General features: G+C 38.0%; 4 protein-coding genes, 1 long non-coding RNA gene and 1 pseudogene across 7 annotated transcripts in view; 5 read left to right on the top strand and 1 right to left on the bottom strand.

Moving 5' to 3' along the window:
- The window catches only part of LOC132638495 (uncharacterized), a 1,897-nt gene extending 1,086 nt beyond the window's left edge, over positions 1-811 (top strand). Inside the window, exon 3 of the long non-coding RNA XR_009581767.1 lies at positions 510-811. This is a non-coding gene — a long non-coding RNA (uncharacterized LOC132638495). The remainder of the gene's footprint in view (positions 1-509) is intronic.
- Positions 812-15,900: 15,089 nt separating this feature from the next.
- Positions 15,901-23,779, top strand: LOC132637637 (uncharacterized). Its single transcript, XM_060354697.1, has 3 exons — positions 15,901-16,290; positions 21,542-22,289; positions 22,434-23,779. The coding sequence occupies exons 1-3, from the start codon at positions 15,901-15,903 to the stop codon at positions 23,777-23,779; spliced, it is 2,484 nt and encodes an 827-aa protein (XP_060210680.1).
- Positions 23,780-23,867: 88 nt separating this feature from the next.
- On the top strand, positions 23,868-26,389 carry LOC132636175 (uncharacterized). The gene is made up of 2 exons (XM_060352895.1): positions 23,868-24,323; positions 24,406-26,389. The coding sequence occupies exons 1-2, from the start codon at positions 24,264-24,266 to the stop codon at positions 24,796-24,798; spliced, it is 453 nt and encodes a 150-aa protein (XP_060208878.1). The 5' UTR covers positions 23,868-24,263; the 3' UTR covers positions 24,799-26,389.
- LOC132636174 (proline-rich receptor-like protein kinase PERK2) lies at positions 26,390-31,543 on the top strand. Of its 3 annotated transcripts, XM_060352893.1 has the most exons (6): positions 26,390-27,514; positions 27,607-27,733; positions 28,474-28,752; positions 28,832-28,942; positions 30,481-30,983; positions 31,088-31,543. In XM_060352893.1, exons 1-3 carry the CDS (start codon positions 26,787-26,789, stop codon positions 28,645-28,647), a joined length of 1,029 nt encoding a protein of 342 aa, XP_060208876.1. In that variant the 5' UTR covers positions 26,390-26,786; the 3' UTR covers positions 28,648-28,752; positions 28,832-28,942; positions 30,481-30,983; positions 31,088-31,543. The 3 variants fall into 3 exon arrangements, with proteins under 3 accessions (XP_060208876.1, XP_060208877.1, XP_060208875.1); XM_060352894.1 differs by having other exon boundaries at positions 28,836-28,942; positions 30,481-31,543; XM_060352892.1 differs by having other exon boundaries at positions 30,481-31,543.
- A 2,320-nt stretch (positions 31,544-33,863) lies between these two features.
- Positions 33,864-38,839, bottom strand: LOC132638494 (probable glycosyltransferase At5g25310). Its single transcript, XM_060355350.1, has 4 exons — positions 38,398-38,839; positions 37,589-37,716; positions 34,972-35,323; positions 33,864-34,816 (listed from the first exon to the last, which is right to left on the bottom strand). The coding sequence occupies exons 1-4, from the start codon at positions 38,710-38,712 to the stop codon at positions 34,154-34,156; spliced, it is 1,458 nt and encodes a 485-aa protein (XP_060211333.1). The 5' UTR covers positions 38,713-38,839; the 3' UTR covers positions 33,864-34,153.
- A 22,322-nt stretch (positions 38,840-61,161) lies between these two features.
- Positions 61,162-61,282, top strand: LOC132639049 (5S ribosomal RNA; annotated as a pseudogene).
- Positions 61,283-72,089: the final 10,807 nt, after the last annotated feature.

Here is a 72,089-nt window from a genome sequence, read left to right as displayed (position 1 = left end):
TCCTTGATTCCTTATATTTATGTTCATGACTCTTAGAGATCTCTATTATCTAGAGACTCTTAGAGATCTTTGTTATCTAGAGTATATATATATACATATGTGTACAGTTATTTTTCTCACACTGTGCCTATATGGCCGGGTAGCACCACTACGGTGGGCGACTTATAGATGATAAGGTATGATTACACCGTGCCTATATGGCCGGACAGTACCACTAGTGGGTGGCGTGAGGTGATTATCGTCCCGGACGCGGGATGCCTGGACGCGGGATTAGATGAGATATGGATCGGGCCGTACGTTCCTCGGCACTATTATATGATTTTTTAAAGAAGAGCATGCATATTATACACTATTTTCAGTCATGCAGATGCATTCAGACAGTCAGTTTGTTTATGAGTTTCAGATTCCCTCCATGATTCTTATGTATATGTTCCTCTTATGCCTTATATACTCGGTACATAGTCCGTACTGACTCCCCTATTGTTCGGGGGCTGTGTTCATGCCCGCAGGTACAGGTAGACCGATAGTCGGTCCAGCTCAGTAGGACATTCATCCAGTAGTGGTCAGTGCGCTCCATTTGATCCGGAGCAATAGTTTATTTTTGCATGCTACTTTTGAGATGTAGACATGTACATGGGTATGACGGGGCCCTGTCCCGTCCTTTCTACAGCTTTTATTCCATTAGAGGTCTATAGACAATTATGTGTAGATGACATGTGACGTAGCCTTGTCAACTCCTATACTTTTATGTACAGGTCATGTGGCAGCCTAGTTGGCTTACATTGTTATCATCACTATATATGTATATAGATATACCTATGCATGGTCTTTGATGTTATCCTTTCATGAGTCAGCTGATTCCAGGTTGAGTTACTTGTGAGCCATAGTATGCAATGTTATCCAGATATGAGTATAGGGGTGTTTGGTCACTAGAGATCAGGCACTCGTCGCGGCTCATCGTCTTGGGTCGTGACAAAAGTGGTATCAGAGCAGTTCCGTCCTAGGGTTGTCTACAGACCGTGTCTAGTAGAGATTGTTTATGGGTGTATCGTGCACCATACTTATAAACAGAAGGCTACAAGACATTTAGGAAATTGCCATTCTTTCCCTCTTAGATCGTGCGATAGAGCCGTGTGTTAAGAGTTTGCTTCCTAATAGTTTGTTCTGATTTTAGTGATACCCCGCAAGAAAGCTACAGCCGCCAAGAAGGGCAAGAGAGTGGCTGGTGAGGCCACCAGCCGTACTCAGCGGGCTACCAAGGAGCGGGGCGAGTCCTAGAGTGAGAGCCCCTCCCACACTTCGGATACGCCGCCTCCAACACTTGCCCTAGTGCCCCCAGTCCCTTAGCAAGATGCATCGGGCCGGGATATGTGGGATGCTACACAACTATTGACCAGATTGGTAGCTGCTCAGGCGCAACATCAAGGAGTTGGTGTTGATCAGGGAGATCGAGCTGGTAGTGCGATGGTTAAGACTTTCCTTAGGTTAGATCCTTCAGAGTTTTCAGTGTTGAAGCAAAATATGGAACCTCAGGATTTTATTGATAGTATGCAGCAGACTTTGAGGGTTATGCATGCCGATGAGGTTGAGTCAGTGGAGCTGGCATCTTATAGGCTCTGTGATAGTGCAGTACAGTGGTATCAGGCATGGGAGCTATCTAGGCGAGAGTTTTCAGATGCTTTTATTCGTCATTATTTACCACCAAAAGTCAGACGGGCCCGAGCAGATAGGTTCTTGCATATTGAGCAGGGCAGTATGAGTGTTCAGGAGTATTGTGTACACTTTGACTCTTTAGCTAGATATGCCCCAGCTATGGTGGCTGAGATGAAGGACAGAGTTCATCGCTTCGTGGCTGGTCTAGGGCCACATTCGATTGATGAGTGCACGACAGCCGCGTTATAGCCGAGTATGGATATTTCCCGTATACAGGCATATGTCCAGAATCTAGAAGATCGTAAGCGTCAATGGGGAATAGAGTGTGAGGGTGACCGAGGCCATGGTAAGAGGGCTAGGTCTTTAGATATTGCTGGTGAGTTCAGAGGAAGACGGAGACAGCAGCATTCCCGATATCCATTTCATTCAGCAGAGAGTGCACCTCCGCGGTTTCCAAGCCCTAGATTTGATCGGTCTTCTTATTCAGGAGTGGGCCAGAGTTCCAGAGCATCAGGTTTTCAGCATAGACCCAAGTCAGGCCAGATGAGGCCACCTGTACCACGGTGTGCACAATGCGGTAGATTATATTCCGGGCAGTATCGATTTGGATCGGATGCTTATTATGCTTGTGGCCAACTAGGCCACGTGATGAGAGAGTATCCGTCACGGGGTGGTGTAGGAATTGTTTAGCCCATCGGGTTTGTAGCTGGCTCTTCTTCTTCAGTACGCCCTTCAGGGCAAGTTCCTCAGACATCAGCGGGACGTGATAGAGGAAGGAGTGGAGCCTCTAGCTCGAGTGGGCCTCAGCACCGTGTTTATGCATTAGATGGTAGACAGGATTGTGAGTCATTTCTTGATGTAGTTACAGGTATATAATCAGTTTCTTCCCATGACGTATATGCACTGATTGATCCAGTTTCCACTTTATCATATGTTACTATTTTTGTTGCTAGCAAGTTTAGGATAGAGCCTGAATTGATTAAACCATTTGAGGTGTCTACGCCAGTTGGTGATCCGGTTATAGCTAGGCGAGTATATCGAGGATGTGTAGTGGTAGTTTGTTACCACCATACCTTAGCAGATTTGATTGAGTTAGACATGATTGATTTTGATGTTATTATGGGCATGGATTGGTTGGCCTCTTGTTATGCTACTGTTGATTGTAGAACAAAGATAGTTCAATTCCAGTTTCCCGACGAGCCAATCCTAGAGTGGAAGGGAAATGCTACTTCGCCGAGGGGTAGGTTTATTTCCTACCTTAAGGCAAGGAAGATGATCAGAAAAGGGTATATTTATCACCTAGTTCGAGTTCAGGATGTGCAAGCAGATTCACCGACCCATCAGTCTGTCCCTGTGGTCAATGAGTTTCCAGAGGTACTTCCAGATGAGCTTCCAAGCATTCCGCCAGAATGGGAGATTGATTTTACTATTGATCTATTGCCAGATACTTAGCCAATATCTATTCCTTCTCATAGAATGGCACCTGCGGAGTTGAAAGAATTGAAGGAGCAATTGTGGGATTTACACGAGAAAGGCTTTATTAGGCCTAGCACATCATCGTGGGGAGTGCCATTATTATTTGTAAGAAAGAAGGATGGTTCTTTGCGAATGTGTATTGATTATCCGGTAATTGAATAAAGTGACTGTAAAGAATAAGTATCTGCTCCCAAGGATTGATGATTTATTTGATCAATTGCAAGGCACCAAATATTTCTCGAAGATAGATTTTAGGTCGGGATATCATCAGGTTAGGGTGAAGGAGGAAGATATTCCGAAGACGACATTTAGGACTAGATATAGACACTATGAGTTTCGTGTCATGTCATTTGGGTTAACTAATGCTCCAGCTGTATTCATGGACTTGATGAATCATGTATTCAAACCCTTCTTGGATTTGTTCGTGATCGTGTTTATAGATGATATTCTAGTTTATTCACCGACAGAGGCTGACCATACAGATCATCTACGTGCAGTGCTTGGAATTCTTCGAGATAGAGAATTATATGCGAAATTTTCCAAGTGTGAATTCTGGTTGAACTCTGTGGCTTTTCTTGGTCACATTTTTTCAAATGAAGGCATTAGAGTGGATACTCCAAAGATTGAAGCTGTGAAGAATTGGCTAAGGCCCACGACACCAACGGAGATACGTAGCTTCTTGGGCCTAGTTGGATATTATAGAAGGTTTGTGGAAGGATTTTCTTCTCTTTCAGCCCCATTAACTAAGTTGACTCAGAAGTCAGCTAAGTTCCAGTGGGACGGATGCATCGAGCAGAGTTACCAGATATTGAAAGACAAGTTGACCTCAGCACTCGTCTCGACTCTTCCAGAAGGAACAAAGGGCTATGTGATTTATTGTGATGCTTTAGGTATTGGTTTGGGCTATGTATTAATGTAGCATGGCAAGGTTGTTGCTTATGCTTCTAGACAGCTGAAGCAGCACAAGAAGAATTATCCAACTCATGATCTAGAGCTAGCTGCGGTGATTCATGCCCTAAAAATATGGAGGCATTATCTATACGGTGTCCATGTTGATATCTATACTGATCATAAGAGCCTCCAATATATTTTTAAGCAGAAGGACTTGAATTTATGTCAAAGGCGATGGCTAGAGTTGCTGAAAGATTACGACGTGGATATTCTGTACCATCCTGGGAAGGTTAATGTAATGGCTGATGCTCTTAGTCGTAAATATATAGGTATCCTGTCATATGTACAGCCAGAGAAGAGGGAGATAGTCCGCGAAGTTCGTCAACTAGCCAGCCTTGGAGTTCGGATGATAGATTCAGGTGATGCAGAAATTACGATCTAGGATACAACGATGTTATCTTTGGTAGCAGAGATAAAGGAACGTCAGTATGAAGATCCTGTTCTAGCCCATTACTGAGATACGGCTCCTCAGAAAGAAAAGACACCCTTTGTGATTACAGGAGATGGAGTACTCAGGTATCGAAGTAGATTATGTGTTCCTAATGTTGCAGGGCTTCGTCAGCAGGTTATGGGAGAAGCTCATTATTCTCGGTATTCTATCCACCCTGGCAGAACAAAGATGTATCATGATCTCAAGGAAGTTTATTGGTGGGATGGAGTGAAAAGAGACAGAGCTGAATTTGTCGCTCAGCGTCCGAATTTCCAACAAGTCAAGATAGAGCACCAGAAGCCCGGAGGTTTATTGCACGCTATGGAGATTCCAACATGGAAATGGGAGGTAATCAATTTGGAATTTATTACAGGTTTGCCCCGTACTCCGCAAAGTATGATTCGATATGGGTCATAGTTGATAGGCTTACAAAGTTAGCCCATTTCGTGCCTGTTAGAACTACTTATCCAACTGAAGATTATGCGAAGATTTATCTTAAGGAGATTGTACGGCTTAATGGTATTCCTACAACCATTATTTCAGATAGAGGGGCGCAGTTCACAGATAATTTTTGGAAGTCTTTTCAGAATGGATTGGGGACTCAGGTGAGTCTTAGTACTGCATTTCATCCGCAGACAGATGGACAGGCGGAGCATACTATACAGACACTTGAGGACATGCTAAGAGCCTGCGTGATTGACTTCCTAGGACGTTGGGATGATCATTTGCCTCTAATTGAATTTGCATATAATAACAGTTACCATTCTAGTATTCAGATGACTCCTTATGAAGCTTTATATGGGCGGAGATGTAGATCACCTATAGGATGGTCCGATGTTAGGGAAAATTAGTTAGCAGGCCCAGACCTAATACAACTAGCAGTTAACAAGGTGAAAGCAATTCAAGAGAGGTTACTAGCGGTGCAGAGTCGACAAAAATCCTATGCAGATAACCAGCGGCGTAAGCTAGAGTTCGAGGTAGGATATTGGGTCTTCCTGAAGATCTCACCTATGAAGGGAGTGATGAGATTTGGCAAGAAGGGTAAGTTGAGCTCTCGATACATCGAGCCACATAGAATCACTCGTACTGTGGGTAAGGTAGCATATGAGCTGGAACTACCTTCAGAGTTGGGGTCTGTACACCCAGTATTCCATGTATCCATGCTTCGTAAATGTATAGGAGATCCTTCGAGAATTGTGCCGATAGATGATATCCAGGTAACCGAGCAATTATCATACAAAGAGATTTCTATGGCTATATTTGATAGACAAGTTCGTCAATTGCGAACTAAGGATGTGGCTTCTGTTAATGTTCTGTGGAGAAATAATAATGTTGAAGAAATGACTTGGGAAGCTGAAGAGGAAATGAAGACTAAATACCCGTACTTATTTCCATTATCTCAGGAGGCTCAGCCTGAGGCATCATCTTCTCCAGGTATTGATTTCATCTATAGTTATTGTGATTGGTCGTGTAAGGCCATGGTGTTGTATATTTTAGCATGTGGCCCTGTGTGGCATTATTTTGGGTTGTTGTGTACAGGATGGATTGGCATATTGATAAGGGAGACTCTGCCGAAATTTTTATAGCCTATGACCTGTATGAACATTCGAGGACGAATGTATCTGGGGCGGGGCGGGGCGGGGGGGGGGGGGAGAATGTTACACTTCTCGTTTTTGTCGCAAGTGGTCCTTGGCTTATGAGTGTTTTATACCCTTAGTATGGAGATTCACACCCGAGTTTTTGAGGCATTAAGTGCTTTACCTCGTGGGTACCAAAGTATGAATATATGTTCTTCGCAATACGATAGGATTAAAACTAAACAAATTGAATCGTCGCAGCGGAATGGACTCAGGGAACTGGTAGAAAACCAGTCCCTTTTGACTGACCGTCGATGTGTCGATGGTGGTGAAAATGCACGCCATTGACACACCACCATCTCCGATTCTCTGATGGTTGATCGACAGCGCAAGTCGATGGGCCGTCAACCCGCACGTCAAACTGCACCTCTGGAACTTTTTAGTTCCATCTATGTATAGTTGACCTCACATTTTATTTTCATTATTTTCACTCCCAAATCAGAGAAGGGCCAAGAATACTCGTCTTAATATTTTCCATCATCATAGTGAAGATTTAGCAAGATCCGACCCTGTAAACCCGAGCTTGTGGAGAGAAAGTTGTTCCTAGGGTTTCTTTGAAGTTGATGAGCTTGGGAATTGGAGTTAGAGCTTGATTCTTGGTATCTTAGTTTCTTCAAGGTATGTACATGATTCTTATCCTTGTTTTTGAGTTATTATCAAGAATTTTGGTGGTTTTAAGAAAAGGGAATTATAGTTATGAAAGTTGTAAGTTGAATAAGAGTAGAGTTAGACTTGAGGGCTATGTTGGTGGGGGTGATTTGGAGTAGAATTGATTTTATTTTGATATGTTAGTATTGATATGGTTGTTGTTAGTACTATTGTTGATATTTAAGTTAAATTGGAATTGAGGGATTATTGAGTTATGAAGGGGATGTTTTCCAGACCTCGTTAAGTCCCCTTTTCACTTGAATTGGATGGTAAGTGTTATAAAGGGTCTAATTGTGGCCTATGTTATCTCGGTTGTAGACTTACGAGTTCAAGAAGTAGACGCTGGACGAGTAGATACGCTTCAAGGTATGTTAAGGTTGTCCCTTTTATTCTTTTGGCATGATCTTTATTGTCTGAACGAACGAGTAAGCGAGTGAGTTCCAAATACTCTACTCTTAGGTGGTACAGGATTCATCGTATCCTTGATTCCTTATATTCATGTCGACTCTTAGAGATCTCTATTATCTAGAGTATGTCTTTCATGAGGTTTCATATATATATATATATATATATATATATATATATATATATATATATATATATATATATATATATATATATATATATATAGCTATTTTTCTCACACCGTGCCTATATGGCCGGGCAGCACCACTATGGTGGGCGACTTATAGATGATGAGGTATGATTACACCGTGCCTAATAGCCGGACAACACCACTAGTGGGCGGCGTGAGATGATTATCATCCCGGACGAGGGATTAGATGAGATATGGATCGGGCGTACCTTCCTCGGCACTATTAAATGATTATTTTAAAGAAGAGCATGCATATTATATAGTATCTTCAGTCATACAGATGCATTCAGACAGTCAGTTTGTTTATGAGTTTCAGATTCCCTCCATGATTCTTATGTATATGTTCCTCTTATGCCTTACATCCTCGGTACATAGTCCATACTGACTCCCCTATTGTTCGGGGGCTGTGTTCATGCCCGCAAGTACAGGTAGACAGATAGGCGGTCCAGCTTAGTAGGACATTCATCCAGAGGTGGTCAGTACGCTCCATTTGATCCAGAGCAGTAGTTTATTTTGGTATGCTACTTTTGAGATATAGAGATGTACATGGGTATGACGGGGCCCTGTCCCGTCCTTTCTACAACTTTTATTCCATTAGAGGTCTGTAGACAGTTATGTGTAGATGACATGTAACGTATCCTTATCGGCTCGTATTCTTTTGTGTATAGGTCATGTGGCAGCCTAACTGACTTACATTGTTATCATCAGTATATATGTATATAGATATACCTATGCATGGTCTTTGCTGTTATCCTTTCATGAGTCAGCTGAGTCCAGGTTGAGTTAATTGTGGGCCATAGTATGCAATGCTATCTAGATATGAGTATAGGGGTGTTTGGTCACTAGAGATCAAGCATTCATCGCGGCACCTTGGCTTGGGCCGTGACAATAGTGTTCTATTATGGCTTGTTGTGTAGCCTTTTCATGATATTATTGGTGTCCCATGCGTGGTACTTTGATATTGGTTTAATTATTGAAATTGAACTCATACATTGCACGAATTCTCATCTTTTATGACATACTGTTGATACATTGATGATATTTAAGGAACTACTGTTATGAGCTGGGCTCAGTTGGATGAGCGTGAGGACCGATGTCCGATGTTTATCCCAGAATCGAGGATGAGTGTAGTGATTGCCGAGGTTGTTGCCGGAATCGTGAGGTAGTGGTTGCCGAGGTTATTACTGGAACCGTGAAGTACATGGACTTCGCGGGTCCCCCATGGGTTGTGCTGCCGAGATGTGATGTTCCATCATCGGAGTACAAGTGTATGGTGCATATGTGTTGCATTCACATTTCATACATTATATCATTGCAGTGTACTATGGCTTTTATTGTGATATTCTTGTGATGTACTTGTGATATACAGATTCAGATTGAGTATTTGAGACTTGACACATTTGGGTTTAGATGCTAAACATAGGTGATGATGTGTACTTGGATTCTGGCTTGTGTTTGTCTTATACCTGGTTGGTTTACCTATCTATCTTACTTTATTGCTTTGATATGTGTTAGCTAAACTTAGTCGGCCTATGATACCTACCAGTACTTGTTGTTTGTACTGACCTGCACTTGCTGCATTCTTTTATGAATGCAGAGTTCCATATGGAATTGACCTATGCTTCTCGTGGCTGATAGCGGTTCGAGAGTTGTTGTTAGAGTCTTACAGGGTGAGCACGGGGACACCCGCCACCTTGAAGATTCTTCTTTTATTTATGCGTTACTTGATATTCCGAGACATATTCAGACTATTGATGTATTATTGTTATTTCTAGACTTGTAAATTCTAGTTAGATGCTCTTGTATAGTTAGACCAGACTCTTGGTGGATTTGATGTATCCTACTTCTGCATATTTCTATATCATTATTGTCAGACCTACGTGATTTTTATCCCTTCCGCTTGTTTTTTTTTTATTTTTTTTTTTTATGATTTTACGATTGTCGGAATAAGGGTTCGCCTACCGAGGTGGTAAAGGTAGGCGCCTGTGCGATTTATAAAAATTGGGTCGTGACAAGTGGGCAGCTATTAGGGATGAGGGTAAATTTATGTACTCCCTTTGTCCCAAATTATATGAAACATTTTCTTTTTAGTCAGTCCAAAAAAGAATTACACATTTCCTTAGTTGACAACAATTTAACTTTAAATTTTAACTTTTACGCTTAACGAGATTATTTATAACCACACAAATATCTTTGGATTGTTTCCGACCACAAGATTCAAAGATCTTTTATTTCTTAAACTCTGTGCTAAGTCAAAATACATCATATAAATTGGGACGGAGGGAGTAGTTTATTAACAGTGAGGATACATGCTAGTATAACTTACTAGGGGTAAATATTAACCTTTTCTCAAAGTACAAGTGATACAACTCAAGTTGCATCAAAGCCTTTCACAAGGAGCCAAGCTCGTGAACTTCAAGCAATGCAAGGGTTATTCATGAAGAGGGACGTATTTGAGTACACTCTAGAGCCCTCCCGGAGATTCCAAGCGTTGATGATTGCATGGGAGGAGGGATTGGAGAAGAGTGTTGAAGATGGTTATGCTTGCAATGAGGCTATTACTTAAAGGCTAGCATTTTTGAGTTTCATTTACAAGGAAGACCAACCAACAAGGCCCTTAATTCATTAAGGGTAGAATTATAATAGCTTAGTTGTCTTCCATAGCTTTTTAGTACAATAACTTGTTAAAACATTTCCTAGGGCAGATTTTTATGAATATTCAAATTACTAAACTTATTGAGAGTAGAGAGTTTGTGAAGCTTTTATTGCGAACCTTGTTGAGAGGAGTGGTTGCTTGGGATCACAAGTCCCTTGAGGTCATCCTAAGAGTTTGGTGCTCTATTTGATTACAATTTGGAGGTCTTAGTTATTATAGAACGTTGGTTGCCAAATAGTGTCTTTAGTTGTGTCAATCTAGATATCCTTTGTTTTCCTTGTTGTTTTCTTGTCTTTTCATTTCCTTTATTGTATCATTTGATAGCAGAGTCTAAATTAGGTTTGTTCCAACAAATCTAGCCTTGGGATTTGATTCTACAAAAAAAAATGAAATTAAAACCCAAAAAATTTCGTGTTGTTTTATTGATTCTAGTGTTAGATTTGAGTTTCTTAGTGATTTAGGGTTTCAAATATTGAGTTTCAAGTCGTTTTTGAGTTTTTCATCGTTAAAGGACTTTGAAGGCTGAAGAACTCAAAGTGGGTTTTGTAGTAGAACTTAAAATTGAAGTTTGAAAGTTATTGGGCTGTGTTCTCCTAGTAAAGAAGGTTTAGAATCCGAAATTTGGGACAAAAAAGAGCTGATTTGAAGGAGTTGGAATTTTGAAAGTTCTTGGTGTTCTTGAAGATCTTCAAATCTTCAAGAGGAAGAAGAAGGGTGTTTGATCCACAAATTTTCAAGTCTTTGGTTGAAAAGTATTTTTGTGCCCATGAAAAAAACACAAAAAAAAAGGGAAATCAGAAAATCCAACCCACATTTCAGGTGTAAAAATAAATAAGTAAATAATCCACGTCATCGCCGACGTCATCTGCTGATGTTAGCAAAAACGCATCAGACCAGCACCCAACGTCTGCATGGCGTGTGACCTACAGATTCAGAGAGATAACATTTCAACACTTAGAAATTTTTTCTAAGTGTTGGACCAAAAACCACCCCAAATTTTTTCTAAGTGTCCAAAACTTCTCAAATTTTTTTCTAAGTGTTTGTCCACTTCTTATCTACTTTCTTTGATTCTCTAAAGATAATTAACAACTTGTAGTTCTTACTTGATTGCTAATTAGGTCTTGAGCTTCGTTTCTTTTCGTACCAATTCTCTTCGTTCTTTTCTATTTTAACTTTGTCGAAACTTCTTGATTCAAGTCCGCTAGTTTGAATTGTGTCTTCCATTCTTTTAAGTTAAAAAAGAATCTATTCTGGCCAAGAGTAGAACTTGAATCCCTTGTGATTAATCGACATTAACAAGAACACAATCATTAGCCAAAACAAATTATGAGGCAATTCAAAGGTGCGCTTACTTGAGAGTTTGTGAGTTGTTTATCACTAACTTAACATGTTTGCTTGTTTTGTGTTTGTTTTAATAGGTACCATGACGAATGGGGATGAAACTCCAACTCCTACCTTGGGAGTAACATTTGATGACTTGGCTAACATGATAGCCATAACATTTGATGATTTGGCTAACATGATAGCTACCTTGGCTAATCAAATGGGAAATATGGAGGGAGAGATGGGGTCTCTAAGGGGAAGTGTGAGGGAATTGTCATCCTCACCACATGTTCACTATCAAGGAAACATAAGTAGGTTGCCTCGAGACACTTCACCAACCTTGTCACCCGGAACTATCCATCAATTTTACAATCCCACCCATCAAACCACCAACACCTTAAACAATACCCCACCACCTCCACAAGGCCAAATTCCAAATGAAACTCAACCACGACCAAATGTCACTCTACCCCATCAAAACCTTCCAAACCCCCGACAAGCGGTGCAAATTGTCCCACCCTTGAATGATGACTATCAAGAAGAAATGTTTGAATATTATGTGGTTGATCCTTATGCTAATGAAGTTAAGGGACAACGAGGACCAATACAAGGTCTGCAATGAGGCAGAGGTGGAAGGAATGGCCCTATGCCTCAGATGGGTAGGCAAAGAGGTTACCAAACTCGTGATGGTTACCAAGATTGTGACTACCAAGGTTATGATTATGATGAAGAACCTTATGGGAGCCATGGGAATGGTGGAGGCCAAGATACGAGTCTCAAATCCATCAAGGTCACTCTCCCAACATTTAAAGGGGGTAGTGACCTAGACATATTTCTTGATTGGGTGATGCATTATGATAGAATCTTCTTGACAAATGACATGCCCGAGGAAAAAAAGAAATCTTATGCCATTGCTCAATTCGAAGGCTTCGTCTCCACATGGTGGGAAACTCAAGTGAAGCGAGAAGATTGCATGGACTTGCCCCACACCTACTTGGGAAGGGCTAAAGAATATCTTAAGGCGCAAGTATGTCACTGAACGTTACAAGCAAGAGCAACTCAAGAAGATATATACTTTGAGGCAAGGCAAAAAGAGTGTGGAAGAATACTATGATGAGTTCCAACTTGTGAAGATGAGAATCAACTTTGAAGAGGACGCATTGAATGTTATGACTCAGTTCCGAGCCGGGTTAAATGGAGAAATTGCTTCCCTAATAAGACTCTACAACTATAGTGAAATTGATGAAACTCTTGAAGCGGATATTGAGATAGAGGAGGGTCTCAAGGAAGCCATAATCAATAAGTCAAGAGGCTATGTAAGTTCATGGAACAACAACAAGGAAAAAGGAACTTCTTCCTCCAATTGGCAAAAGAATAAGGGCACCATGCAAGAATCTAAGAAGCCCTTTCTGAAAAACAATCAAGTTGAGAAGCAACCCCAAAAGTTTTCCCCCAAAAAAGGAGGTACAAAATCTAACCTGATTCGATGTTTTAAATGTCTAGGCTTTGGTCATAAAGCAAGTGAGTGTGCCAATCGGAGAGCTTTTATTTTGGGAGAAGCGGGTTGTGAGGATGCCGGAGAACATGAGGTGGAAGATGATGGGGGTAATTATGGGAATGATGAACGTGGGAGTGATGAAGAGCAAGATGATATGGAGGGTAATGGAGAAGTCACCGTTCCAAATGGTTTGGCAAGAAGGGTGACATGTATGGCCAAGCCTCAAGAAGGAGAGATCACCGTCCCTAACTATGCGGTAAGGAGACAAATGATAAGCAAGGCCATGGATGATCCTAGCCAAAGAGAGAAACTTTTCCATTTTAAATGTGTTATCAACCAAAATGTGTGTATCATAATCATTGATAGTGGGAGTTGTGCAAATGTTGCATGTACGACATTGGTTGATTTCTTGAAACTTCCCACCACCAATCATGAAAATCCTTATAAAATCAAATGGCTTAATGAATGTGGAGAGTTGAAGGTGACTCGACAAGCCTTTATCAAGTTCAAAATTAGGAAGTACCAAGATGAGATCCTTTGTTATGTTGTTCCCATGCAAGCTTGTCACCTTTTACTTGGAAGACCTTCAAAATATGATAGGTCAAGCAAGCATGATGGAAGAACCAATACACACTTGTTCATAATGGGCTCAACCATGTGTTATGTCCTATGACGCCTTTGTAAGTTGGTGAAGTTTACCACAAAATAAGGAGTTGAAAGAGACGGGCAAGGGTGTACAGGGAGATAGTAAGGGAAGTGGGAAAAAGGTCTCGAAGGGAAAGGCTAAGGTGGCCCTCTTGGAAAATCTAGGGGAAATTAGGGAGGAGTTGAAGGAGCGACAACCGATGATCCTCCTCACCCACAGGGACTATGATTTGCACACTAACAAACTAACCTCTTCTTTGCCTAGTTCTATTTCTTCTATTTTGTAGGACTATGGTGATGTGTTTCCCACGGAGCTTCCAAAGGGATTGCCACCCTTAAGAGGAATTGAGCACCAAATTGACTTTGTCCCGGGATCTCAATTGCCAAATAAACTGGCTTATAGAGCCAACCTAGATGACACTAAAGAACTTCAAAAGCAAGTGGATGAACTCCTTAAAAAAAGAGTTGTGCGAGAAAATATGAGTCCATGTGCCGTGCCCATGATCTTAGTGCCAAAGAAAGATGGAACGTGGCGCATGTGTGTTGATTACCGAGCCACCAACAAGATAACGGTAAAGTATTATCATCCCATACCTCATCTTGATGACATGCTTGATGAATTGAATGGTTGATCATATTTTCTAAGATAGGCCTTAGGAGCGAATACCATCAAATTCGAATGAAACCCGAAGATGAGTGGAAAGCGGCTTCAAGACTAAATTTGGTCTATATGAATGGTTGGTGATGCCTTTTGGTCTCACTAATGCTCCTAGTACTTTCATGCGATTAATGAATCATGTGATGAAACCTTTTATTGGAAAATTCGTGGTTGTTTACTTTGATGTTATATTGGTGTATAGTAGAATCATGGATGAGCATGTTGATAATTTGAAATGTGTGTTTGAAGTGCTTAGACAAGAAAAACTTTATGCTAATGTGGCTAAATGCTCTTTTTGTGTTGATGAAGTTTTTTTCTTGGGTTTTGTTGTGAGTTCAAGGGGCGTTGAGGTTGACGAATCCAAAATAGACGCTATTAATAATTGGCCAACTCCTAAATCCATTGGTGATGTAAAAAGTTTTCATGGATTGACAAGTTTTTATAGGGGGTTTGTTAAAGGATTTAGTACCATAGCCGCTTCTTTGACTGAGGTAATCCGAAAGGATAAGCCTTTCTCTTGGGGTGAGGAGCAAGCAAGGGCTTTTGAAATTTTGAAACAAATGCTTAGCTCCACATCGTTGTTGCAATTACCCGATTTTGATAAAATCTTTGAAATTGAATGTGATGCTAGTAAAGTAGGTATTGGTGTCGTTTTGATACAAGACCTAAAACCCATTTCCTATTTTAGTGAAAAGCTTAAGGGTGCAACATTAAATTACTCCACCTATGATATTGAGTTGTATACTTTGATTAGAGCTTTGGGTAATCGGCAACATTACTTATGGCCTAAAGAGTTTGTTATTTGGATTGATCATGAGTTCTTGAAACACCTTAAGGCCCAAGGAAATTTGAACAAAAACAAGCCAAATGAGTTGAATTTCTTGAAACTTTCACTTATGTAATCCAATACAAAAAGGGGAAGGACAATGTAGTGGTGGATGCCTTGTCTAGAAAACATGTTTTGCTAAATACTTTGTCTTCCAAATTGATGGGTTTTGGAAGCTTGAAGACATTGTATCCCGAGGACCGCATTTTTGCAAAAATCATTCAAGATTGCGAAGAATAGGAAAGGGAAAGATGGATTAGGGATAGGTCTTCTACTACCTATTGGAAATTTGATGGTTTCATGTTCAAGAACAAGTGACTATATGTGCCCGTGAGCTCTTGGAGGAAATTATTTGTGAGGGAGGCACATGATGGGGGATTAATGGGACATTTTGGAATTGATATAACTTTGGGAATTCTTGTGGAACAATTTTATTGGCCTAATATGCATCGGGGATGTTTCTAAAATTTGTGGGCAATGCATTGAGTGCTGTGGTGCTAAGTCTAGGATCCTTCCCCATGGTTTATATACCCCTCCCCCCACCCCACAAAGGCATTGGCTTGACATTTCAATGGATTTTATATTGGGTTTGCCAAGGACAAAAAGGGGCGAAGATAGCATTTTTGTTGTTGTTGACTGCTTTTCAAAGATGGCTCATTTTATTGCTTGTCATAAATTTGATGAAGCATCTCACATTGCATCTTTGTTTGTTGAACATGTGGTAAAATTGCATGGTATTCCCAAAACCATAGTGAGTGATAGGGACTCTAAGTTCCTTAGCCACTTTTGAAAGGAATTGTAGGGACGACTTGGGAATAAATTATTGTTTTCTACATCTTGTCACCCACAAACCGATGGCCAAACCGAGGTTGTGAATAGGAATTTAGGTTCTATGCTTAGGGCCATGGTTAAGGGAAAACTAGAATCTTGGGAAGATCATTTTCCATTAGTTGAATTTGCATATAATAGAATCATTCATAGTACTATTAGCATGTCTCCATTTGAGGTTGTTTATGGTTTTAATCCACTAACCCCTCTAGATCTCACCCCTTTGTCTCAAGATGTTGTTTTGAGCTTAGATGGAAACAAAAGGGCTGAGGCCATGAAGAAGTTACATGAAAAAGTGAGACTTCACCTTGAGAAGAAGAATCAAGAGACGGCCAAGAGAGCAAACAAGTACCGCAAGAGAGTTGTGCTTGAACAGGGTGATTGGGTTTGGGTATATTTTCGCAAGGATCGGTTTCCCAAAAAAAGGAAGACCAAGTTGATACCTAGAGGAGATGGTCCATTTGAGGTGCTTGAGTGACTAAATGACAATGCATACAAGATTGATCTTCCCCCGGAATATCAAGTCCATAACACCTTCAATGTGTGTGATCTCTCTCCTATGGATTTGGATGATGGCGACCCCTTAAATTTGAGGACAAATGCTTTTTAAGAAGGGGAGAATGATACAACCCAAGTTGCATCAAAGCCTTTAGGAGCCAAGCTAGTGAACTTCAAGCAATGCAAGGTTTATTCATGAAGAGGGACGTACTTGAGTACACTCTAGAGCCCTCTCGGGAATTCCAAGTGTTGATGATTGCATGGGAGGACGGATTGGAGAAGAGTGTTGAAGATGGTTATGCTTGCAATAAGGCTATTACTTAAAGGCTAGCATTTTCGAGTTCCATTTACAAGGAAGACCAACCAAACAAGGTCCTTAATTCATTAAAGGTAGAATTGTAATAGCTTAGTTGTCTTGTGAAGCTTTTGATTTTGAACCTTGTTGAGAGGATTGGTTGCTTGGGATCACAAGTCCCTTGAGGTCATCCTAAGAGTTTGGTGCTCTATTTGATTACAATTTGGAGGTCTTAGTTATTATAGAACTTTGGTTGCCAAATTGTGTCAATCTAGTTATCCTTTGTTTTCTTTGTTATTTTCTTGTCTTTTCATTTCCTTTATTGTATCAACAGGGGTAAATTTGACCCTTTTCCCTTGAATTAACAGCGCAATCGGTAGATGCGAAAGAGCATTTAGTAGGGTTTGATCCCATAACCTTAAGGGATTAAACCCAATACTTAACCAGTGCTCCACTCGGTCTAGTTTGACCATGTGTTCCTTCAGATAATATTAGATATATTTCAAGGATTATATACATAATATACCGAGTTTAGTCAGGTGATCATGAGTTCACGCGACCCTTTTTATACATAGATTCGGCCCTGCCCACTCCTATAGTCACACATTATACGTTCGACCCTTTCCTCTTTGTTTAGCTTTAGATACATGGAAAAGGAGGGTGTTCACCTGTTCTTAACTAGGTTTATACCTGCAAGTTGCAACTTAAACTAAATTCACCATGTCGGTATGTTATTTATGAACCCAATCAAATTAGAAAAAATAAGTACTTTTGGGGTGTAAATAAGCTTGGCCAAACAGGCTATAATTAGTCACATTAAAATATTAGTAACACATGTAATTGAATCTATTCACTATTAAAAAAACAGGAATCTATTGCTAGTCCTATTTTCACGACGGATTATCAAAATATTCTGTTAGCTACGAGCAATTTAGTTGTAACTCAAACAAATTGATGAACCTACATTGGACCCAAAAAATTGATGAACCTATAATCTATTACTCACTCAGTCCATCTATGTTTGACTTGACACCCCTTAAGAAGTGATTAATAAAATGATAAGTTTACTATATCACCTTTTTGAATATGATAAATTTAATTTTTTGAAAATGATTATAATTAATATTAAGGGTCTCGTTAGAATCAAATACCTTAAATCACTTTCACTACATCAAAAAACCAAATATTTTTTGCAAAAATTATAACCAAACTCAACTCCATCTTCAACTTCAACTTCAACTCCACTACTAAAAACAAGCTATTTACCTACGCAGGTTACTGAGGGACAAATTTGATGTCACTATTCCGAGGTACTTTGCCACGGCGTCCCTCGGAAAAATCAAATATTTTAATTTTTAATTATTTTTTTAAAGATACCGAGGTACATCCCTCGGTAAACTATTTGACTTTTTTAAAGTCAACAGTTAATTGACTATACCGAGGGACTCTATTGGTACATAATAAAAAATAAATTAAAATTTCTGAGAGAGACCCTCGGTAATATAAATATAAATATTAAATAAAATGTATCGAGGGAGTCTCTCGATAGAGTAGATATAATTATTTTGAGTTTTCTTTTTGAAATTACCGAGGGACATCTCTTGGTAAATTAAATATGTAAAATTGAGTATTTAATAAATAATTATTTTATATTTGTTAAATAAAAAATAGACGATGGTGTCAATTGGTAAGTCCCTCGGTATTTGTTTAAAGTTTTTTTCTTCTTTTTTTCAGTTATATTACATTTCTAGTCTTATCATAAGAAAATTAACTAGTACCACTTATTTATTGTACCGAGTAAAAGTGTATAGTCATAGCACTCTAAAGAATGTTATAAGTGATAAGTTTAAAAAGTGATAGTATAAGTAGAAGTGTTCTTCGTGGCATCCTTAATAAAAGTTAATGATTGTTTAGCTTATAAATTGACAATGGTTAAAGTGCGTTGTATTAGAAGTATTGTTTAGTAATGTTAGTGATTGATAAGTCTATTACATAATAATTCTAGTAAGTAGAAGTATATTACTGGTATTCTTAAGCTATACTGATTGATTATTACTGATTGATTAACTTATAAATTGATAATTATATAAATTGATAATTACACTAAGTAGTAGTGCATTAGTGGTATTTTTAAGAAATATTATCGATTGATTAGCGTATACGTCAATAATTACAGTACGTGAAATTGTATTTGTGATATTCTATTATGTTACAACTACTTAATGAGTCCGAATGATTATTAAAGATATGTAACAAAGTCTTAATATCATTAAAATGTCGATTAAAAAAATTCTATAAAGATGCAGCTCATCGTTTCCTCTATTTAATTATCACTACCACTACGACATCCCCCATCATTAACAATTATTGTCACTGCCCACCATTATTAACTGTCACTACTCACAACCACTGCCATTATCAATTATTATAATCGACGTACAATGCCACTAGTCACTATTTACAATCATCACCACCAACCATCATTTTTGCAACACACCATTGTTCATGACTACCTGCAATCACCACAATCAGTCACCACTATATGTCGTCAATCACCATCATCCTTCACCACTATGTATCGTCAATCACCGTCATCATTTACCAACATTATTAGCTATCACTATCAATCGCCACCACCAACTGCTACCAGCATTCATTACCACTAGCTACTACCTACAATACCACCATTAGCCGACACCATCTTCAATTGACACCTACAATACCACCTCTAGTATTGCCACCACCAACCTTCATATAATATTTTAAAAAATATTTTATTGATAACATATTGGATTAATTTTGTATTGTATTAGATTTCATACTAATTTTTTTTTTAAAATAAAGATATATTTTACACATTCAGATATTGTAAAGCAAACTGTCTTAACTCTTAATAATGTAGTATTCAAACCTTAACACAATATCTTAGTATTCATATGTGTATTTAGATTCAGACATATAATTCTTAATGCATATCTTAAATATTCAGATATGCGTTTAGATTTTGACGCCTTAATCTTAATATAAACAAATGAGGCCTTAGTTATTTTGAGAAAACAATATTATGAAAACAATTGTATAAGTTTAGTGATTCTTGATTTGTTTGGAGATAATTTGATTTGACATTCCCAAACAAAATTTTATTTTCACTCTTTTATGATAAATTCATCTTTTATTAAAACAATCTCAATTTTGTCTTCACAAATATATAATATATCTTTTGTTAAGTTAAAATTTTATTCAACTGGTGATTCGATCTAAAATAGGATAATTTGAGTTATCAATTTTTTAAAGTAAATTGTTTTGCAAGTTTTCTACAGAATTTGATGGTTATTATCTAAATTTAATATTTTTATTTACTTATTATCTCAAAGATTATAAATAGTTTAATACTCCCTCCGTTTTAATTTATGTGAACTTATTTTCTTGTTAGTCCGTGCCAAAAAGAATGACATCTTTGTATATTTGGAAACAATTTACCTTTATGCAATGATTTATAGCCACACAAAATATATGTGACTCATCTAACACCACAAGTTTAAAAAATTTCTCTACTTTTTTAAACTCCGTGCAAAGTCAAATGGGTTCACATAAATTGAAATGGAGAGAGTATATACATTCCATTACCCATCCCCATTTGTGTTTTAAAAAAAAAAAAAAAAACTAAGGCCAGAATAAAAGAAACTTAGGCACCAGAACATAAGTGGAGCTGAAAAAAGTTGAAAAAAAAAAACTTAAAAGCAAAAAAAACAACAGCGGGAAACTTAGGCGCCATATATTTTAGCCAAAAGAAAGATAGAGCACGTTTAACTAGGTTTTGTTCAATTTGTAAACTAACCATTCCATTTCCCCAAATCAACATATGGGTCATTCATTCGGAGGACTACAGAGAATATGTCCAAACAAGAGGATTACATAGAATATGTCAAACAATCACAGGCAAAATTCTCATTTATCATCTGTATATGCTTCTTGTACCATTTTGTTTTATGTGCTACTCTCTTCTCTTAAGTCCAATCTTGTATCTACGGCGCCACTTCAATCACAAACAGAGGGAAGCTAAGAGACATGACCTAGTTTGAGAATACAGGACAGAAGATGCCCAATTTGTGGAATTGGAAGCAACAGTGAACACAAAGCAAAAAAATTGACTTTGCAATTTCAAAGTGGAGACAAAGTTAGGGTTTTTTCTATATTCTTGAAGAGGTAAAGTTTATTATTTGAAGTCAATAATTACTGTAATTATTTTGAAGGAATTTGAAGTATTCTCAGCTTAAAATTTGTCATCTTTCTAGATTTTAATAGGAAGAATCTTGATTGCATCTGTTGCTTAAATTTCCTCTTTTTTATGTGCAAAGATATAATTTTTAAACATTTTAGGCTTATGCTAAATGAATTCGGGTTTGGGGTTTTTTTGTGAGAGTATTTTCAGGTTTGCTGGCTCTTTTTTTTTTCTTTTTCGGCTTAGCTTTAAATTGCCATATGGTTTAGTTTTCTTTCTAGAAGGTCCAAATAGAGGGAAAAGGATAGCAAGGATTCATATTATTTATCGGACTAGTTTTGATTGAAGCATAGTTGTTGTTTGTGTACTGTGGTATTTAGAAGCTTTTCTATGAGATCTTCCCCCAAGCCCCTTGTTTTTAATTTGGAAGAATAAGATCAATTTCCTCTTTGAAATTCTAAAGAACAACTTATTTTTAAACAAAATGAAAAGCCTAAAACACTATTTATTTTGAAACGGAAGGATCATCTATTTTGAAAACAGTATGTCAACTCTTCATCGTGTAATCTTTTAAATATTAACTATGCATGAAATTGTATATCGAATTTGGTTTATTTACTAGATCACTAAAGCTGTGTACTAGATGTAGAATTACTCTGTGCATCTTAAACTATTCATGTGGATTGTTATTTGTACATGTAGATGGACAATGAACATCGTAGATGGATGTATGATAGGGTGTTACCTTATCGACGGGGGTTGAGGGATGAATTTAAGCAAGGCGTTGAGGGGTTTATTAATCAGGCAAATTTATTTTGTCAAAAAGCTGGGACAATTAGGTGTCCTTGTGCAGATTGCAATTGTATAAAGTGGTTAAAACCTGAGGATATTAGGGCTGATCTTTGTAGTAAGGGTTTTATGGACGACTATTATGTTTGGACTAGTCATGGAGAAATTGAGGGTAGTGCCAGTAATATTTGCAATCATAATTTTGTTGCTGGTGAAAGTAGTCAAGATCCTAGATTGCATGAAATGGTTACGAATGCTCTTGGGATGTACAATGAGGGTAACAACCAACAACCTGTTGATCAACCTCCCAATGAAGAGGCACAACGTTTTAATGCACAATTAGAGTCTGCTAGTCATCCATTTTGCGAAGGCATGCCGCACTCTGCCTTATCTGTTGCCGTTAGACTGCTAAGTATTAAATCGGATGCGAATATTTCTATAGCGGGCATGAACGCTATGATTGAGCTTATGAAAGAACTTAATCTGAACTTAGACATACCCGATGATTACTATAAAGCAAAAAAATTGGTTTCCAAATTAGGTCTCTCGTCTATGAAAATTGATTGTTGTGAAAAAGGTTGCATGTTGTATTATAGGGATGATGCAGATTTAGAGAATTGGAAAGTTTGTGGAATATCTCATTTTAAACAGCTTGCCAGCGGTAAGAGGGTTACAGTTAAGGCGATGCATTATTTACCTCTTATACCAAGGTTAAAGAGGTTGTATGCATCACTGAGTTCCACTCCTCATATGAGATGGCACTATGAAAATAGAAGGCCACTCGGTGTTTTGTGTCATCCATCAGATGGAGAAGCATGGAAGCATTTCGATAGAACGTTTCCGAATTTTGCTAATGAACCAAGGAATATTTTATTGGGTTTGCGTGCTGATGGATTCACACCATTTTCTGTCTCAGCTGCACCATATTCATGTTGGCCAGTCTTTGTCACACGGTATAATCTTCCGCCTGAGATGTGTATGACAAGTCCATATTTGTTCCTAACTTGCATTGTCCCGGGTCCACGTAATCCAAAAAGTTTGATTGATGTATATTTGCAGCCTTTGATTCACGAGTTACAGACTTTGTGGCACGAAGGTGTTTTAACATACGACATATCAACCAAACAAAACTTCAACATGCGTGCTGCTCTTATGTGGACTATTAATGATTTCCCTGCCTATGGAATGTTGTCAGGGTGGATGACTGCTGGCAAATTAGCTTGTCCTTGTTGTATGGAAAACACTAAATCATTCACTTTAAAACACGGGGGCAAGAATTCATGGTTTGATTGTCACCGTCAGTTCTTACCAGTGGATCATGAGTTTAGGAGTACGAGAAATGCATTCAGGAAGAATAAAACTGAACATGACTTACCACCGCCAACATTGTCAGGGGAGCAAATTTGGGAGAGGGTTAGGGACTTGCCTAAGGTGACAGAAACTCCACCTTCTAGATTAAATGGATATGGGGTTAAGCATAATTTGACGAAACAGAGCATATTCTGGGAGTTACCTTATTGGAAGCATAATCTTCTCCGACATAATCTTGATGTCATGCATATTGAAAAGAATTATTTTGATAATCTGTTTAATACAGTGATGGATGTTAGGGACAAGACAAAATATAACATAAAGGCCAGGAAGGACATAATGGAATATTGTAGGCGACCAGAATTGCACCTACAACAATCAAAAAACAAAAATAAGATTGTCAAGCCAAAGGCCAGTTATACATTCACTTTGGAGGATAAACGAAAGATTTGTGAGTGGATAAAGAGTTTGAGGATGCCCGAGGGGTATGCGTCCAACTTGGGTAAGCGTGCAGATGTGGTAGAAGGAAAGTTGGTGGGTATGAAAAGTCATGATTGCCATGTTTTCATGGAAACTTTAGTTCCTATTGCATTTCGTGGCTTACCCGAAAGAATATGGAAACCAATCACAGAGATTAGTTTGTTTTTCAAAGAGTTATGTTCCAACACATTGAGGGAAGATACTCTACTTTTGATGAATCAGAACATTCGTGTAACCTCATGTAAGCTGGAGAAATTTCTTCCATGTGGTTTCTTTGATGTGATGGAACATCTTCCGGTCCACCTTGTACAAGAGGCACTACTTGGAGGCCCAGTTCAATATAGATGGATGTACCCTTGAGAGAGGTAACTATTATAAATTATTATTTAATTTTTTAATATTGAATAATTCTTGTAGTTCCTATCTAATTTGAAGTTATACAGGAAAATTGGCAAATGTAAACGGTTTGTGAAGCAGAAGAATAGGATTGAGGGATCTATATGTGAGGCCTATCTCGCTGCGGAAACCTCTCACTTCTGTTCTTATTATTTTAAGAAACACATTCCGTGTTTGAGAAATAGGCCAACTCGAAACGATGAAGGTGAGAATGATCCTTTGGCCCCGCCAAAATCCATATTCAATCGACCAGGTCGGGGTTCTAAAACTATTAAAAGAAGACTCCTAACTGATATGGAGAAAAAATCAGCCACAACACATGTATTGATGAATTGCCCGGAAGTTCAACCATATTATAAATAGGTTTCAAATTATATTATTGATTTTTTCAAAATAATCCATACTAATATGTCACTGACAAGCATTAAATGTGTTGGACAGTTTGTTCATGGGTAGGTATGGCTATGCTCCTGTTTATTCCAAGTTTAGCGAGTGGTTCAAATGCTATGTAAGTGTTAAGTTATAAAATTCAACTATATTTCATTTTTTATAAACTATAAATATTTACTAATTTTTTTTTTAACCACTAGGTCCATGATCCAAATAATGGCATAGCTCACCAATTTCTGAAAGATATAGCTTGGGGACCAGACCCTTATGTCAAAACAATGAAAAAATACAATGTCAATGGTTACAAATTCCGTACTGAAGAAAGCTCCAAGCATTATAAAAGCAATAATAGCGGAGTCTGGGTTAAAGGGGACACTAACAATCAGGATGGAGATATTGATTATTGTGGTGTGCTCCAAGAGATTTTAGAACTAGAGTATCCTGGTTGGCCATACAAAAAATTAATACTTTTTCGTTGTAAGTGGTTTGACCCAACACCAAAAACTGGTACAAGGATAGATCCACATTACAAAATTGTTGAAGTTAAGCATACAAGGCAGTATGGAAGCTATGATCCTTTTGTCATTGCATAAAATGTCAAGCAAGTGTATTATGCTCCTTATCCATTGCGTAGGGATAAATCGGATTGGTGGGTTGTTATTAAAACAAAGCCTGTGGGTCATGTGGAAGTCGAGAATACTTTGAATGTTGCATACCAAAATGACATATCGAGTGTTCAAGAAACAGTGGACAGAGAATTAGAAAATGAATTGGAGCATCCTGACAGCATATATGAAGAAATTGATCTCGGGGAAGGAACTTCCATGGCAAATGAAGAGGAATATCTATCTGTTGACGATGAGTACTCTTCTTATGAGGAAGATTCAGCAAACAGTAGCGACACAAGTGAAGAGGAAGAATTACCTGTTGAAAATGAAATAAGCGAGGAGGAAGAATTACCTGTTCAATATTATTCTTCTTAGTCCCGAGCCCTAAACTCTCAACCCTAAATGTTCTTTGGACATGGATGAAACCTTGTTTTTCGTTTGCAGGTTCGGGTTCAGGTTCTTGTTTTTGTTTGTGCTTATGATAAAATGGATGTTTTTCCAGTGGCACCAGTAGCAGTAGCAGTGGCTTCAACTTCTTTTTCAATGCGAGTTATTTGTTTTGGTATTCTTATTATTGTTCTTGTTTTTTTTTTTAAGATGCCACCAAGTGTTGGTTATTAGTAAATTATTTTTGAGATGCTAGAGAAAAATTAGGTAGTCTTTGACTTTTTTTTAGTAAAAGTTGTTTAGTAATTTTCTGCATGCAGACTAGTATTGGTGTTGGATTCTCATAGTTTTTTTTTCAATGGAATAAACTTCAATCTCATTATGCAGTAATTAGCTAATTATAGTGATGCTATATGAATATTACTCTTCTAAGAATTGGAATTTTAGGAATTCACTCTACAACTAAACATAGTCAGCATAATAGTTAAGATATCTAACTGTGTTATTAATTAGTCAAAATAATCCATATTAATTCAATGCCTAGTTCTTGCCTTCACTATTGCTATTGTTGCTGTGCTGTTGCTGAAAAAGAAAGACCAGAACAGTTTTGTCATCGCCAGTTGTGGTTCCCTTCTTTCTCTCTCTTTTTCCCCATAATTCTATTTATTTTTCTTTTGAAATCTATGATTGAATTGGTTTGGTTTTTTCATAATGAACTGGTTTTGTTCTTTGAGATTCCATTCATCCTCGTTTCTCTGCTTAGGCATTTGTTTTCTAATTCTTAAAATCTTTGTGTTTTTTGTTTTGTTGTTGATTAACGATTCCTTTAATCCCTTTTCCGGTTGTTCCCTGCCTTTTATGTGATTAAGGATTTTATTTGTAGACTATGGGGAACTGTATATCAAATTTGGTTTATTTACTTGATCACTAAAGCTGTGTATTAGATGTAGAATTATTCTATGCATCTTAAAGTATTGATGTGGATTTGTTATCTGTACATGTAGATGGAAAATGAACATCGTAGATGGATGTATGATAGGGTGTTACCTAATCGGCGGGGGTTGAGGGATGAATTTAAGCAAGGCGTTGAGGGGTTTCTTAATCAGGAAAATTTATTTTGTCAAAAGGACGGGACAATTAGGTGTCCTTGTGCAGATTGCAATTGTATAGAATGAGTTATTCCTATCTATACATGGATTTATTCCTGAGTTGAGTTTATGAATGCTAACATACTGTTTTCAGCTTTTACAACCTGTATATTCTATAAGCAGTGTTCCTTTCAAACTACCTGGAGTTTTTTCCACCCCACAAAACTTAACAGACACAAGCTGGACAGGTATGTTTAAGTTGTGTCACCTCACTATATTAGTCATTCTTGCTCCTCACTTTAGGTTTAGTATTGTGTCAATTGTTGCCAATCTGCCATAGTTGCAATTTCTGTGAGGTCTGTTAGGAATTTTGTTCAAGGTGATGAAATGTCCACTCCAATAAAAACAAACTTAATCCTCAATATTTTAGTTTTAACAATCTCATTATGTAGTAATTAGCTAATTTATGTTCTAACAATCTCAATTTGAACTTTGCAGATGGCATCAGGTGATAAAAATGAGCGACATCAGAGTAGTAGTTCGCGTGGGAAGAGTACCACTAAGAGTAAGGGTGGGAAGAGTACTACCAAGAGTCGAGGGAAATCAACCGTGTTTACATCAAGTCCATCTCATTATACAATTCCACCATTGCATCCGCCTTCACATGGCCCGTCATCAAAGAGTAAAGGGGAATTAACCGTGTCTACACTGAGTCCATCTCTTTCTTCCATTCCACCATTGCATCCTCCTTCACAGGGGCCGTCATCATTTTCACATTCCTTTTATGGTACTATGCCTCCCCAGGGATATAGCTCGATGCCTCCCCCGGGCTATAGCTCTATGCCTCCCCTGGTCTATAGCTCGATGCCTCCACAGGGCTATAGCTCAATGCCAACACAGGGCTATTCCGGAATTTCAACTACTGCCCCTTTCTTCAATATGCCTCCCCCGGGATGTTCCTCGATGCCTTCCTCTTATGTACCTTCACCTGGCATGCATTCAGCTTACCTCGCTGCCATGGAACGACGTCCATCTCCAGAGACTCCCTCGTCAGAGGCCACTCGATCAGCCAGTCCATGCCTTTCTAGGCTAAATATTGGATCGAGCAATTCTGAGGCATCTCCTAGCCAACCTTCGACGCCGTCTTCAGTTGATGGTCCAGATCTTCCATCACCTGGAAAGTCAGATCATCTACGGAGGGTGCGCATCATCGCTGATGGAGAAGGGTATGTTATTCTTTTATTGCATTCTAATTCCTCTATTATTTTCTAATTCTTGAATTAACAATTTTAAATGTTTTAAAATTGTTGTCTTGTAGGTTTTATCCTTCTAGGCCAGTTGCAAATGCAATCTCAATAGCAGTCCAGAAAGTTTATAGCGGTGCCTTCGCGACGTGGGGTGAAGTTCCATGTCATACGCAACAGGCAATCCTTAACGAGTTTATGGTATGTATACTTTGGATCACAAAATGGATTAAATGAGTCTTCTCCTCTAATTCTAAAATATCTTAAAGTACTATGGTGGGAACTCTCTGTTATCTCTTTCTCCATGTCTCAATACCTTTCTTCTTTTACTAATTACTATTTCTATCTTTTTGTTCTAGCTATCTTCTTTTTACTATTTTCTGGTTTACTTCTTGTTCTAGGCCTAGTTATCTTCTTTTCTTGAAGTTTATTAATCCTCCTTTCTATTTGTTTTCACTTTTATGTCTATTTTCTAATGTCTGTCTTCTTAAATGAAAAAATATGCCTACAGATCTTATATGTTAGTGCCTACAATTCTTATATGTTGGTTGTTTTTGTGCTGCTAACTAGCTATGTAGACCATTACTACATGTTAATTTATTTTCCTATAAGATAAATCATAAATCTTGGCCTTTTGATATAGAGCTTTAAATTATCAGTGTGCTTTTCTTTTTGGAACTTGTACTCCAGTGACAAGAGTGTATACTTTGATTTAGAGGATTTGGGCAACACCACTGGCCAGTGGGACTTGTATGGATCAGATTACAAAGAAGGGCATAATAAGAATAGTTGTTAGCTTCTTCAAGATACCTTAAATATAGAATGACAAGAAGTTATTCTGATATTGATTTTGGCACTTCAAATTCCATGGAAGATGTCTTCTTAGTGTAGGCACTTCGGGACGTCTATTCCTCTGATGTCTTTTACTTTTTTTTTTCCAGAAAAAGTGTACGTGGAACCCTGTCGAGGATAATGTTATTAGAAGCAATTTTACAAAGAAGGCGAGTTCTCGGTTGTCAAATATTTTTTCTGAAGCTAGAAATAAGGGTCAAAAGCCTGGCTGGCTTGGGACAGATTACTGGGAGGAGCTTAATAAATACTGGGCTACGCCATAGTTTCAAAAGAAGAGCGCCCAGACAAAGGCAGCTCGAAAGTCTAAGAAGGGTGGCTCATTGCACACTTGTGGTTCAGTGTCCATGGGGACGGCTCGGAGGAAATTGGTAATTGTTTAAGCATTTAGATGGCAGCAAATACAAATAATGACATAAACAACGTTAAATTGGTTTATTTCATTTGCAGAAAGTTTCTCTTGGTAGACCACCCACTCGACATGAGCTATGGAAGAAGACCCATATGAAAATCGAAGATGGAAAAGAAGTTTGGGTTGAGCCACGGGCAGAGGATACCTATGTAAGCTCTAAACTTACTTGGAATATATTTGACTAGTAATATTGTTTTTATGGTTACTGGTAAGACTCAACTTCTATTTAGTTTTCTCTTCATGTTAATCCTTCTTAAGTTCATATAAATAATCTCTTGGTCATATTATCTTGGATAAATTTTTGTGGCTTTTGAATCTTTAGATTTTCGTTTAACTTCTTTCTTCTTCTTATTTAACTTTGTTCTCAACTGTGTTTATTTGCTATATATCTTAGTGATCTGATCAACAATTATACTTTCAAAATAATCCCAAGTCTTAGATACTAGTAATGATAAAGGATGGAATGAACATTCATTTTTTTTTCATGATAGGTTTGTGTTTCTGTTGGAAATGTTAATGTATAAACGCACCGACTAAGTTGAGAAACAGACCTCCCCAATTTAGCAACATGTTTATCGTCATCTTCACTGTTTAGATATCTACATCTTTTCTCAATGGAGGTTGAAGGAAGATCATGTTCTTTTTAGCCTCTGTCTATGGGACATAAAGTGCTTCTATTTGTGACAAAAAAGGACCTACTTATTTCTCGAACAATAGTTCCATGAACCTGGCCAGCAACTTCTTGGGCTTAGGTGCATCGTCACTTACCATCTTTTTGTCACGTACTAGATGGGATTGGAGTTGAGTTTTCCACTTCTATCCAACTCCGACCAGCTTCTTTTCTCCTTTCTTTGCTCCCTCATGCCACCAACATCAATCCACTTCCTATGCAATGCATACATATTAGACAGAAGTACACAAACAAACTTGTTATCACCTTCCAATTCTATCACCTTTGCAGCAGCTACTTCTGCTATCTTTAGATTCCCACAAGTGACGGAAGCACCTAGTAATGCCTTCCAAACTAATCAAAAGTTTTTAAATCTCAAATTTGATTTGTCTCCGATGCTATGAATGTCATGACCCGAATGATTTGATCGTTTTTCGGGTTGTTGAACTGGGTCAAATATTTATCTAACCAAAAGCAAAACTAAATTAAAGTCTGACTTGAAAAAAATTATAATTTCATTACTCCATAAGCTTCAAGAATTTATGTAATCTACAGATTGGGAATTGATCTTTTTCCCTGTTATATTGCCCCCTCAGATCCTCTATATTTTAAGAAAATCGTGTTCCTATAATTTGTTGGATTGTGTGTTATATATAGCTTTTCTTTCTGTATTTCTTCATAAAGATAACATTTTTTGATTTTAATGGCTGAGGCAATATTGACTTATTTCTAGTTATTGCAATGAAGATAAGTAAGCAGATCCAAAAAGAAATTTGCCTTCTGAACATAGTCAAATTTCGCCTTCACTCGGGCGCTAGTTTTAACTATTTTCTTGTTGGTTTAAGATTCAAATATTTTGATCTTGGAGATTCTGCCCATCCGAACATCGGCTGGGCAGCTTGTTAAAAAGCTACTCAAGTAAAATGAAGTTATCTTGTCTTGTTTTTTTTTTTTTTTCACTTTTCAGAATTTATTTTATACAGTTTGTTTCTATACTAAATTTTACTTTTAATGTAGAATCGGTATAATCAAGCGATGGAGGATCTCATTAGGATTCAGCCGACCGATGATCAAGGCAATCCAATCACGCCATCAGAGGAACAAACTATCTCCTATTGGTTAGACGTGGTTGGTGGTGTAAATAAGGGAAGAGCGTATGGCCTTTGCTCCGAGAAGAACTTTCACCGCATCCAATGTGGATTGCAAGGTATAGGGAGTTCTGCCACTGTGTCAAATGAGCAGCTCGAGGAGATACGAGACGAGCTTCGGGAACTTGCTATGAAATATGAGGAGGAGCAGAATAAAAGGTTGAAGGAGGAGCGACGTAGGATAGTGCTTGCGTCAGACGTCAAAGAACTCAAGGCCCAAGTGTGTCACCTCATCAAATTTCCCTGTTCTCCACCCCCGAGCCCCGATCATGATGATGGAGAGGATGTAGAGGATGAGGAGGATCAAGAGCATGGAGATGATGAGGATCAGAAGAATAGAGAGTATGGAGAGACTGAAATGGAGTATTAGGGGTCAGTTGTTATTTTTGTTTGTCCATTTGGTGAACAGATGCTATGTGTGCCAAAAAGAGTCAGAGTCAGTTAATATATTTTTTTGCATTGCCCTGTTGCAGCAGATCTCTAGCACATGTTTACAACAATTTTTGGAATCAGTTGGACAATCCCATATAGCTTAAAAGGAGCAGTTGAAAGTTGGAGCTTATGGAAAGTGAACAAAACCATCAACAAGATCTGGTAAATGATACCTGCATGTATTTTTTGGTGTTTATGGACATAGAGGAACAACAGATGCTTTGATGGGACTTTAACTCCTAATTGTTCTCTAAAATCAAAGTGTTTAGTTAACCTTTTTAGTTGGAGCAATCTATCCCCTGTGAATGATGTTATTCCCCTTTTAGATTTCATTGGCTCCCACTCAGTGGCTTAGCAGCCTTGAGTCTTTTGCTCATGGTCTTAAACTCCCAACTCTTACTAGTTTTCTTTTGCAGTGTCTGGAGTTTTTAGCCTTTTCTTTGTAAAGTTTTCATCTGCTTGATGCTTTTGAATATGAATATAACAACTTAGTTCACCAAAAAAAAAAGAAGCTATTTTTGTTCTAACTTATGTTACTTTGGCTTGTTTGAAGTCTAGTGGGATGCTTGTGATATATTTTTGCATAACGTCGAAGTTGGTTAGATTCGTACGATGTTTGTTGGCTTAATTTTAATGTATGAATTATTTCAGAGTATTTTTGTTATTGTTTTGATGACTATTATTGGTTGTGTTTCAGTTTCTATTGCATCAGCTATTGAAATATAAGAATATATATATATATAGCAGGTGCTGTAGAAAAAATAGGCATTGCTTGCCAAAATAATACTAGAAATAATGAGGGACTTACCGATAGAGTCCCTCGGTAACAAGTGTAATTGCAAATCTCAGATTTTCAGGTTACCGAGGGACGTCCCTCATTATTTTCAAATATCAAAGTACTTTTCATTTAGCTTACCGATGGACATTCCTCAGTAAAATGAAAAATATAATTGTTAAATATTTTATTTATCGACGGTTGTCCCTCGGTGTATTTAAAATTTTAATTTAATTAACATTAATATACCGATGTATGTCCCTCAGTAAATAATATATCAATATTATATATATTTCTTAAGTACCGAGGGTCGTCCCTCGGTATATTTAATTTTGCATGAATGTGAGGGAAGGGAAGTACCGAGGGATGTGTGAGGGTCTCCATCGGTATTTGCCGAGAGTGTCCCTCGGTATTATTTACCAAGGGCCAAATTACCCACAAGCCTAGTACCGATGGCGTCCCTTGGTAAATCCTGGTTACCGATGGACATCCCTCGGTAAATTCTGTAGGTAAATCAGGATTTTTTAGTAGTGTCCAACTTCAGAATTCCAAAAATATTTGGTTTTCATGGCCAAACGCCTACTTAATAAGTTATTGGGAAAAAGTGCAAAAATATATACACTTCAACTTTGCGATTTAGAACAGATATACGTCTCGTTAAAAAGAATTGTGCATATATACCTCTGCCGATACACAAATGACGCAAATATATCCTTTCCGCTGACGGTTTTTTTTTTTAAAAAAACTCAGTTAGCTTGTTTTTTAATTAAAAAAATGCCACATGGCTTTAAAAAATAAGTCTACCCATTTTTCTAGTAGACTTATTTTTTTAAAGTCACGTGGTAATTTTGTTTTTTCTAGTGGGTCAAGTATGGTTCGTCTAAGAAAATGAGTAGACTTATTTTTTTTTAAAGCCACAGAGTTTTTTTTTTTTTTTTTAACAAAGTAGAGTGGCAAATCTAGAAATTTCGTTGAGGGGGTTTGAAAACCACTAAACCAACCTTTACTCTTGTGTTCAGGGTGTTCAAAATCTATATATGTACATAAAAAATACAAAAATACCTTATATATACAGTGTAATTTTTTGCCGAGGGTGAACACCCTCACTTGTGTGTAGATTCATCCCTGAAAGCAGACAACCCATTGGACAAACAAAATTCCATGTGACTTTAAAAAAAAAAGTCTACTATAAAAATGAGTTACTTATTTTTTTAAAGCCACGCGACATTTTTTAAATTAAAAAATAAGCTAAATGATTTTTAAAAGATTTCGTCAACGATAAGGGTATCTTTGCACCTTTTGTGAAACAGTCGAGGTATATATGCACCACTTTCTTAACGAAGAGTATATCTGCTCTAGATCGTAAAATTGATGGGTATATTTGTACCTTTGCCCTAAGTAAAGTAACAGATAAATGTATGTATATGCATACAGACGCACACACTTCAGAAGCTTATCTTTGTAGCTTGTGTCAGGGACGTGCCCCTGGGAGGTACTAAGCTGGGAAATATTTAAATCTGAAATTCTTTTACGTGCCATGGTAGTATTTCATAAGGGATGCTGATGGATGCGCGTTAAATATAGAAGGGGAGAGACTGATGAAATGCAAGGAATTCGCTGCTAGCTGTAGGGGGAATTAGGGTTGTTCAAAATCATACAAGCAGTTGAATTTTGCATTAACAATAAACTAGGATTGCTTTCCCATATTACTCGATTAGAAGCAAAGGGAGAGAACGCGAGACTATTTTCTTCATGAAGACTGATCAGATGGGTGCAATTGATCGTGTTGTCAATAATGAGACGACAAAAGGCTCAGACTGAAAGGGAAAGGCTCAGATTCAAAGGCTCTCCAACAACTTCATTGCTATCTAGTGATGTCAAGTATTTTATGAGTTTAGTAGAGATTAGAAGCGTCACGTAAATAGGCAGCAAATCAGTTTGCTGGTATCCAAACATCATATGTAGACATTGATATGTAAGTTGGTCAAATGAATTCATTCCTTGCACATTTCACATTAGACAAAATTTCAAGGGTACTATATATCTTGTAGAATAAATAAACACTGATAAGTACTCCTTTTCTGAAATGGAAAACTGGATCAAGAATGCTTTCATTTACATTTTCTTGTTAAAGCAAAACTGTTTGTTAATCCTATAGGCCATCCGAAAAAAAGATGCTATTACAAACAAATTCTATATGATGAAAGAATCTAACTCAAAAGGCAATGAGATAAAACCCTAGTAAAGTTTGTTATGGAATCTGTTCACACCCCCGCTCCTCCCCCCTATTCCTTCTTTTGTAACATATATTGGATGTATATAGTATGTTGCTATTCTATAGCCTTAAATTTAGTCTCCTGAGCCATATAGAGTGTAATATCATATGAAACATATCGAACCTCAGAGCAGGCCGGTTTAGTTCAAAATGTTTCCTCACAGCCCTCAAACCTTCCTTAAGCTTCATGTATTTGTCTTCTGGAACAGCCACCAAGATCTCCTTTAGCCTTGGGATATCAGTAATGTTAACCTGTACTGAGAATGCATCCCAATTTAGGACATCACTAAAAGGGAAGACATAATGATCTGATAACATAACAGGAACGCATTCGGCATAAATTGCTTCAACCACTCTGGGGCTAGCCACTTCATAGCCACTAGGGCATAGGCAAAACTTGGACCGCAACATTTCAGAGGGATAATCCATGTCCTTAGGCAGGTATTCGTATACACGAAGATCAGAGTCGTTGCCCTTCCAGTGATCGAAGAGGGTTTTCCGGACATGGCCATGAAGTCCACCAGCAAAGAATCCAAGGTAAGGCCTTGAAATGTTGGTTGGTGGAGGAGACTGCAGCTTTGGAGACACTACACCATTGTAAAGGTAGATTTCAGGAAGGCTCACATCTTTCTGAGCATTGAAACCTTCTGAGGAGTTGGCGTTACACAAAACCCTTATTGATGTATTGTACAGGAAATCATTGCCTTTTGAAGCAACAGGAGCCTGAAATAAGTATAGCAGCAGACCATGTGTGAGTAATAGCATGTGTCAAGACTTAATTATGGTCTGTCCTATCCTTTAGGCACATTAATCCATTTTATAATTTTTTATTGGAATAAAAAAAAATTTGGCTCCGAAAGTAATATAATGATGCTCACCCAATCATGGCAAGAAAGCATGAAATGATCAGCTCCATGGGTTCGGTTCCAGAAGGGGTATTTTGTTGAGATAAGTCGCACATAATCAGATACAAACTCTTTAAGAGGTGTAAGGTTATATGAAAGAGGCACGTAGAGAAACTTAACCATCCAAGTTACACTAAAAGGCATGAAGTAAACATGGGCTGAATGAGGGTCACTTGTCCTGAATTTATTATTACCATGTTCCATCTCACTGATGAACCTTCCCTCACTTGCATATATATCTTTACAGGGTCCGTTATGGACCATTATGAAGTCTCCATCTTCATATATATACACCTTGAACCTCCTCTCCATCTCCTTGTAACTCCTGCAAACATCATTCACAACACAAATGATATTCAAGTCCACTAACATGTTTAATGATAGCAATAGTACGTAATTAAAACTATGACAGCTGCCTAGAAATGAAAGTGAAAAAGTATATGGTATCTTAAGTCCCAATCATATGGTATCTTAAGTCCCAATCAAGAAATTATGTATCAAATATATGTTGCTTACGTGAAATCCGAATGCTTCAAGGGCAAGGCAAATTATAGCAAAACCAATCAGCATGGCTTTACACATAATTGGTAACTCAATGACACTAATCTTATTTGTTTAACCTAATTATTTAGAATTACTTTTTCTGAATAAACTATTTTTGGTCCATTTGACAATTATCATTATCAAACAATTGAATTGAGCTACAAGAAAAATAATAGTATAAGGTTCAGAACGACATTTTCCTTGTTATGATTGTCAAACTTCTCAACGCTGATCGAGTAACTAAACTTCCTAGCTTTGTAATGTAGGTGAACTATTAATATATCAATTGGAAAAAGAAATGAAAATGCAAACCATAAAAAGCACATTAAATAACTATATATAATAGCATTTTTAGCAATAATATTATAAAATAAACAAAGAGTTGTGTTCTTTCAACAAAACAAGTAACCCTTTGAAAAGTTAGTACATTAATTAGAGAAGACACAATATAAATTAGTTATTATTAAATATAAATATAAAATACTCGTATTAAAGCGTATTTAGATCCAAGGTGTGAGTCTTCGCTTAATTTCCTGACGAGATACTGTTAAAGGAGGCATCATTGACATTAATAATAATTGGTTTAATGTTAGCATTCCTCTTCTTTGTTTGTGGTAAAAAAAAAAAAAAAGAAGAAGAAGACGACAGCTGACGAGATATCATTTACAGCATACAACTTTTCTGTTACTTATCTATAAAGGGTAGCATATAAATTCAGGATATTAAGCATTATTTTATGCTTTCTTGTGGTGGGATAATAAAGCTTTGATTCGATTACAAATATTATCATAGATTCTAGCAATCCCAATGCATAGCAAAATTTCAAACATTTACTAGGAATTAATTAATGAAAATAAATGCAAAGCAATTATAAGAAGTAAATGGTAGACAAAAAACGTGACAAACTAGTCAACAGCGTATCCGTCAAGTACAAGGACTCTTAAAATTCTATATGTATCTAAATACTTAAACGGAAAGAGGAAACGTTTCAACTAATTCCGTATTTGTAAGATTATTAAAATATACTGTAGTACGTTATGGGAGTGGGGTGTGGGTGTTTGTAAATATAGAGCCGCCCAAAAACAGGCACCACATATATATAAGACTTACAAGAGTATCACTTGCAAGCAATGAATAATAGTGTGGCTTTTCCATACAAGGCAATCAATTGCAACTTCTGTAGGAAACATTGAGTGTGCGCACTATACATACACCATGCGTCTGTTACAAGACTTGTTACACTCCATGCCTGGACCGACCTACTTCTGGACAATCTATACATGCAGCCTCACTGCTCTAATGTTGAACTAAATTTTTTAAAGAATCCTACTATACATCTACAGTTACATTTATAACTATATCAATGATCTAAATCCACTAATTTAAAATCCCTTCTTACCCTCCACTCTATGCCGGAGTTAGGGGAAAAACTAGTTATGATTCACATTTATTACTCTCGACTTGAACGATGTATTAAGATTTAACTGTAATACTCCCCCCTCTATTCACATTTATTACTCTCGATGTGAACGATGTATTCAGATTTAACTGTAATACTCCCTCTCGCCCAATTTATATGTAGTTTTTTGTTTTAAGAGATTCAAACTATATAACTTTGACTAACCTTTTGTAATATATTTTTTCACCATATATTCACATATTAAAAACTGCAACTTACATACATTTCATACAATTTTTTGAAAATCTATATAAATTTTAAAACATTACGTTGAACTAATTCAATTTAACTTTAAAAATTAGTCAAATTGATTTTCCGAAGTCGAAATGTGCTACATAAATTTGAATGAGGTAATACTTTGTATCCATTGATTTGCACCTCGAACGGAGCGTGGAATAATAAATTAGAAGAGAACACACTTGGAATGGAATGTATGCTATAATGATTCTGGTGATCAGTAGTAACTTAGAAGGAAAGTAGTTGTGAATTGCGAAAACCTCCTTTTTAGAGGTTTATTTAAATAAATTTCTAGTTAAGTCTACTTTATTCCTTTTCCATATATAGTGTACAAAATTGAATGAGACTTACTGATAAAATGCGCCTGGATTACGGTAGATCCCACCAGGGTTCATCGATAAGTTTCCAACACCAGCAGCAACTTTTCGAATCGCCGCTCTTGCTCGTGCCAATCCTTCCTCTATCTTATCATCTTTCCTCTGTGGAATGTTCCAGAATAATTGCATTCATATTCATGAACACGGAAATAATAAACCACCAATAATAACAAGCTTAAACGAAGAAAACTGAACTTTGTAGAGTTTCACATATACACAAATTCCAGAAAATCAGATAATCTGTAAAACTAACAAATCATTGCACACAAATTCAAAAGCTTCAAAAGTAACGTTTTCTTATGAGTCGTTGAATGCAGCTCTACCAACATTTAAAAAAAAAAAAAAAAAAAAAGAATCAGCCATAACAAAAACGGACAAAATTGTAGTTTGTAGAGTTTCACTTATACAAAAACTCCAGAAAATCAGATAATCTCTCAAACTTCAAAATCATTGAATGCAGCTCTATCACTACTCAAAACTCACCAAACGTAAACATGAAGATAACTGATCACAGATTTCCACAAATTCAAAAGCTTCAAAATTAACGTTTTCATATGAATCATTGAATGCAGCTCTATCAACACTAAAAAAATAACCGTCGTAATATGAAACAAAATTAAAACTGAAGTTTTAATTAAGATTTCGCATCCATAGATTCAGAAAACCTTTCAAACTTGGACTATAACGTTTTCCAAAGCATTAAAGGGAAGCTCTATCGATAAAAACAAAAAAAAACTAGTAATTATCGATGAAACTGAAGGAGTAGCATTGAAATTCACTCACAACAACAGTAGATTTTCTAGGTATCGGAGAGAAGGAAGAGTTGCGATAGACAGAAACATCAGAAGCAGCGATTGCTCGTGACGGAATATTCTGATTAGCCACGGCAGCAGCGATCACCTTCTTCTGCAACTCAACAATCGAATAAACACTTGCTGAATCCACCGATGAATACCGGAAAGTGCTTCGGGAAATGGAAAACCTGATAGATACAACCGCTATCACAGATACAATCAGTACACAACACAGTACACCTAAATAACCATAAACTCCTCCGTTACCATTACCATCATCACCACTACTCTTCTTCGTCATCATATATATATATATATATGTGTGTGTGTGTATAATAAATTGATTTTTTGAAGGTATATGAAGAGGCGGTTATGGCGGGGAAAGCGAAGGGAGAGCAGTTTTGCTTCTACTAGGCTTCTTCTTCGTTTTGGGATAAATATAAATGGGCGGAAAAAAGGTGAATGGCGTGACAACGTATGAAATTGAACAGGGTGAATAGTCTGTTTTGGTCCCTCAATTATTTATAAATTTTGATTTTGGTCTTTAGGATTTATGACTCAATATATTTGACCTTCAATTAAATTAAAATGTGTGATTTTGATCCCTTTATGGAGGAAGTATGCTATATTTGAACTATTTTTTAGAAGTATATTAACCTTGAATGTTGAGTAACAATACAAGCATAACATAACACACGAGTAATTAAACGAAGGAAAGATTAATAATTCTGAAAATTTATGAATATTCATTAGCAATGGGATCAAGACACACATTTTGATTAATTGAACATTAAATATGTTTAGTTAGATATAATAAAGACTAAAATTAGAATATATCAATAATTGAGGGACCAAAAATATTATTAAGCCTTGAAGTTATCACGGGAATTTACTTTTTAGTCCTTGCCCTTTTATGGATATTGACAGCGATAATTTTAACGAAAGGGTCGTGGTGAACTAGTATGAATTTGGTAAACTTAGGTGATTATGGGATGGGATGAAACTACTTTGTTCCATATAGCAAGTCATGACCTTATTACTATTTTTCTTTGAGAAAAGATATCTTTTCACCCATGAACTTGACACGAAAACTTAGTTTAGCAACTAAACTTAAGTTGTATTTATTACCCTCTTAACAACTTTCAAGTTAATTAAATACCCCCTTATCGGCGTGGACCAGTTGAGATCTAGGTGTTGTATATCACTCGCCTGGTGATTGGTCCACGTAATTAAATATTTTTTTTATTTATTTTTATTTATTTAGTTTTTTTCTTTCTTCTTCATTCTTTCCCTATTTTATTATTTTATTAAACAATAATTAAAAAAAAAAAAGATGAACCCATAGCCGCCGTTCTCCTCCTCCTAAACTCTCCACCTCCACAACACTGCTGCCACCACCCCACCACCACCGCCGCCGCCACCACACCACCACCATAACCACCACTATCACTCTCTGCAATCAGATAAATAGAATCAGGCCAAACATATGGAAAAGGGTAATGAAACAATGTAACATCACAAACGTTTCAAATATGCAACAGTTCTAATTGATTCTAGAACATGATGAACCAAAATACAATATTCACACTTGTTCTTAGGGTTGGCCCACCAATCTTAAGTAGACACATGATTTAGCCACCAATTAACTGGAACAATTTCCATTGCACAGAAAACCTCTTCAAAAGGGTCCATAGCCGCCAGCAATTTCTTCATTGCAATTCGTGCAATTTATTCAATTTCTCATCTCAATAACAAGAAAAATGTTATTCAACATTTACATACCCACCAATCAATTAATCAACTAAACTGTGCAACTTTTATAAAGCTATCAGCTATCATCACAGGAACACTTTGATTGAATAAGAAAGGGCAGTTCGTGCAACTTCATTGCTTTGGTGGCGGGGAAGGTTGGCGGTGGGGTTGGTGGGCAGAAATTACACGAACTGCCCTTCAAATATGCTCAGCAATGAAGAAAATGCACGAACTCCCCACCCAGACAAAGAAAGGAGAAAAATTTAAAAAAAAAAAAAAAGGAAGATATCAGCAACGATTTGGGGGATGGGGAAGAAGGAGAGGGAGGGCGGGGGGGGGGGGGGGGGGGGGGGTGGAGTTAGAAGAAGAAAGAGAAAAGTAAAAAAAAAAAGGAAAAAAAATATTAAAAAAGTATAATTAAGTATAATAAATTGTCATCCAATTAAAAGAGGACATGTGTACAGCTGGAATCATTTTTGGTATTTTTTCCCCATTCCACGCGCTTTTGAAAATGTCATCACATTTTCTTGCCACGTCACTCGCTAAGGGGGTATTTAATTAACTTGAAAGTTGTTAAGGAGGGTAAATAAATACAACTTAAGTTTAGTTGTTAAACTAAATTTTCGTTTCAAGTTCAGGGGTCAAATGATGTCTTTTCTCTTTTTCTTTTTTTACTTTTTAATTCCTTAAATTAAAATGCTGAATGTTGTAAGTAAATTAAATATTGCATCACCGTATAAAAGATTGGAACAAACTGTTGGCGAAGAAAGTGATGTGAAATCCAATAAACTAAAGAGAAAATTAAAGAGAGAATAAACTATAACTACAGTCAGAGATGGAGCCAGGATTCGAAATTTGTGAATTCGGGGTTCTACTTCTTTAAAGTTACTGGGTTCTTAATTAATAATTTGTATATATTTGACAAAATTTTTAATACAAATATATGGTTCGGACAAAAGCTACTGGGTTCGGCCGAACCCATACCCGAAGGGCTGGCTCCGCCCCTGACTACAGTCAATCTCTCTATAATGATAGCGTTTGTCCAAAAATTTCATGGCTGTTATAGTGAGATGCTGCTATGTATGTATACTGACATTTGATGTTTAGATTTCATTTAGCTGTTAAACAAACGTACGCATTTTTTTTTAAAAAAAACTTTTTATGTTAGTATAAACGAATCCAAAAATAATTCTTAATTTTAAAATCCCAATTGATTTTCATAATTCATTAATTAAAAATTGAAAAGACTAATAAATTACTAAGAAATCCATAACTACTTATCCATAACTAAGGAACATATGCATTTTAAATTAATTGAAAATTTAAATTTTCAAGTTTGATGTAAGAATTCTAAAATTATAGATTGTTTCATAAATTCCAGTCTCTTAGTAATAATATAACGTTTGAACTGATGAAGATTTTTGTTCAAACTTTTAGCAAAAAGAAATTTAATAGCTTTTCGTTTAAGGCTGTCTAAGAGCTTAATAGTATAATTGCAGGTTTTTAGATATTCGTACTTGAAATTTACTATGTACATGACATTAATGATGATTATCATAAATATTTTAATATTTTATTTTATAGATAATATATTTCTTACAAAATATTATTACACAATATTTGAGTGTGGCTGTATAGAGAGGTAATTTTACAAAGAGTGTACCGCTATAATGAATGTCATTGTTGTTATAGGCAGAATATTGTTATAGAGAAGTAAAATATAACATAAAAAATCGGTTTCGGAAAAAATCAGGCCGGTATAGTGAAGTGTTGTAATAACGAATAGCAATTATAGAGAGGTTTGACTGTATTTGTATTGTTTGTTGAATTATTTCTTGTATGAAAAATAAAAAACTACATTATTATTTATAAAAAAATATAAATAGAATAAAATAAAAGAAATATATTATTTTCCTTATAGATACTTGTGAAAATTTACTTTCCTTCCCCTTCATGATTTAATTAGTGGTAGAAATATTTATTTCCTTTTTGGCTATAAATATTCTAGAACATTTAGTTTTCTTCTAAGTCTAGTTACTACATTAATTATAGAATATTTAATTTTCTTTTAGTTAATATCTATAAGGAAATAATATATTTTATTTTAATTTTATTATCTTTACTTCTCTATAAATAGAGATGTAGTCTTTTATTTTTCAATGCAAGAAACAATTCAAGAATCAATACAAAGACTTATAGTTTATTCTCTCTTCAATTTTCTCTCTCATTTTTTTTTCCATTGCATAACAGTGGTATCAGCGTCGGATTCATTCACCTCAATGGATCTGTGATATCATTGAAGAAGAAGAACTAGTTTCAACCACTATTAACCCATTTTCAACCAAATTTTAACCCATTGCATTTATTGTTTTGACACTTATCATTTGTGGGAAGTTGTAAAGGAAGATAAACCCATAGAACCACTCATGATTTAATTAGTGATAGAAATATTTACTTTCTTTTTGGCTAGTAATATTCTAGAACATTTAGTTTCTTTGTAAATCTAGTTACTACATTAATTGTAGAATATTTAGTTTAGTATCTTAGTATATTTTCTTTTTATTTTATTCTCTTTACTTATCTATAAATAGAGATGTAGTCTTTTATTTTTCAATGCAAGAACAATTCAAGAACAATACAAAGAGTTATAATTTATTCTCTATTCAATTTTCTCTGTCGTTTTTTCATTCCATAACAATACTAAACTAAAAGGAAACCAAATATTCCATAATGTAGTAACTAGACTTTAGAAGGAAAATAAGTACCATTCTAGAATATTTCTAGACTAAAAAGAGAGTAAACATTCCACCATTAATGTAGATCATAAAATTTAAGGCAAACAAATTCTATCAGAAAGTTCGTGCTAAAAAATGTATTTGAATTTCTGTAGTTTTTTTTTTTTTTGAAATTCGTGAGCTTTATTTATCCCTAAAAAAGGTAGCAATTAAATTTATATGCGGTTTAAAGGATACGTGGTTTAATTCGTTGTTAACGTTATGAGGTATGAAATAACAATCAGTTGCAAGTAAAGAACAAGAATTGAAACAGCCTGTGAATTGTTATCTTCCACAGTGAATTTCCACCGGGAAATAAGTATATAGCTTATAACTTTGAATAAGGATTGTTATAGAGTTTGTGTGCCAAAAAAGTAGAACTAGAACTAATGAGGCTTTACCCCTATTTATTTACAAAGGCAAAATCCTAATGCTCCCCTAAATAAGGTAAAAATTTATTTGTTGCAGCTGGCAGCGCCAACGGTTCGAACATACCGGACGGCAGGATTCTTGGCGAGAAATCTGGCCCGTCGTGGATTTCTCGTGTTGACGCTAATTGGTGTCTCCTCGGCTCCCCGAACTGACCTCATCTCGGACCTTGCGGTCTCCATATCATCGAACCCTGACTGATGTCCCAACTCGACATCCATGTTCCCAATTTACCCCCGACTTTCGGCGGGCTGACTCAATTTCATCAAAGCGATTTTTACCGTATATAGATAGTCCCCACACTTCCCGGATCAAAGTCTATCAGAGTGATGGGAAGTGGAATGATAACCTCTGTATCTTCTCTTATAAGTTTCGAAATAGGCGGGAAAACAAATATCTTTTCACATCAAGTCTGTCTGACTTCGGACACGCGTAACTTTCTGATTGGACGTCCCTTCGGCTCTCTGCTCGATGAGTTTTCGTCATAATTACTCTCCCTCTATAAAGTATGTTTCCCTTCATTTTTCACTATTTACTATTTGATCATTTACTCCTCGTTCTTCTGTGAATCTTCTAAGTATGTTCTTGCCTCCTTTAAATCTTCATCCGTTGATTGCAACAACCTTAAAACCTTCAACCAAATCTTCATATCTTTATCCAGATCTTCATAACTTCATCCCAATCTTCACCCAGATCTTCAAATCTTCAAAAATTTACCAAAAAATGGCAACAAATTCCAGATCATCGTCCAGGAACACTTCACCGGCTATTTCTCCTCCTTCGGCGACTGATGCCGTCACCAGGCTCGGGCCTAGCGACCAATCTGAATATTATGAACCTTGGGCTCACGATATTCTGCCTTTGAACTTTCATTTCGATCTTGAGTTTGTTGTCAAAGCGCCCCTGAAGAAGTCGGCCAATAAGTACGACAAGGGCTACGATGTCCGACGATATCCTTCTTCGATCAAGGAGAAGGACCTAGCTCGAGTTCGCAAGGATTGCGGCTGAGCAACCCGACCTTTTGAGATCATTGTTATGGAAGAGGGTATCATTGATTTTAAGGAAGAGTGTTCGAAGGTGTATACCTACCACTTTACATTTAACCTCGACCCTCTGATTGACGAGGTTATTCTTAACATGTGCAAGACGTACAATTTGTGTCTTGGACAAATTGGTCCATCCGTCTGGCGGACTGTGACCTGCCTCCGCTAATTGGAAAACAACGTGAAAGCGCCCTTCACCCTGCACCATTTAATCCGGCTTTATAGCTCGCGGATCTTCCGTGGCGAGGTTGTAAAGCTCAATAAGAGGGGGGAGTACCCCATTATCGCCAGCACTGATGAGAACAGAGATTGAGGTTGGTTGGAGCGCTTTTTTACGATCAAAATCCAAGAGATTGTCCCGGAGGGGTATATGCCATTCCCCGAGAGATGGAACGAGAAACGTAAGTATCGTAGAACCTTTTTACCTTCTACGTATGCTTTCGATTTCACATCTAACTCTCCTTTATTTCAGCCGTTGGATGGGTTCCGAACGAGATAGAAAATTTCCTCGACTGGGTCGAGAGCATCATAAGTCAACATCCCCATCAGTTGCGTACCTGGAAAGAGCTATCCGACAAGAGATGGATGGCTATGAATCATGGTTTGTGCCGTTCTCCCGCCTCGATTTGTGTTTTTCCTTCGTTCTCTTCATCTTCTAACTTGACATTGCCCTTTTCAAGTTTGCCGAAGGGTTCATCAATCTCGAGGCCGGAACCAACAACTGTTCCTGCTGTGCCAATTTTGGCAGTTGATCCTTCGGACTCAGCGCGGGTCATTGCCGAAGCAGCAAAAAAGAAAAGGAGTGCTTCTAAGTCCACTAGGCCCTCGAAGTCGTCTTCGGTGGGCCATAAAAGAAAGAAAAGTTCAAAGGCTGAAGGTGGTCCCTTACAAGTCTGTGGTCTCAATGACTTCTCAGATGACCATATCTTTCTTGCTAAAGTCAGAACCGGTGCCACCACTACTACTTCCGTCGAGGTGGAATCCTTTCCCGATGATGTTTTGGGGAAGAGAGTCATGGCTGGTTCGACTGAACCTTTTCTCCTGACATCGTCGAGGGCCCTTCAGTCCCCATCGCCGAAGCTTCCCAATATCCTGCTCTGTTAAGGGTCTTTATACCCGAGGTGGAGACTGTTATCATTAGGGATAATTCATCTTCGGAAGAGGAGCCCCTGGCCAAAAGGGTCAAGCGAACCGAACCACCCCCTTCACTTGCCCGTTCCTTTAAGCATGCAGATTTAGAAGAGATGTTCGCTGAAAAAAGGGCTGTATCTACGCTCACAGAAGACTCTGAATTTGGCCATCTTGTATCACGCCCAAAACCCACCCTAGACGTGATTGGCATCCGACGTCATGAATAGCATTGGAAGAACCTAAAAGATGCACAATGACACTTGAACCCGCCAGGTTCAATAATCACCTCCAGTAGTTTATAAAATAAATTTAAACAAGTCATGATGTAAGAATAAAATCTGCGGAAATCTTTATAATTTAAATAATTCAACCAAAACATGATAGTGTGCCCGAAAGAGTTAAACGACAACTCTTCTTCTACCCACATTCGAATGTATACTAAGGAGTTTCTAAGAATAAGGAATAAATGTCTCAATCATCGAGACTTTTACACCCTGTAGTTTTGTATGTTGAGATTCAAGCTACCTTTTAGGAGGCATGTGAGATTATACATGTTCATCTTATGGTTACTGTTACACTCTGAAAAATTTCGCGTTACCAAGACTGTAGACGAGCTACCCTGTAGTTTTGTATGTTGAGATTCGAGCTACCTTTTAGGAGGCATGTGAGATTATACATGTTCATCTTATGGTTACTGTTACACTCTGAAAGATTTCGCATTACCAAGACTGTAGACGGCTTAGTATGAGCTCGAGGGAGAGCAAAGTTATACAAAGATCAGGGATGAAGATTAGATGATCTGAGTATAAGAATATATATAGCTGACATTTGGAGACCGTATGGAGTAAATCACTCAACACGTTACTTAATGAATAGCCCTCGTAATTGTAAGTTGAGGTGGGGCCCAAATGTTGGAGTTTTATAAAGGACATATGAAAAGTGATATGAGTAGTACATGGGAAGTTGAGCAAATCTTAAGAAGGACCCTTAAGCCAAATACGGGCATAAGCACTCCGAAAGGATGATTTAAGGATACGTTTTCGGATGATCTGACTTGGAGGGGCCAAAACGCTATTATAAGTTTGGAATTTGGAAACACACCAAAAATGAAAGTTGTAGATAATTGAAATATCTTTACAACCATATGTCGTGGTCCCTCATAAGATATCCGGATCAAGAATTATGACCATTTTATGATAAAGACTCCAAGCTGCCAAATGGATTCCGCGGGTCCTACTTGAGAAAGTCGGTGGAACCGACTTATGAGGGGTATAAATACCCTATTAACTCAATTGTTTTAGCATTTTAAATTCTCCATAGTCCTAAAAACTTCCCAACACAACCCCCAAACATTTATAGCCCATTAAATCAAGAATTTAATAAGATTACACCAAACTAGTCCATGAAAGGTGATTGTTCTTGCTTCTACTTGATGTTGTGGCATATTTGGTCTTGAAGGAAGTTGGATTGGCTGAATTTCTTCAAGTATAAGGTATTTTCTTCATCTTATCTCTTATGTTGAGTTGATTTGAAGGTTTAGCAAGTCTTAAAAGTGAAAATAGTTATGGAGGAAAGGTCATAAAGTGTCGTGTTGTAGTTGTTGTGTTTATGGACTATTTTGAGCATGTTGTGGCCATGTGGCTAGGATGATTTACATGTATAGAGATGGTATCTAATTTTGTTGGTGTGTCGATGAGATTATGCTCCTTGATTGGGAAGACAGGAAGTGTATATTATTGATGTATGTTGAAAAACATCGTGTGGGATGTTTTATGGAATATATTGGTATTGATAATATTGTTGTTGATGTTGGTATTGTTGTTTTTGTTGTTGGTTGCTGGATTGTGACTTCGGGCTAGGCATATAAACAGGGGAGATGCTGCCTGAATTTTGACAGATTCTAAAGGAGTTTGGTTTAAGAACCTGAGATAGGCATATGATGATAAGTCTAACGGTAGTATAATTTCTCTTGATTGCAGATTTGAAAGTTCGGGAGATTAAGCGTTAATTCGTAGGAGATCAATCAGTTATGTTAAGGCTCGTCCCTTTCTTTCAAAGGCATGATCCCTATGGTATGATTTCATAAATGCTTGCATAACTTCTTTGTTTTCAAAAGATAGAAGTTTATGACTCCAAGGCATGATTTCTTTCCCGATAATCCATAAATGTTTTCCAAAATGCCCGTATTTTCCAAACCAAAGATTTATGATTCTGTGAGCTCTTATGATAACAGCGATGAGCATGTTTTTACGATGATAATGATGATGTCAAAGATGAGAATATTTTCTATGATGATTATGATGATGATGATTTTATGGTTAAAAGTCTCATGTTATGAGATCAATGCGTTTATGAGATTATTGAGGTTATTTCATGATTTTCTCGATTTTATTCATTGTTGTTGGTCGCACCTTATAATAATTATTCCTTCAAGTTGAGATAGAGAGATGATTATTATTCCATAATATAAATATGAGATTACCGACCTTACGTCACTCCGCTAAAGTGGTTGCTTATGTTTGAACCCTCATGCATGCTATGAGTATAGTATGACATTACTAAGTTCTATTATTTCATTTTGCTTGTGCTCTGCACTCATTCTCATTCTTCATGTACTTATATAAGGCACAGTTGATAGAGGTTGACGCTGTGGCCCTTGTTTTGATATATATATATATATATATATATATATATATATATATATATATATATATAAGGCACAGTTGACAGGGGGTGACGCTGTGGCCTATACTATGATGTTTATATATATAAGGCACAGTTGACAGGGGGTGACGCTGTGGCCTATGATGTGATGTTAATATATATAAGACATAGATGAAAGGGGGTGATGCTATGGCCTATGATGTGATGTTTATATATATATATATAAGGCACAGTTGACAGGGGGTGACGCTGTGGCCTATGTTGTGATGTTTTTAAGGGTGACGATGTGGCCTATGTTGTGGCATTTCTATAGATATATGTGTTTTGTTGGTATAGCTATAATGATTTATTTATCTTTGCACATTCGTTGAAATGTCTCAGATGTCTTCCATGATTTTATGTACATATTGATTTAAAAGGGTTAAAGTTGCATGTATGGTATCCGCCTTAAGAGGCAATCAAATATACAAGTCATCTTTTTCCCCTGTTATGTTCTATATTTCTTATTATGTTGTTATTCATGCCTTACATACTCAGTACACTATTTGCACTGACCCTCTTTCTCCGGGGACTGCGTTTCATGCCACGCAGGTGTATACAGATGAGTAGAAGACATTGGCTATAGGATGTTCCCAGGCTATCAGCTGGATTGGTGAACTCCATCTCAGTTCGGAGTGTTGCCGAGTCAGAGTACTTATGTTATGGTATCTCGTGTATGTTAGAGAATTTTGTAGACAGCGTCCTGTGGATAGTGCGTCGAGATGTCGACAGTTCTGTAAAGCGATCGTATAGGTCGATGTGTTTTTATGCTTTATTTTTAAAGATTTTATTGTGACTAAAGATTTTCTTTGAATTAACGATAAGGGAAAAGTCCCTGATTTGACGAAAGAGTTTTATTAAAACGTTTTTTTACCTGACGGAAGCGTCATTTCATAGATTAAAGGTTTACAAAAAGTTGTGACTCCTGGATGAAATAGTAGTATGGCACTCAGCCGAGTAGGGTCTTGGGTGTCAGTTGCGGCCCTCTGGTTTGGGTCGTGACAAAAGTGGTATCAGAGCAGTTCGTCCTAGGGGTTGTCTGCAAAGTCGTGTCCAGTAGGGTCTTGTTTATGGTGTATTACGTGGCATATTTATAAACAAGAGGCTACAGGGGATTTAGGATGGTTACCCTTCTTTCATATCTAAGATCGTGCGATGAGAGCCAAGTCATAGGAAATGAAATTCCTTGAACTAACCCTTGATTTCAGCAGAAAATTGTATTGACAGAGGAAGTGAATGATGATGTTGGGATTGCGGGGATAATATAAATTGAAGGAATCAGTACAGAGGTAAGTATTAGTAAAAATGATTATGAGTCAGATATGGTATGAATGTTGCAAGTATGATTGAAATGTATAGCTAATGAATGGAAGTGGAAGTGACTAGGAAAGTACCAAAGGACAATCGATAAAGGTTCAGGTATAGTCCGAGTTGTGACGCAAGAGGTAAGTTTCGTCATCTTTGCATTTCTGTTCGATAATGAGTGCCCTGTATGGCTAAGGTGTGCTAAATATGTATATAATTGGCTCTGGGAGGCACTGTATGTATTTTCTGGGCTGCGTGCAGGTCTTGGATAGTAAGAAATATAAGGGACACTCTGCTTAAATTTTCCTAAAATTTAAGGACAAGGACCAAAGAAGGATCCAAAGATTTAGGAGATCACGAAGGTTATACGTCTATGATTGCTACAGATTGATTAATGGGAAAGTATGGGATAGGATGATATGGAATGATAAGATGAAGATGACACTACAAGTGGACATCAGGCATTAGTTATTGGAATAAAAAGTACTATTCCGGCTGGACAGATAGTTGGGCACATCCTTATTTCAAGTATCCCCGGGGGTTATTATAGGCAAGATTTGAGATTTAAAGTAGTAGTTTTGGGTAATGACAAGTAGGGAACTTGAAGGATTCATAAATGTGAGAACAGAAGCGATGACGAAAGGATTATTATAGGATGGAATTTCGATCAAGAATGGCAACGGAATATAACACCATAAGGTAAAACCTTTAAGGGGGGAAGCAAGTAAGTTTGAGTACGAGCACAAGGACTGAAAATAACTCGTGAGGAAGAAAAGAAATTGAACGATATTTTACTGAGGAACTTAATGTTTCCTAAATGGAAAGGATATGACAAGAAAATTGAAGGGAATGCAAGGGAATTTTGAGATGGCCTTGGTGTGCATGAAAAATGATTATGAGGAAGATGATTAGCAGTCCGAAGGATTAAAATGGGTTACAACGAGGTTTTGTAGGAACGAGGTCTATTGGGGGATTCAGGGAAAGTCGAAAAATGAGTTCTGTTGTGGCTTAACCTAAAGAGAAGGTTTTCACGACTAACCTAAAAGAAATGATTTATAGAAAGGATTATGGAATTGATTATATGTTAAGGTTGAGTTAAAGAATGTCATAAAGATATGGGATGTTCTTGTTATACTTTAGGATACTGTAGATATTAAGATGATTTTATATAAGTTCGAATTAGTGAATTGGGGTTACTTAGTTCCTACAGATCAGGAGTTGTCGGTAAAACGAAGAATAGTCAGAACTTATGTTTGCCATCGATGCAGAGATGATTACATTGAGCAGAGCTACGACTAGTTAGAGAGTTAACACAGCTGCAGAGCGAGGGTTACGAGGGTATCAAGAGGCAAGTTATGAGATTTAAAGGTCAATAAGGTAAAGATAAGGAAGATATGAGCTATTGGAGTACATGAGGGATATGAGCTATTGGAGTACATGAGGTCATAATTGGTTCAAACCTCAGTTAAGAGGTCAGAAGTGTCATGGTTCGGTATCCAGGTATGTTAGCGATTTCTTCAGAAGCATATTTTTTGACTTATGAGTTTCAAGAACAAAGAGATTAGCTACGAGAGTAGAGAAAGGTTTGTAAACCTAGTATGTTAGTAAATTTAGTAGGAGGATATGAGGAGTATGACTGGATTTAAACAGGTTAAAAGTCGGGGAATGGACGACAAGATTTCGAGAAGGACAGAAGTAAGCGTAGGAAAGAGTGAGTAAATAACCAATGGAGACCTGTTATGGCGATGGTATGATTAAATGTGATATGTTAACAGGAAGAATGATTCGATAAGGGGATGTACCAGAGAAAGGGGATCAGGGACAGAGTACAAGACTAGTTTACACATTCGAGGACGAATGTTTCTAAGGGGGGAAGGATGTTACACCCCAAAAAATTTCGCGTTACTAAGACTGTAGACGGCTTAGTATGAGCTCGAGGGAGAGCAAAGTTATACAAGGATCAGGGATAAAGATTATATGATCTGAGTATAAGAATATATATATATATATATATATATATGACATTTGGAGACCGTATGGAGTAAATCGGTTAACACGTTACTTGATGAATAGCCCTCGTAACTGTAAGTTAAGGTGGGGCCCAAATGTTGGAGTTTTATAAAGGACATATGAAAAGTGATATGAGTAGTACATGGGAAGTTGAGCAAATCTTAAGAAGGACCCTTAAGCCAAATACGGGCACAAGCACTCCAAAAGGATGATTTAAGGATACGTTTTCGGATGATCTGACTTGGAGGGGCCAAAACGCTATTATAAGTTTGGAATTTGGAAACACACCAAAATTTAAAGTTGTAGATAATTGAAATATCTTTACAACCATATGTCGTGGTCCCTCATAAGATATCTGGATCAAGAATTATGGCCATTTTATGATAAAGACTCCAAGCTGCCAAATGGATTCCGCGGGTCCTACTTGAGATTATCGGTGGAACCGACTTATGAGGGGTATAAATACCCTATTAACTCAATTTTTTTAGTATTTTACATTCTCCATAGTCCTAAAAACTTTCCAACACAACCCCCAAACATTTATAGCCCATTAAATCAAGAATTTAACAAGATTACACCAAACTAGTCCATGAAAGGTGATTGTTCTTGCTTCTACTTGATGTTGTGGCATGTTTGGTCTTGAAGGAAGTTGGATTGGCTGAATTTCTTCAAGTATAATGTATTTTCTTCATCTTATCTCTTATGTTGAGTTGATTTGAAGGTTTAGCAAGTCTTAAAAGTGAAAATAGTTATGGAGGAAAGGTCATAAAGTGTCGTGTTGTAGTTGTTGTGTTTATGGACTATTTTGAGCATGTTGTGGCCATGTGGCTGGGCTGATTTACACGTATAGAGATGGTATCTAATATTGTTGGTGTGTTGATGAGATTATGCTCCTTGATTGGGAAGACAGGAAGTGTATATTATTGATGTATGTTGAAAAACATCGTGTGAGATGTTTTATGGAATATATTGGTATTGATAATATTGTTGTTGATGTTGGTATTGCTGTTTTTGTTGTTGGTTGCTGGATTGTGACTTCGTGCTAGGCATATAAACAGGGGAGATGCTGCCTGAATTTTGGCAGATTCTAAAGGAGTTTGGTTTAAGAACCTGAGATAGGCATATGATGATAAGTCTAACGGTACTATAATTTCTCTTGATTGCAGATTTGAAAGTTTGGGAGATTAAGCGTTAATTCGTAGGATATCAATCAGTTATGTTAAGGCTCGTCCCTTTCTTTCAAAGGCATGATCCCTATGGTATGATTTCATAAATGCTTGCATAACTTCTTTGTTTTGAAAAGACAGAAGTTTATGACTCCAAGGCATGATTTCTTTCCTGATAATCCATAAATGTTTTCCAAAATGCCCGTATTTTCCAAACCAGAGATTTATGATTCTGTGAGCTCTTATGATAACAGTGATGAGCAAGTTTTTACGATGATAACGATGATGTCAAAGATGAGAATATTTTCTATGATGATTATGATGATGATGATTTTATGGTTAAAAGTCTCATGTTATGAGATCAATGCGTTTATGAGATTATTGAGCTTATTTCATGATTTTCTCGATTTTATTCATTGTTGTTGGTCTCACCTTATAATAATTATTCCTTCAAGTTGAGATAGAGAGATGATGATTATTCCATAATATAAATCTGAGATTACCGACCTTACGTCACTCCGCTAAAGTTGTTGCTTATGTTTGAACCCTCATGCATGCTATGAGTATAGTATGACATTACTAAGTTCTATTATTTCATTTTGCTTGTGCTCTGCACTCATTCTCATTCTTCATGTACTTATATAAGGCACAGTTGACAGGGATGATGCTGTGGCTTTTGTTGTGATGTATATATATATAAGGCACAGATGACAGGGGGTGACGCTGTGGCCTTTGTTGTGATGTGCATAAATACAAGGCACAGTTGACAGGAGTTGACGTTGTGGTCTTTGTTGTGATGTGTGTATATATATATAAGGCACAGTTGATAGGGGGTGACGCTGTGGCCTTTGTTGTGATGTATATATATAGAAAGCACAGTTGACAGGGGGTGATGCTGTGGCCTTTGTTGTGATGTATATATATATATAATGCACAGTTGACAGAGGGTGACGCTGTGGCCTTTGTTGTGATGTATATATATATAAGGCACAGTTGACGGGGGGTGACGCTGTGGCGTATGATGTGATGTGTATATATATAAGGAAGAGTTGACAGGGGGTGAAGCTGTGGCCTATGATATGATGTTTATATATAAGGCACAGTTCACAGGGGGTGACGCTGTGGCCTATGATATGATGTTTATATATATGTAAGGCACAGTTAACAGGGGGTGAAGCTGTGGCCTATGTTGTGTTGTTTTTAAGGGTGACGATGTGGCCTATGTTGTGGCATTTCTATAGATATATGTGTTTTGTTGGTATAGCTATAATGATTTATTTATCTTTGCACATTCGTTGAAATGTCCCAGATGTCTTCCATGATTTTATGCACGTATTGATTTAAAAGGGTTAAAGTTGCATGTATGGTATCCGCCTTAAGAGGCAATCAAATGTACATGTCATCTTTTTCCCCTGTTATGTTCTATATTTCTTATTATGTTGTTATTCATGCCTTACATACTCAGTACACTATTTGTACTGACCCCCTTTCTTCGGGGGCTGCGTTTCATGCCTCGCAGGTGTATACAAATGAGTAGAAGACATTGGCTATAGGATATTCCCAGGCTATCAGCTGGATTGGTGAACTCCATCTCAGTTTGGAGTGTTGCCGAGTTAGAGTACTTATGTTATGGTATCTAGTGTATGTTAGAGAATTTTGCAGACAGTGTCCTCTGGATAGTGCGTCGAGATGTCGACAGTTCTGTAAAGCGATCGTATAGGTCGATGTGTTTTATGCTTTATTTTTAAAGATTTTATTGTGACTAAAGGTTTTCTTTGAATTAACGATATGGGAAAAGTCCCTGATTTGATGAAAGAGTTTTATTAAAACGTTTTTTTACCTGACGGAAGCGTCATTTCGTAGATTGAAGGTTCACAAAAAGTTGTGACTCCTGGATGGAATAGTAGTATGGCACTCAGCCGAGTAGGGTCTTGGGTGTCAGTTGCGGCCCTCTGGTTTGGGTCGTGACAGTTACGAGGGTTTAAGTTTATATAATAAGTTACGGAAGGATCGAAGGGCAGTGAACCAAGGAAATTACATTTGTTGGAACTTTAAAGAAAATGTGAAGGGCAATTTTTGCCCAACTTGGAGGAAGAATATCTTTTAGTATACGAGAATTTTTGAGGCAAAGCAAAAGCCTAATATGAAGTTCATGAGACCTAGTTTTCAACGCAATAGACCGCTCGTCGATACAACATCGGAGTAAGGAGATATGAGCGTTACAAGTCGGGATGGTAGGCTAGGAAAATGGTCTGCACGAACACGCCAGGGAGTGGCGTGAACTCGCAGAGGACCAAGGGCTGACTTAGCGCGAACGCGCCACTAGGGGACGCGAACGCGCTGAGCAATTTTTAGGTCGGTGCAACCCGAGCCTCAGACGTTATAAAAACGGGTTATCCCCTTATTTTCTCATCCAAAACTGCCTCTAAGACATCCCAAACCTCTGTAAACTTCCACTCACCAAATTTTAACGTAAATCGAGTATAATCCCAGGATTCTGGTCTAGACAACGTACAGTTGCGATTATAAAATTGTATAGCAACGCGTTTTAGTTGAAATTCAAGGTGGAAAGTGAAGATATTGCAATAATAGAGGGAGTAAGGTATGAATCTCTCCTTATTAATATTAGTTTCGGTTTATTTACGAAGGTAAAACTATTAAACAGCCGTATAATGAGTTGGTTAGTTGAAGAATTTGGAAAACATCGTGAGAGATGTTTTACGACGTATATTGGTGTTGGCAATGATGTTGATGTTGGTATTATTGTGTTGTTGGTGATTGTTGAATTATGATTTCAGGCTAGGTGTCACGACCCATCTAAAGGGCCGCGATGAGAACCCGGTGCTAGCCCACCCGGGCACCCCTTGGCTTACTTTTATACTTACATCTAGGTGAGCCACATAATTAAACATACATTTTTATTCATCATTCAGGCTAGTCCCATTGGACGACAATTCTTTCATATCATGGTTGGCATCTATACCACGTCAATGTACATGAGCCGACAAGGCTATCAAAATGATATGCAAAATATAGGCCGACAAGGCCAGACATATCTAACCATATACACATGTCTACGAGCCTCTAAGGAGAGTATAACATATCATATAGGCGGGACAGGACCCCGATATGCCCATAATTATGTACACAAAAGAATAGGTACCCAAATGCTATGGCTCCGAATTAAATAGAGCTCTGCTATGTAGTCCTTGAGAATGTAGCTATGGGTCAATCCTGTCTCCCTGTGCACCTGCGGGCATGACGCAACGTCCACAAACAAAAGGACGTCAGTACGAAGAATGTACTGAGTATGTAAAGCATGATCAATATCCATATAGAAGCACAATAAGCAATATAAGAAATAGCATAAGATGGGAGATAGTAATATCATCATCACGAACACTTACTTACCTTTCATAGGGACTTTCCATTTCTAACGCGTATTTGTGTACATACATCCATAACTGTACCCGTATCCATATTCATGTCTGTACTCATTTACGTATACTTATTTACATTCATATCGCGTACATATTCTATTTCGTAATCATATCATATTCGTATTCATACTCTTCACGACGGTTCGGTGATCATACATACCTGGCCAACCAAGGCTCAGTGTCACACATACCTGGCCCTACCAAGGCTCAGTGTTATCTGTACCCAACTGCAGTGGTGTGCACGTGTTACGTAAGCATACATACATATACATCTATACACATACTACACGGCCATACAGGCTCGGGGTTCATAGTAGCCATACATAGGCACACATACATATAGGCTCATAAGCATCTTTACTATTATCATCAATATCATTATCGCTATTATCATTATTACTATTATCGTCATTCATCACATTTATCTTTATAGGCTTACTCGTCATACAAGGGATTTAGTACAATCGTGGCGTATCAAGAATCGTGAGCTTACTAGCTCGGAAGATCAATTCATTTGGAGGATATCATAGTCTCATAGAAGATTTAGATATTTGGTCCAAGAACCATGCCTTATGAAAGAAAGGTTAGCCTTACATACCTTTTCCGTTCAACTATTCTAAACTTGCGCGTTCTCTTCCAATGCTAGCGTTTCTACCTTCATTAAAGTAATACTATCATTAGAATCGATAGCTAGCATATGTGACTAAAGCTAGATAAAATCGGATAGCATCTCCTCTATTTATACGACATTCCTCCATAACATACATCAACTCCCAAACGTCAATAATACATTCACAATACCATAACATTAGTCATTATTCATCCACATTTCTTAGTTTACCTTCAATCACCCATATCCATGGCTATAACACACGACTACGTCCATTTACACACATTATTCATCTCATGTTCTCAACATCATTCATAACATATTTACATCACAACACATCAAGAATCATAACTCAATTCAAACAATTTCTCAAAATGGCACTATTCCACATTCATGACCCATTTTTCTATACTTTTCTACAATCCAAGTATTTCAACTCTTAAATACCTTAAACAACATATAAATGTCATAAATCTTACCTTAGATGCCATAGGAACAAGCCTTGGTTGATAATACTCCACTTGAGCAAAACCCCTAGTTTATCTCCAATGAGATTTCTTGATTTGAATGATCTTTAATGGGTTTCTTTACACTTGATTCACTTGGTTTATGTTGTTGATCACTAATAATCCTTGAATTCTTGTGGAATAAATGTAGAGAGATGTTTTAGAGGGAAGGGGTGTCATGTAGAAGTGAAATGAAATAAGACTTGGTCTCTTATTTAATGACTTAAAATCTGATTTGAAATGAACAGTAGTGGAACGTGCACAGTGGTCCTAAACCCAGTTTACGGGCCGTATTTCAGTTTACAGGCCGTATTTCGTGGTTGTATTTAAGCATATCAGAACCAGAAAGGTATGCTGGAGTCATGGTGATTTACGATCACGGTTCATGGGCCGTATTTTGATTTACGGTCCGTATTCTAAGTCGTATTTAACCATTTGAACATTTGGTAGAAAGTTGAAGTTTTGGAAGTTGAAATACGACATGGCAGTTTACGGGCCGTATACCACTTTACGGTCCGTATTTCATTTTACGATCAACTGGCCAAAGTGCAAATCTGCAACTTTCCACATTTTCAGAACCTATAGTTAGTCATTATGGAGCTTAACCTATCTCTTATTGCAATTGCCTTTGGAATCTTGCTTAAGGCCATCAAATGTTATTTCTTACTCATGGAAATATCGGATACTCGTACTCCTCGCTAGTCCACTCACTTGTGCAATGACGAAACATTTTCCAAGGTGTAACACTAGGCATATAAACAGGGGAGATGCTGCCCGAATTTTGGCAGATTCTAAATGGAATTAAATTCAGAAATTGAGATGGGCGTATGACCTTGAACCTAATAATAGTATGAATGGTTTATATGTAGATTTACGAGATATGAAGGATATCGTTGAGTTGCTAAGGAGACCGAAAGGTATGTAAGGCTAGTCCCTTTCTTTCTTAAGGCATGACTCCTACGTTATGATTCCACATATGTTTCCCATAACATCCTTGTTCCCGAAAAGCTAGAAATTCATGATTGTCAAGGTTTTTATGATATTAAAGACAAGATGTTTTCTATAAGGACCATGATTACAATGATGTTTTCTTTCTTGTGAATCCATACATGTCTTCCATGATGTCCTTATCCCCACAAGCTAGAGATTAATTATTCTTAAAGTTTCTTATGGCGCTAAAGATGATTATGTTTTCACGATGATAATGATAATGATGATGGTCCTATTTGTAGAAGCTTCAAAGGTTATGATTTTAATGCTATTATGAGATTATTGAGCTTATCTCATGATTTCCTTGATTTTATTCATTGTTGTGATCTCACCTTATGTTACTTGTTCCTTCAAGGTGAGATATAGCGATGATGATTATTCCATAATATAATCTGAGGTTACCGACCTTACGTCAGTCTGATAAATTGACAACCCTTATTTAGGCTCTCATGCATGCTACTTATATTATATTATATATAGATATGACATATATATGTATATATGGGATATGGGGAAAGGTGAGGCGTTATATACGCATAACCACTTGATCAGTTGGATATCGTCCCGGATTCGGGATGCCTGGACGCGGGATATATGGGATAAATGGATTGGGCCGTTCGTTCCGCGGCAATATATATATATATATATATATATATATATATGTAAAATGATGATATGATATATGGATCGGGCTGCACGTTCCGCAGCGACATAATATATTTAAGGATTAGGCTGCACGTTTTGCAACAACATAATATATTTATGGATCGGGCTGCACGTTCCGCAACACTATCATTTATATATGTATAAAAAACGTTTTTGTGAAAATGCCAAGCATGTATGGTATCAACTTAAAAGGCATTCAGATGTACAGGTTATTCCTTTATCTCATGTCATGTTCCATATTTCTTATTATGTTAGTGTTAATGGCTTACGTACTTAGTACACTGTTCGTTCTGACATCCTTTCTTGTGGACGCTGCGTTCATGTCCGCAGGATCAGGTAGCCATCCAGACGATCAAGCCCAGTAGAATATCCTCTCAGCCGGAGTCAGTGTGCTCCATTGGCGGGAGCTGCAACCCTTTTTTGTATGCTATTTTGCTATGTAGACATGTGGGTATGGCAGGGCCTTGTCCTGTCTTTTCTACAACTTAAATTCCATAGAGGTCTGTAGACAGTGGTAAATAGTGGAAGTGTCATGTAGCTTTGTGGTCTCCTATTTTATGTTCCGTACAGGTAGTGGCCATGTCGGACTATGTTGTCATCCTTTGCACATATGCCTATATATATATATATATATCTGTGTATAAGCTCTGAGTTTTCGAGGAAAAGTTCATTGCATAACTTTTGCAGCACATGCTATCGCTCAGATATGATTTAGAAATGGGCTACTAGGTTACTCAGCATATGATAAGTACGAGTTATGGGTGCTTGGTCAGTAGTGGTCAGGCACTCGTCAAGGTTCATTGGGTTGGGTCGTGACAAAAGTGGTATCAGAGCAGTTCGTCCTAGGGTTGTCTACAGACCGTGTCCGGTAGAGTCCTGTTTATGAGTGTGAAGCCAGCCATACTTATAAACAGGAGGCTGCGGGGCATTTAGGAATCATTGACCTTTCCTTCTATCTTAGATCGTGCGATAGAGCCAGAGTCTAGGAAAGACCATTTCTGACCCTGTTTTCCTGCAGGTAGGAACTGTTGACGAGAGATGAAGAGATCAGCTTCCAATAGCGGGGGTGCCAGGAAGTCCCCCAGGGTGGATTCGGGACCCCATATTCTAGGACCAAGCAGGAGGAGTCCTAGCTATTCTATTGAGATAGACCCATCCGAGGACCCTGCGATGATTTATGTCGATGTCATATGTCAGAAAAAGTACAGAAAGTAGGTAAATCATCCAGAATATCAAAAAGCTTGTTTTCCAAACACAAATCATGCCTAACCCGGACTTTGGCTGGTAGCCGTACTTCAACATCTCTGATGCTACCATCTTTGCTGCGCTTGCCATTTTCATTTCATCAGATCCCGGGAACCATGGTTTTTCCCGAAGATTGGTCCTTGGCCATAGATACCCGAGTCATTTCAGTCACCTATGCCATCTTCTATGTTTCTACCTTCAAGAGAATTCGCATTAACATTAGTTAATCGACTACAAGAACGTTTTACTATTTCTAGGAAAAATTGGGCAGCATTTTCAGAGTTCTTGACTTCCATAAAGGAGCACCCATCAGAAGATAGATATGAGACGGACCCGTCTGAGGGTTCGTATGAGACGCTGGTGGAGGAGGTTCCCAAGGCTGTACCAGAGTTGACCCCTCTAGATTCTCCTATGGTGGAGCATTATGTTAGGGCAGCTACGCCTATGAGTGTTACTGACTATTCTAGCCCTTTATCTTGGCCTTCGGTAAATCAGAAGTTGCCAGGATATTCATATCCCTCGGATTCGGATGGGGGAGATGAGGAGGGCCAGACCAGTAGATGGCGAAAGGACGCTGAAGAGGATACTTCACTTTACAACCCTCTAAACCAAGAGCAGGACAGGTCAGCTATAGGTATATGAGTCTTTTATTGAAATTCCTTATGTGCGTACAATTATTGCAGGATATCATTAATGGTTGACAAATGGGAGTTTTAAAGGAACCGATAACCAAAGTACTTATGGATAACTACGACTAAGATGTTTTGGTCATCACTAGGAATCTTAAATTTAGGAATGGAAGACAGTCGTGTGTGTTGATGGGTGGTTGTATTGGGAGTTCTGAAGGCTAACCCAGCATTTGCTTGGTTAAGAGAGTAAAGGACCTTTCCAATCTGGAGGGAGATGCATTAAAGAAATTTTATTGGGATTCGCTAGAACTTCAACTTGTTTTAGGTCACGTGATAAAGGCCACGCAGCAGGATGGAAGCGATCATACCAGCACTAACGCACCAGATCGCATCAGAACTTCGAAGTTAAGCGTGCTTGGGTGAGAGTAGTACTTGGATGGGTGAACCCCTGGGAAGTGTGCTAAGAAGTCCTACAGATTTAGACATAAGAGCAGGATGAAGAACTAGAATAACTTGAGGAAAATTAGAAGTGTGTGAAACTCACGGTTGGAAACTCTAAATGGTTGCGAGAGATGAGGCGGACCGGCGTGGTAAGAGAGAGAAGACGAATTACAGCTACAGAATTAGGATAAGTTTAAAATAGTATTGGGGATACCTTGTAAGTAGGATGTTCAGAAAAGGTGTACACGATATATTATGTGTGGTTACGCTAACCAGTGTGTATGCCTCGATAATCGACGTGCGATATGTTAAAAGTACGGATTGGATAGGGTATTGGAGTTCAAGTGGCAAATGTTACAGGGCAAAGTGACATTAGTCTCTCTAAAGATTAGAGCTGGATAAGCCTGATGCAATAACACCAGGGAAAAGGAAAAAGCAGGTATAGGCCCGATCCCCCGACAGAAACCCTGACGGTTCCAGGTCGAAGCTTGTTGAAGTTTTTCTTGCTCCCAGTGCCAATCCGACCAAGACGAGGTTGGATACTATCACTGTCCTTGAGGATACTAGCTTTTAATCCCTGCCTGTCGGGGTGGCCAGCTACCTCTTACCTCTTGTGTCGGAGTCCAACAAGGAAAAAATGGCAAGAGTGTCCTGGCAATGCCTATTTAATGAGAGCATGCATGCTACTAATCAGGTAAGCTTTCCATCTTTTTTAGAGTTTTGTTTGCATTGGGTATTTTTTTTTGGTCTGCTAACTTTATCTTTTCTCCTTTTGAAGTCCATCGTAATTACGAATGAGGGTTTCATCCGGGCCATGAGGGACGCAGATGATCTGCGGGGTCAGCTGGATGCCCAAGGTTGGGAAGTCGAGAAGTTCAAACTTCTCTTACTGCAGAAAGAGCAACAGTTGCAGCAGAATGGGGATTCATTAGTCTTTAGCGCCAAGCTCGAATAGGCCAAAAAAGAAAGCCTCTATGCAAAGAAATTCCCCATGCTTCTTACCAAGAAGAATCAAGCCATTGAGGTGAACCATGCTCATCTTTTTCAAGAATCCACCTCCTCGGCCAAGCAGATCAAGAAGCGAGAAGCCCTAATAGCCTAGCTGAAGCAAGAGATTGAGTCCCTCAAGATTGAGGCCACTAATATGGGGGAAAGACTTTCCCGAGTTGAAACTGAAAGGGCTTCCGAGCAAGAAATTCTAAGAGTGGCTCAAGAGAAAGCAGAAAGCTGGGCCAAGGCTAACAAGGAGCTCAGGGTCGACCTTGAAACGTCTACTAATGCCATCGAGACCCTGAGCCAAAATAGCTCCAAATTGACAGCCCAACTTCAGCAAGCCTTGGCCGAATGGGATCAAGCCCGTGCTGATGCCGATGTGACCACAGTCCGGCCCTTGCTAAAGGTCGAGCATGTCAAATGAAATTCGTGGAGGCTCACTCTGGAAGAAGCTCAGTGTCACACCCCAACCTTGTGAGATATAATGACACCCAGTACCTGGTTAGGACCGAGCGAACCGAATTGTAATGTTACACCTCGAAAAAATTTCATATCGTTGTCTAGTGAATAGGATAACGCAGGGTAAGGAGTATACAATGTTTCTATAAGTAAGAAAGGTTATTTAACTATTTTAATTAAGACTCCAAAGACGTTGGAAGTAAGAGAAGAAGGTTCGTTAAAGAATGTTGAGCACAAGTTGTATTTTGAAGAAGGATGTGTAAAGTATCGAGTTAATGTCGACTTGATTGTTATATCCCGTGTTTTCACACGTTTGGAAAGACTTGAATTATATTGGATTTTTGAGATATGAGGTCAAATTTGATGTTCTGTTGAACATAGGAGTTATGCATGAAAGAATAGAATCATGAAAGTGTGGGACAAGGCTAAGGGTAATTTTGGAATTTTGGAAATTAGTTTCGGGAATTACAAAATGTGATCCATAAGTTCTTGGGCTCAAAAAAAATTTAAGTGAATTGGAGCCCAACCCATTGAAGTGGCCGGCCATGGTAGGCCTTGGCCCAAGCCCAATTAATGTGGTCATGTGCAAGACATGTGACCACTAATTATAAGAGAAGACCAAGTCTTCATATTAATCCATTAGAAGCAAGAACAAGTAAGAGCAAAAAAAATAAGAGAGAGAGAGAGGAGGGTTTCGGGTTTGCCCTCCAAATTTAACCATCCAAAATCTTGCTTCAAAAATTCATTTCTTGTTAAATTCCTACTAATTCAAGGTTCCTTTGCATCTTGGTATAGTTGGATTGGAGTGGGGAGCACTAGAATCCCCAAGGTGATCATATATTCAAGTGAAGGAGACTTGAAGAAAAGGTAAGAATTTCTACCTTGTTATTGTGTTGTTTAGCCTTATTTGTGTTGTAGTATGTGGAAATGTGCTTATTGTATGAAGAAATGGAAGTTTGCAAAGTGGGTGTGTGTGTGAGTGTGTAGCCGTATGTATATATATGATGTATAGCCACAAATGTGTTGAAATTATGTTGTATTCTAGTTATGAATGTGATGGAATTCATGTTGAGAATGAAAGTGGAATAAATTTGATTGAATGGCTAACAATAGCACTTGGCCGTGTGGTGTATGTGGTTTGAGAATAAAATGGATTGAGTTTGTTTAATGTTTTAGAGTGTTGGTATTGTGATGTTTGTAATGTGAACGACTTTAGTATGATATAAGTTTGTATTGAATTGGAAGGTAGGAACTTATGTCGTTTTATATGATTTTCCGTCGTTAAGGAAATGAAGTGTTTGGTTGTGAATTATGATGTTCATTGATGAATTTGGAAGTTGGAAACTAGTTATGAAATCATATGCTAAGGATTTGATGTTTTGCATAAGTTATGCTTTTGGCGGAAAAGTGTATATCAAGTGTATATCCTAAGAGAAATGATATGAGATATCTTTAGATTCATGTGGTGATGATCTTAAATGATAATGGATGTGAGATTATAATGTTAATTCGAAAATTTGGGTTGGATTGATAATTAAGTTAACTTGTGAGAAAAATTGCTAGTTGAAGGATAATTGTGCCTTTAATGTTCATTGTTGGCATTAATGTTGTTGTTTGGGTTGTTGTTGATGAATTATAGCCGAGTTGAATTCTCGGGGTGCTATATGTCTAGGGGAAGTGCTGCCGAAATTTCGGTAGCCAAATTTGCATTAAATTGAGACTTTGGTAATTATGGCTTACAAATGGTAAACTTGACCATTTGCAGTTTTTCGACGAAACGGGAAGTGACTTTTGGAAGGCGTTAGGAGCGTGAAAGGTATGTAAAGCAACCCTATTACTTCCCTTGGCATGCCTTTAGTGAGTTAGGGTCGGATCCGGGCCTCGAAGGACCTCGTGGCCCTCGGAATCCGCAAAGGAAATTTTCCATTTTTCCTTCAATGGAATTGAACCAATTTGGTGCCCTTTGCTTGAAATAAGGCACCTTTTCTTCAAACTACTCGAAACGTCGTCGAATGTCCGTAGAACCTTTTTAGGTGACTCCATATGGTTAAAGAACACTGTTTGAGCCCGCCGCCTTGTTTGTCCCGAGGCGGGCCCGCTAATTACGATTTTGCCCTTATGAGTCAAGGCTTCCTTTTTAAGCAAATTTTTGAAAGAAAATGTGTTGACTACCTTTAAATTATCTAAAGAATGTGGTTTAAATATTCTATCAAGCCTAATGAATTATTTTGATACCCGGTATGACTTCGGGAAAGCTATACTTCCGTAATTTATTTTGACATACGAAATGTGTTATTCTGATCCCGTTTTATTCCATTTGATTTATTCGTCTTCGATACGCTTCGTCGAGTCTTTGAAGATAATTATGACGTTTTAAAATTGGATTAGTTTCTCACTACTCTATTCGTGGATGTCCCAACGTTTCCCACACTGAGCCCGGGCCAGGATATGTTGTCAAGCGTAATCTTCTGCATTGTTCGCCGCGCCCCGAGGTGAGGGGGCAGGTATACGCGTACATGGGTCTGTGGAGTATGATGTGCCATGTCCGCCTGTTCTGATCTGATCTGTTATGGCCATTCTGATATGACATTTTATGATACGGGGCCACGCCCCCTTTTTCTGATTCCTATCTGTTGTGGCACCGATGTCGGGAGGGTGACCACGTTCTGTCTGCCGAGCCCCATGGCTGGGGCCGGATATGATATGACATATGATTTTGTACACACTCTGTCTGTTTTGAAAATATGCATATGACACTCAGGATTTTCTACTCAGTTTTCTGAATCTGTTATGATTTATACTTCTGTGATTCTGCTTTACATATTCAGTACATATTTCGTACTGACCCCCTTGCTTCGGGGGCTGCGTTTTTATGCCGCGCAGGTACAGACGACAGGTTTGCCGATCCACACGTTTAGGATCCTACTACTGCTATTTTGGGGCGCTCTCTTCTTCAGAGCCCATCTTTTGGTACAGTTTGACACCTCTATCTGGATGTGTACATTATTCTGGGTATGACGGGGCCCTGTCCCGTCTTATGATTATGCTGGGTTCTGTAGAGGTCTGTGGATATATCTGCGTGGGTTCTGTACATACGTTTGGGGTATTTTGTTCTATGACGGCCTTCTCGGCCTATGTGTGCCAAGCCTACCTTTCTGTTAATTTCTGTAGTATTCACTAATGTTATTATATTATTATTCTGTTAATTTGCTAATCTGGGTATCGGGTACGTATAGGTGCCCACCTAGGGCACCGGTCACGGCCCACGGGGTTGGGTCGTGAATGTCATAAAGAATAGTTATAACACTCCTTGGATTGGTAATGAAGTGTTAAACAAGTGTCAAGAAGGTTCCATAAGGATTAGAGATCAAATGAACGACGAAAACAAATTCAGAGAAGTGGGGTTATACGACCGCTTATGCGGTCCGTATACCATTATACGATCCGTATAAGGGTTCGTATAACACCCAACAGAAATGTTGTTTCTCTGATGGTGAAGTACGGCCACTTATACGGACCGTATAATGTTGTACGGACCGTATAAGTGTCCGTGGAAGTCCCGACCGACTGAGTTAAGTTCAAGTATAAAATAATGCTCCCACTCTTATTTTCTCATTCTTTCCACTTATCCATCTCTCTTAAGACATCTAGAGGGTTCTAAACATTTCATTCTTAAGAATACAAAGGGAATCAAAGGTTCATATCATAAATTCAAGTGAATCAAGTGCAAGAAGCTTACTAGAGTTCATCCAAGGCAAGAAATCCCTTTGGAAGTGGAACTAGGGTTTTCCTTGAGTGGAGTATTGCTATCCAAAACACATTCCTACTCAATCAAAGGTAAGGTTTACAATCATTCCATGTTGTTTAAAGTATTGAGAGGTTGAAAGACTTGGATTATGGAAGGAAGTAGAAAATGGGTTACAAACATGAGAATAGTGACATTGTTGAGTAACCGATTAATATGAATAACGATTCTTGATATGTTGTGATTATAATTATGTTATGAATGATGATAAGAACATGTGAGAAACATTATATGAGGATGAATGTAATGTTGTATTATGATCATGATTGTGGATGACGTTGAGAGGGAATTATGGAAGTTAGATAATGATGAACTTGAAAAAAGTTATTGATTATGATATTATGAATGTTATAATTGATAATTGGGAGTTGATATATGATATGGAGAAAGTTATATAAACAAAGTAGATGCCCCCCAATTTTCTGTAGCTTTAGTTCAAGCGTGTTTATGTTATCGATTATCTAATATTAGTATGAACTCTCTTGAAGGTAGAAACGTGAATATTGGAGAGGAATGTTCAAGTGATAGAGTAGCAAAACGAAAAGTTATGTGAGGTTAGTCCCTTCCTTTCTAAGGCATGAATCTTATGACATAATTTTCCCTTATTCTCCATGACCTTCTTATATTCCGGAAATTATGAGTCTATATTCATGGAGAGTCTCATATGAGATAAAAATAAGAGATACGTTATGAGTATGATAATGATGATGATGAGCTTAAGTCAAAAGATTCTAAAGTTCATGATATGATGCTTCTACAAAGATAATGGTCCTAATTATGATTAGTTGATGTCGTTCTTTGTGCTACACTCACCTTATATGCTAATTCCTTCAAGGTGAGGCAGAATGCCTATGAAACTCCATAATGGAATCGGGGGTTCACGACCTTATGTCACCTCGATAAAGTATAGTTATTGTTGAGTTCCTATGCATGCATTATGATGAGTACATGATTATGTCATTACATCGTGCCTATATGGCCTGGCAGACACCGCTAAGGTGGGTAGCATATACACAATGTCTAGATGGCATGGGCAGACACCACTCGTGGGCGGCATGAGATGGTTACCCCGGACGCGGGAGGCTTGGACGTGGGCTAATGATGATCACACCGTACCTATATGGTCGGGCAGCTTATATATATATGCCTACATGATATGATGATGCTTATGAAGTAAGTTAGCATGCATTATTTCTATCAAAATTGACAGTCAGTTACAGGTTGAGCTTCACTTGATGTCTCCTTGTTTCATTGATGTATTGTTATTGTTTATGCCTTACATACTTAGTACAATGCTCATACTGACGTCCTTTTCTTTGGACGCTGTGGTCATGCCCACAGGTAGTCATGGAGGTGATCTAGACTCATAGGAGCTATCAACAGACTTTGAGAGCACTCCATTGTTCCGGAGGTGCCATTGATTGTCATTTTGTGTACATCAATTTTGGGCACGACGGGGTCGTGTCCCGTTCATATGTCTAGTAATCTAGTAGAGGCTTATAGATACGTATGTGTGGGTTATATGGTCTCATGATTTCCCTCATTGTATACATAATATTTTAATATCCAAAGGGCTTATGTATATAAAAACAAATATGTTTGCAATTGAAAAATGGTTTTCCTTATGATTAGATGTGTGAGGGTAGTAAATGTATGCAGGATAAGTTTTGATAAGTATTAGAATGAGTGGTGCTCGGTAGTTAGCTCCGGGTACCCGTCATGGCCTCTCGTTGGGTCGTGACAAAAGTGGTATCAGAGCAGTTCAGTCTTAGGAAGTGTCTGCGAGCCGTGTCTAGTAGCGTTCTATTTATGGTATGTTGCGCGCCACATCTATAAATAGGAGGCTACAAGGCATTTAGGAAAAATGACCATTCTTCTCCTTACTAGATCGTGCGATAGAGCTACGTTATAAGATTTATCCTCCCTAATTGTGCATTATGATTTCAGTGGTGCCGCCAAAGAGAAAAGCTACAGCCGGCCCGAAGGGCAAGGCTATGACAGAAAGGCGGATAGAAAGGGAGACGCCAACTAATGTAGCGGAAGGTGAATCACATAATGAGGCTCTCTCAAACACCTCTCATAATCCACCTATTATAAAAGAAAGAGAGGGGGCTTCAGTTCCAGCTCCTATGCCTCCAGTCCCTCCATCGGCTATTCGGGTTAACAAATGACCGATGCTATTCATCTATTGACACAGTTAGTTACAGCTTAGGCACATCGGCAGAGTGCAAGTTCAGGTGATAGGGCGACTAGCACTCGAGCCCGGGATTTCATGAGTTTAAACCCTCCAGAGTTTTTCGGGTCAAAGCCGAATGAAGACCCGCAAGGTTTTATTGATGAGATATTGGGAACGTTGAAAATTATTCATGCCTCTAAAATCGAATATGTGGAGTTGGCATCTTATAGACTCCGGGATGTGGCGGTTCTTTGGTATAATAATTAGATATCTTCAAGAAAAGAAAATGCACCTCCCCCAGTTTGGTAAGAATTTGTAGATGCCTTCATCCGCCACTATTTGCCACCCGATGTTCATCCGGCTAGAGTGGATAAATTCTTAAATTTGAAGCAAGGAAATATGAGTGCCCGGGAGTATAGCCTTCACGTCAACTCATTGGCTAGATATGCTCCGACCATGGTGGCCGATATGGGAGATAGAGTGCATAGGTTCGTGAGAGGCCTAGGGCCACATTTGTTCAATGATTGCTTGACAGCTTCATTACAGGAGGGGATAGATATTTCACGTATTCAGGACCACGCCCAGAATTTAGAAGAGCAGCAACATCCGAAAAGGTGTGAGCGCGATATTGATAGAGGGCATAGTAAGAGGACCAGATCTATGGGTGCTGGTAGAAACTATAGAGGAGGATCGAGGCAGTCACATTCCAACTATTAAAGCCAGTCAGTGACTAGTGCACCTCCCCAGTTTGCAGGAAAGAGATTTGATCGCTCCTTTCATTCAGGACAAGGTCAGAGTTCGAGAGCCTCAGGTTCTCAGTTTGGGGGTGATTTTAGCCAGCGGAGACCACCAGTACCACGATGTAGCCAGTGCGATAAGTTTCATTCTGGTCAGTGTCGCCGAGGTTCAGATGCTTGTTATGCTTGTGACCAGTTTTGACATATGATGCGAGATTGCCCATCGATGAGTGGTAGAGTTGGGGTTCAGCCCACAGGATCAGTGGTTGGTTCTTCTTCTGTGCGCCCGATAGGGCAGACTCCCCAGATCCCAGCAGGTCGAGGTAGAGGCAGAGGGGGAGCGTCCAGTTCAGGTGGCGCCCAACCCCATATCATTGCTTTAGCCGGACGACAGGATTTCGAGTCCTCCTCGGATGGGGTTACAAGTATACTATATATATTTTCTCATGAGGTTTATGCATTCATAGATCCGGGTTTTACGCTATCTTACATTACTCCTTATATTGTTGGTCGTATTAGGGTGAGACCCGAGCCAATTAAACCTTTAAAGGTATCTACCGGTTGGTGATCCCGTGATAGCTAGACAAGTATATAAGAATTGTATAATTGTGGTATGTGATCGTCAGACTAAAGTTGATCTAGTTGAACTAGAAATGCTAGATTTTGATGTGATTATGGGTATGGATTGGTTGCCCTCTTGTTATGCCAATGTCGATTGTCGAATGAAAGTAGTTCGATTTCATTTTTCGGGAGAGCCCGTGCTTGAATGGAAAGGTAATACAACGTCTCCTAGAGGTAGGTTTATTTCCTACCTTAAGGCGAGGAAGATGATAGCTAAAGGCTATATTTATCACCTAGTCCTAGTTCGTGACACCGAAGCAAAGCCACCGACTTTTCAATCCGTCCCGGTAGTGAATGAATTTTCGGATGTATTTCCAGATGAACTTCCAGGCCTTCCTCCGAAAAGAGAGATTGATTTTGCTATTGATGTACTACCAGACACCAAGCCTATCTCTATCCCTTCTTACCGAATGGCTCCTGCAGAATTGAAAGAGCTAAAGGCACAATTGAAGGATTTACTTGAAAAAGGATTTATTAGGCCAGTTCATCCCCGTGGGGGAGCAATTGTCTTGTTTGTGAGGAATAAAGATGGTTCCCTATAGATGTGCACTGATTATAGGCAGCTGAATAAGGTGACGATAAAGAATAAATATTCGCTACCAAGAATTGATGATTTGTTTGATCAATTACAGGGTGCCAAGTGGTTTTTCAAAATAGATCTCAGGTCGGGTTATCATCAAGTGAGAGTTAAAGAGGAAGACATTCCCAAGACAGCTTTCAGAACGAGATATGGCCATTATGAATTTCGGGTGATGTCATTTGGGTTGACTAATGCTCCGACAGTGTTTTTGAATTTGATGAATAATGTATTCAGGCCTCTCGTAGATCTGTTCGTGATTGTGTTCATTGATGATATTTTGGTATATTCTCAGACAGAATCTGAGCATGCAGACCATTTGCCTATTGTCCTTGGGATCCTTCGGACTCGAGAATTGTATGCAAAATTTTCAAAGTGCGAGTTTTGGCTGAATTCTGTGACATTTTTAGGCCATGTTATTTCAGATGACGGCATTCGGGTTGATACCCAGAAAACTGAAGCTGTGAAGACTTGGCCAAGGCCTACAATGCCCACGGAAGTCCGTAGTTTTCTGGGATTGACAAGTTACTATGGAAGATTCGTGGAAGGGTTTTCCTCTATTTCAGCCCCATTGACGAAGCTAACCCAAAAGTCAGTTAAATTTCAGTGGAATGATGCTTGTGAACGCAGTTTTCAGGAATTGAAAGATAGGTTAACTTCAGCTCCAGTCTTGACACTTCCAGAAGGGCCAGATGGTTATGTTATATATTGTGATGCTTATGGTGTTGGATTAGGATGTGTGTTAATGCAGCACGGTAAAGTCATTGCTTATACTTCAAGACAGTTGTGGAAATATGAGAAGAACTACCCAACTCATGATCTTGAATTGGCTGCAGTTATTCATGCACTAAAGATATGGAGACATTATTTGTATGGCGTACTTGTTGAAATCTATACAGATCACAAGAGTCTCCAATATCTCTTCAAACAGAAGGAGTTAATTCTACAGCAGAGGTGGTGGTTAGAGCTACTGAAAGATTATGATGTAAGTATTTTATACCCCCCCCCCCCCCCCCGGAAAGGCAAATGTAGTAGCTGATGCACTTAGCCGCAGATCAATGGGTAGCCTATGTGAGGCTCCTCCGGAGAAGAAGGAATTAATTCGTGAGCTCCACCAGCTAGTTAGCCTTGGTGTTCGTCTAATTGATTCAGGCAGTACATGAATTGATATCAGTAATCCAACAGTTTCATCCTTGGACATGGAGGTGAAAGAGCGTCAATATGAAGATCCTCAGTTGAGCCACTATAGTGACACATGCCATGAAAAAGAGAAGTCTCAATTTGAAACTTCTATAGATGGAGCTCTTAGATACTGAGGCAGGTTATGTGTTTCGAATGTTGCAGAATTACATCGTCGAATTCTAGAAGAAGCTCATTATTCTTGGTATTCTATTCATCTAGGAGCGACAAAGATGCACCATGATCTTAAGTTAATGTATTGGTGGGAAGGAATGAAGAAAGACATTGCAGAAT

This window comes from Lycium barbarum, chromosome 4 (genome assembly GCF_019175385.1).
Source record: "Lycium barbarum isolate Lr01 chromosome 4, ASM1917538v2, whole genome shotgun sequence".
Classification (NCBI taxonomy): Eukaryota; Viridiplantae; Streptophyta; class Magnoliopsida; order Solanales; family Solanaceae; genus Lycium; species Lycium barbarum.
The sequence above is the reverse complement of the archived record's forward strand: the minus strand, read 5'-3'. Positions and strand labels throughout refer to the sequence as shown.

Bases quoted from the DNA above. Each gene is read 5' to 3' on its own strand.
- LOC132638494 (XM_060355350.1), bottom strand. From the start codon at position 38,712: ATGATGACGAAGAAGAGTAGTGGTGATGATGGTAATGGTAACGGAGGA. The intron at 37,717-38,397 runs GTGAGTGAATTT...AACATTCCACAG, and splicing joins CTAGAAAATCTACTGTTGTT to AGGAAAGATGATAAGATAGA. The intron at 35,324-37,588 runs GTAAGTCTCATT...TGATGTTTGCAG, and splicing joins AATCCAGGCGCATTTTATCA to GAGTTACAAGGAGATGGAGA.
- LOC132637637 (XM_060354697.1), top strand. From the start codon at position 15,901: ATGGTTAAGGGAAAACTAGAATCTTGGGAAGATCATTTTCCATTAGTT. The intron at 16,291-21,541 runs GTGCTTGAGTGA...TTGTACATGTAG, and splicing joins GAGGAGATGGTCCATTTGAG to ATGGACAATGAACATCGTAG. The intron at 22,290-22,433 runs GTAAGAGGGTTA...GTCATCCATCAG, and splicing joins TTTTAAACAGCTTGCCAGCG to ATGGAGAAGCATGGAAGCAT.
- LOC132636175 (XM_060352895.1), top strand. From the start codon at position 24,264: ATGGGTAGGTATGGCTATGCTCCTGTTTATTCCAAGTTTAGCGAGTGG. The intron at 24,324-24,405 runs GTAAGTGTTAAG...TTTAACCACTAG, and splicing joins GCGAGTGGTTCAAATGCTAT to GTCCATGATCCAAATAATGG.
- LOC132636174 (XM_060352894.1), top strand. From the start codon at position 26,787: ATGGCATCAGGTGATAAAAATGAGCGACATCAGAGTAGTAGTTCGCGT. The intron at 27,515-27,606 runs GTATGTTATTCT...GTTGTCTTGTAG, and splicing joins ATCATCGCTGATGGAGAAGG to GTTTTATCCTTCTAGGCCAG. The intron at 27,734-28,473 runs GTATGTATACTT...TTTTTTTTCCAG, and splicing joins CAATCCTTAACGAGTTTATG to AAAAAGTGTACGTGGAACCC.